General features: G+C 31.9%; 6 protein-coding genes across 6 annotated transcripts; 2 read left to right on the top strand and 4 right to left on the bottom strand.

Annotated features, from left to right (window-relative positions):
- Positions 1-11,964: 11,964 nt before the first annotated feature.
- Positions 11,965-14,562, top strand: LOC120155270 (inactive beta-amylase 9-like). Its single transcript, XM_039166860.1, has 3 exons — positions 11,965-12,421; positions 12,944-13,426; positions 13,521-14,562. Exons 1-3 carry the CDS (start codon positions 12,179-12,181, stop codon positions 14,403-14,405), a joined length of 1,611 nt encoding a protein of 536 aa, XP_039022791.1. The 5' UTR covers positions 11,965-12,178; the 3' UTR covers positions 14,406-14,562.
- A 525-nt stretch (positions 14,563-15,087) lies between these two features.
- Positions 15,088-16,225, bottom strand: LOC120155092 (tubby-like F-box protein 3). The gene is made up of 3 exons (XM_039166689.1): positions 16,050-16,225; positions 15,795-15,974; positions 15,088-15,578 (listed from the first exon to the last, which is right to left on the bottom strand). The coding sequence occupies exons 1-3, from the start codon at positions 16,184-16,186 to the stop codon at positions 15,107-15,109; spliced, it is 789 nt and encodes a 262-aa protein (XP_039022620.1). The 5' UTR covers positions 16,187-16,225; the 3' UTR covers positions 15,088-15,106.
- Positions 16,226-16,254: 29 nt separating this feature from the next.
- Positions 16,255-18,154, bottom strand: LOC120146493 (tubby-like F-box protein 3). Its single transcript, XM_039160053.1, has 2 exons — positions 17,735-18,154; positions 16,255-16,443 (listed from the first exon to the last, which is right to left on the bottom strand). Exons 1-2 carry the CDS (start codon positions 18,017-18,019, stop codon positions 16,255-16,257), a joined length of 474 nt encoding a protein of 157 aa, XP_039015984.1. The 5' UTR covers positions 18,020-18,154.
- Positions 18,155-20,105: 1,951 nt separating this feature from the next.
- On the bottom strand, positions 20,106-23,021 carry LOC120154993 (vesicle-associated protein 2-2-like). The gene is made up of 9 exons (XM_039166613.1): positions 22,950-23,021; positions 22,803-22,857; positions 22,641-22,711; positions 22,433-22,514; positions 21,777-21,892; positions 21,523-21,705; positions 21,006-21,248; positions 20,694-20,771; positions 20,106-20,326 (listed from the first exon to the last, which is right to left on the bottom strand). Exons 2-9 carry the CDS (start codon positions 22,849-22,851, stop codon positions 20,210-20,212), a joined length of 939 nt encoding a protein of 312 aa, XP_039022544.1. The 5' UTR covers positions 22,852-22,857; positions 22,950-23,021; the 3' UTR covers positions 20,106-20,209.
- A 6,460-nt stretch (positions 23,022-29,481) lies between these two features.
- Positions 29,482-31,408, top strand: LOC120155175 (acyl carrier protein 1, chloroplastic-like). Its single transcript, XM_039166787.1, has 4 exons — positions 29,482-29,773; positions 30,472-30,564; positions 30,948-31,070; positions 31,176-31,408. The coding sequence occupies exons 1-4, from the start codon at positions 29,714-29,716 to the stop codon at positions 31,305-31,307; spliced, it is 408 nt and encodes a 135-aa protein (XP_039022718.1). The 5' UTR covers positions 29,482-29,713; the 3' UTR covers positions 31,308-31,408.
- Positions 31,409-47,729: 16,321 nt separating this feature from the next.
- Positions 47,730-48,394, bottom strand: LOC120150096 (leucine-rich repeat extensin-like protein 5). Its single transcript, XM_039162849.1, has one exon. The coding sequence runs from the start codon at positions 48,300-48,302 to the stop codon at positions 47,865-47,867; it is 438 nt and encodes a 145-aa protein (XP_039018780.1). The 5' UTR covers positions 48,303-48,394; the 3' UTR covers positions 47,730-47,864.
- Positions 48,395-65,871: the final 17,477 nt, after the last annotated feature.

Raw genomic sequence — 65,871 nt, 5'->3', positions numbered from 1 at the left:
CTTGGTTTAAAAAATGTACGCCATTAGGAAGCATTAAGAGCAATGATATTGTATTTTTTTTTATGTAAAAAGGTTACTGTTCGGGAAAGATGATGAAATCGATGTAGTTTCAGTTTTTTCTTTCTGTTTAACTACTAATTAGAGTATAATTGTTCTGCGCATTGCTACCAGTTGTATCTGCTAACATTTGTCTATATTGTTGTTTAGGTGGAGCATTACACAAGATATTCAAACTATGTGGCTCTCTTTCAGATGAATATTGGAAAAAGTCAAAGTTGCCACATGCAACCATATTTAAGCCCCAACAGTCGTATAAACGATGTATAGCTGAAACTTTTAAGGACTTCCCACCGTCATCCTTGCTGCTGATTGATACTCTTCTAGCGATTGACCCCGTTGAGCGTCTGACAGCTACAGCCGCATTAAACAATGAAGCAAGCTTTTATTCTCTCCCATTATATCTTTCTCATCTCCTTAGTTCTTTAGTTTTTACCTAGCTTGTTTGATCATAATCTTGAAGCTCTAGAGAGCGGCATTCAGAATATTCAGTACCATTCATGATATCAGATAAGAATTTATTTTTCGATTCACATTTTTCACCCATGGCTGAAATTTACATGGAAGGATGTTGGCTGTCATCCTTTTTCTTCAAGAATGCTCGGGTTTTTGTCAGTCCTGTATCGTTTCATAGGATAACCAACGATTGGTTTAAAATTATTTATGCTTGAAAGTGTCATTGTGACTGTTCATGTGTTGTGCAGTTCTTCATGACCAAGCCTTATGCTTGCTATCCTTCCAGCCTTCCGAAATACCCTCCTTGCAAGGAGATGGATTCTAAGCTACGAGACGAAGAAGCTACTTTGAATATTGGTTTTGTTTCCCTCCTTTCTCTTTGTAACTGACATGACATGAGCTTCATGATTGTAGATTGCGAGCTGCTGGAAGAGCCAATGCAGATGGAGTGAAGAAAACTCGTCCACGTGATCCAGCCGTGCGTGCAATTCCTGCTCCGGAAGCAAATGCCGAGCTTCAACCCAACCTGGATGCATGTAGAAGATCCCCTCTTTTCCCTCTAGACCTTGCACTTGCCGTTGAATTATGATCAACAAAGATATTATCCTTTGTTCTCCATTCTAGTATTCACCTGCAGTTGTCCTTGATTTACGATTTTTCTCTACTTGAGCTGGTACTGAAACAAAGGACTGACTACTGATTTACCGGGAATTTTTTGGTGAAACAGAGACGGCGAATGATAACACAAACGAATGCCAAGAGCAAGAGTGAGAAATTTCCACCTCCACACCAGGATGGAACTCTTGGTTATCCTCTAGGTTCTGCACATCCGATAGATCCCGGTTTCGATCCACTGGACGTTCCCGTTTAGTACCACGAGTTTCTCGTTTTCAAATAAAGCACCAATCCAGACATGGTCTGGCCCTTTGATGGACTCTTCCGGAGTCGGTGCGCCAAGGAGAAAGAAGCACATGTCAGATGATGGTCATTCACATTCAAAGTCATCTAAGAGAGAAGAATTCGTCTCGAATATAGCCAGGCGATGTATAACATGGCTGCCTACAAAGCCATAAATTTCTGATACAAAGTGTTTCTTTGATCAGAGCATGAAAACTGCATCAGAGGTAAAAACTTGTTGTATTCAATTTTTACTGTCCATTGTTTTGTTTTTGGTATTGTGATAAAGTTTATCTACTGTTGTGTATCTGTTATGCTATCATTTTTTTTTGTTGACAAATAGATTTAGGTTTCTTTTATATAAAAAAGAATAAATTTATTTTTAAATTAGATTATTATTTGATATACAAATAGGCATGTAAAAGAACTCAACGTTTAGCAAACCGTTTGTTTATGTCTTTTATATAGAGTTTGTTTATGTTTGTTTATTCATTAAACTAACGAACATAAACAATATGTTATATTTGTTTCATTAAATGAAACATTTGTGAATATTTGGTAATATGTTTGTCCATTTATATTCGTTCGTTTATATTCAGTTTAATCTTCAAATATGTTTAAAATATTAAGACTTAATAAATTTTAACCTTAAACTTATTACTATTTTAAAACTCAATTAATTTTGGACCCAAATTAATTAAAGAAAATAGAAACTTTAAAATTTATGTTTATTCATTTATGTTCATTTATATTTGTTTGTATTTATTTACGTTCGTTCTTTTGTGTCTGTTTATTATTTTAATAAATGAGCACGAACAAACTACATTTCTTAGAACAAATACGAATAAAAAATTATGTTCGTTTAGTTATTCATATTCATTCTCTTATTCGATTAAAATTAAATAAACGAACATAAATATATCCTCGTTCATGCTTATTTTATTTGTTTAGAGGCTAATATACGAACAATGCAAAGTCAAACAAGCCCTCAAACCGGACCATTGTTTACGAAAGGTGGCCATTTCCGTGCCCATCCCGCGGTCGGTAAAGTCACAAACACAGGGGTTGGGAGCATAGTCGTTGGAATAAAAAGGGTCAATGTTTATTTTTTCATGATTTAATATTAATTAATATATTAACTGAACATTTATCTGTTCGAAATAAATAAGCGAATGATTCAATTTGATTAGTTCTTGCTCACCCTTAAAAGTTGACATTTAATAAATTTGGATTAGAACATTAAACACAAATTCTTTAAGGGTAAATTATACATGTCATCACTCAACTTTCTTCTCACTCCCATTTTGATCACTTAAATTTAAAATATTTAATTTAATAATTGAGCTTTATACATATTTTTTTTTGGTCATTCCTCCGTTAATTTATTAACAGAGAGTGACGATGTGGCACTTTGACTCGTACTTTTCACACTTTTGCTCTACTTGATCAGCCTTTTACCCTTATCTTTTCACCTTTAGCTTCACAACCTTTTCACCCTCACGCCGCTGTAACTTATTGTTCCTCCATTGGACTTGCAGTATTGTCGTCAGGCTTCACGTCAGCTTTGCTGGTTGTTGATCAGATAACACAGGTGCCGATGATGATCTGTCGGCAGCCCCACCTTAATCTCCTCCGTTTTCTTTTCAGGCCAGTCCACGTTATATTTGTTTCTTTTCACTCTTAATCCATTATCCATGTGATATGCTTTTGTAGGTTTAACCCATTGCAATTAACGAATCCTTATTTTGCACAAAAAAATCCAACTCGTTATAGAAATCTTTGAAAACAAGAAACTGATCGGTGTGAAGTTATGAGAAGAAGAAACAAACAACAGCTATGGAGCATTATCTGAACTAAGTTCAAGCTTTAGTTGAACAATTTGTTTTTCTATCGAAAGCAACATCGATACTGTACATTTTCCAAAATAAATGTTATTAGTCCATTTATTATAACTAACATAAGTCGAAAAAAAATTATTTCTCAGACAAACAATGCAGATGTCGCATTTTTTTTTTCTCATGCATCAAAAATCAAATGAAGTCAGTTCATTTGTCTAAGCTGCTGCTGCAACTTCGTTTTCACTGGCGAACCACTCAATGAATCTGTTGGTGCAACAGTTGCAGATCAACTGGAGAGCATCGAGTCAGTGAAATCACTGATAAGTTATCACTGTTGTATATCTCAATCATGAACCCATTTGGGCCATGGAAGAACAAATGAGAAATGCAAATCAACTCAAGGCTTGTTTTTCCTTTTTCATCTGAATATATTCTTTGAGAAAGATCTCTTGAATTATTAACAAAATAATAAAATTGGATGATTTTCCCTTGGAATGTTTTGTGTACAAATTAAAGATTCGTTGGTTGCAGGTTAAGCCTGCAAAAGCATATCACATGGATTAAGCCTAGAAAGAAGCCAATGTAATATGGATCGGCATAAAAGAAAGCGGAGAAGGTGAAGGTGCAGCCACAGGCAGATAATGCAGCGGCACCTATGTCGTCTAATCAACCACCAGTGACGGCTCAGGTGAAACTTGATGATAATGCTGCAAGTTACAGCAACGCTTTCGAGTGATTTGCCGACAAATGGTGAGGAGGAAAAGGGTGCTGAAGTCAAAGGTGAAAAAACATGCACAAGGGGTTGATCAAGTGAAGCATAAGGTTAAAAGGGCAAAAAGGTTTGTCACAATCCCATCTCATCACTCTGTTAATTATCGTAGGAGTGACTAAAAAACTTAATATATAAAATTCATTCATTAAATTGAAATTTTTAAACTTGAATGACTAAAATAGGAGTGATAAGAAAATTGAGTGATGATTTGTTTAGTTTACCCATTCTTTTATTAAAAACTACAGGCAATATGTTACAAAATAAATTTTCAAAAATTCTTAAAGAATTTAAGTAATCAATTAATTTTTCCCGATAGAAACTACTAGTTTTATTAAAAGTAGAACAAAAATATTTTCTTATAATCATTCAGACAAGAAACTAGATACTTAAATCATACGAAGAAAATGTTAAAGCCTTACCAAATAAACTCAAGCAAAAGTAGATACGAACATATTTGACTGAGTCGACAAACGAACCACAAAAGGGGATCAAGCTATTAAAAGACGTCCGATAAACTGCAAATTAGAATCGAGTAACATGAGAAAATTATCCACAAACACAAATCACGTATCAAAATTCAATCTAAAGGTCTAAAGTAGGGAAGATCAACATGGTAACAAATAAGTGTCATCTTGATCAGTTATGACAATGTCAAATCCAGTCATGAGAAAGGATAAACAAAAATAGTGGTCAAACGACTGAAAATGTGCCAAAAGACATATGAAACGTGTCATAAAGGTAGAGTTATTAAAATTAAAAAAAAAGAAAAACAAAGATACAAGATAATAAAATAAAGAAAAAATAATGAATACCGATGATTAACGACCATCACTAAAACTAGTGTAATCGCGGATCACAAATATAAGGAAGAAAAAAAAAGACTAACGACAACATAAGAAAAAGAAAGAGAAAACTAGGAAACGGTTAGACCTTAACACAAAATATGTTAGATAAGACAATTTTATAATGTATATTATACATTGATATGAATTATTAATTTATTCTTTATGTAATATTAGTTTTATAGAATAAAGTTCATAAATGATCATTAAATCATGTTAAAGTGATCTTTTAGATGCTAAATTTTCAAAAATTACATAATAAACATTAAATTTTAGACATTTATCATTAATTTAGTATGAAATATTACCCCTTAACTACAGTTAACACGGTGTCCATTTTAACAAAATCTCAGTAATTAAAAATTCAATTTTGATATAATTTAATGACCCTTTATAAATTTTATCTTGTTTTATATTAATAATACACGTCAGTGTCTGATCTTAGTAATATATATAAATGTGTGACATTCGCTATAGAATAATTTATGATAGGTATGGACCATATAAATTGAAAATTTGTAGAGATTCAAACACGGATATGTAATAAGATTTTCTAGACACGAGTATGGAACAAAAAAAAAAAGAGACGCCAATAGAGTGGATGAATGGTGAGGAGGTATTGTCCAAAGAAGACCAAGCAAACCTAGAACACCGATACGATGAGAGAAGTGGTCCATTTTGGAAGCTGGAAAGACAAAAGAAACATGTGGTTGATCGGATCCATGGAACCCCACACGAACAAATGAAGGCCTTCCACATTACATTTATTCAACAACTTGTGATGTTTTTCCTTTTTGTTGGCAAATTTGGTTTCTCGAGACAATGGACAACCAAACAGCCTAAGCTGTCTACTCTTCATTATGTGAACTTCCTTATCCATTAATTTCTCGTTTTCTTTTACTTTTTAATTAAGAAACTTGAGGTTATGATTGATTCTCAATGGTAATGTATTTTATTAAGGATTTTGGGGTTTTTTTTCACATGGCAGTAAATGTATTTGGTGAGTAATTGCTTAGTCACTTGAGAATGGTGGATATCTTTTTTAAATGTGCCATGAACCCGAAATTTCAAGCCATTGGTTTAGAAATGGGTTTTTCTATGAATTGAAATCATTTATACAAAAATTTATTAACTTAAAAGAAAATCTATGCACCTACTACTAAACTAAATTATGTATTATTATTACTGGCTTGTGACTTAATGGCATGGATGTACGCCTTAATTTCTTTTAATAATTATTTATGCATTTTAAGTTTATTTTGATCAAATTTGAACTAGACGCTCTTAAAAAACTATAAGATATCGATATAATTTTAATTTCTTTTTTAATTTAGTTACCTTAATTTTGTATAGTTTTCTGGGTTTTGCAATTCTTCCTTCGTCTTAAGCTTACTTTTGAATAAATTTGAAGTGCACACTCCTCTAGAACTCTAGAATACATAATATAACTTCAATTTCTATTTTTATCTGAAAATTTCTTATTTTTTTTTAATTTAATGTCTTGACTTTTTTTTTATTTAATTTAATCTTTCGAGTGTAGTATTTTTTTCAGATTATCACTTTTGTCAATTTCATGAATTATTTATACTCTCACCAATACTTTTTCTTTAAAAACTAATTTTAAAAAATAATACTATAAATATAATTTATAATTTTAGAAGATATTTGATTTATAAAATAATATTATAATCATGTTAAAATAAAAATAAACGTTAAGTATGATTTTAAAAAATTGATTTTTAGGTACTAAAATGTATCAAAACTTATAGTTTTGATACTAAATGTGTATTTTACCCTTTTTATTAATGTAAGGGTGATTACAAGGTAGTATTTGTTCGAAAGACTCAACCTATTTAACAATAAATGCTCAAACACACTTGAAACACGAAGCGCTCGAATCCAGAACATCTAAAAATAATAAATATTTATTTAACCACTAAAATAATTTAATTCGCTCATAAATAATTAAAATTGAATTTAAACAAAAACTTATATAGTTAAACTCAACTAAAAAATAATTCAAATAAATTTTAACTTAACTTACTCTCAAAGGACTTTTTATTCATATTGGATTAATATAAAAATAAGTGTCTAAATTATACTTAAAATTAATTTTTGGTGTCTAATGAATTTGCGCTAAAAATATGTCTAAAGTTTTATCCGTTACACTTTTAGGTGTCAACCGTTTAAAAAATCGTTAAATAACATGTGTCACGTCCAGATTTAAAAAAAAATAAAATAATATTTTATTATTATAAATAAATAAACGTGACATGTGTTACTTAACATTTTTTTTATTGGTAGACACCTAAAAATATAACAAAAAAAAATTTTAAACACCTATTTTTAACGAAAATATCTTTAGACGCTAAGACATTTTTAGAAACCTTTAAACACTTTTTTTTTTGTATTAAGGATTCCTAATTTGAATGATTAAAAATGGTGGGCACCAAGGGAAACAACCTTGCTTGGAAATGAGTCAGCACCTACAGTCACCGACCATATCTTATCTCCCACGTGGCATCCCAATCCAAATTCTCTGTCATTGAATTTTGTGAATAAAACAAAACCGAAGCGATTGTTTATAGATCAACCGAGTTGCCCCACCCACTTCACCTTGTTGCTGAGTTGGCTCACCCATTTTCCATTTTCACACCACCAATATATATATATATATATATATATATATATATATATATATATATATATTTGGATAAGTATGCAATTTGAAGAAAAAGTAAGCCTGATCATGCAATTTTATAAGATTAATAATTTTAAAAATAATTTAACTTATGATATTAAATCAATCAAATGTTTTGTAGAAAATTCATGTGAAGTATAAATAAAATAGGAAATCGAAATTATCTTTTAAGTGAGAGGTGGTATTTGACCGTGAGTCATAATTGATAAAATTGCATTCATAGGAGGAAACATAGGAGATCTACTTGCTGATTTGTTGCCCCCACTTGGTTACTTGTCATTTTTTTCTTATCCTAAATTTTACTATTATTATTATTGTTACGAAAAACTTAAGATAGGATGACTATAAATAATAATATATGTTTTAAAAGCTCTTAATATTTTTTTAATGAAATGATTATTTGATTTTTTTAATACCAATGGTCAAAATGAGACAAAAACAAGAATTTCGTTAAAAAAACCTCTCTAATCCTAATTGGATGATCAAATTTATTACATTAGGCTCAAACTAAACACGACTAAAACTCAAGATACTAGCCAAACCAAAATAGTAGGATACCAAACTTCATACCAACAAAATTCTTCTATGCACACATCACCAAAAAAACGAAGGTGAACTTAAAAAACAAGGCCTTTCTGATTAATTGAGAGGATAAAACTGTAGCAAATTCCACTGACCAACATCTTCTCCACACTGAACACCACCACCCATGCCTGTATAACTCCAAGTGCACTTCACTCATTTTTGACAATTCTAGCATTCACGCAGCCTAGGCTACTCACGATCGAATGCAATTCCTCCGTCTTCCATACGAATGGTTAAACTTTCCACATTCTCTCTTGAGCTAAAGAATGAACTTCCATATTATTTTCTCTAAACACAAACCGAACAGACAAAACATTTTGCATACAATACTCAGAGCATTTATACGCCAGATCAACAAAAACAGTCGGGGTGGAATTAGGGTTTGCAATCAGCTAATCTGCTATCAGATTCAATATAACAAGAATTATACCACCTGGACAAGCGTAATAACTCACATGCTTCAAGAATAGCCGCAAGTTCAACCCCCAATGGGTCAGACAACCCGATGGACCTTGAGAAACGAAGTAAAACAGTAACATTATGATCGGGAAGCACTCTTCCAATCCCAGCAGACCCTAAGCAATTTAGCACTACCACATCAACATTGAATTTCAGTTCACCTAAGGGAGGAGTAGTCCAAGATCCGGTTGCAGGTTATCGACTAATTTTAGGTTTGAAAGACATATTTGTAGGATAACGAAGGAACTCATTGGCGGACGCAATCGACTCCGGCCATCTACAATTGCACCAAATGTCAATTCTAGTTAACGCCAAGTCAAAAATATGCGAGACCTTCACTGCTTATGCTAGACTCCAAAACGATTTAAGGGACGGTTTAATCGATATTGGGTCCCACAAAATCAACATAGATTTCAAGGATCTAGGGCACACCAATTGAATGTTCCAAGAACACCACCGAGATTGCCATACTCTCCACAACTGTACACTGGTAGAAAAGATGGGAAATCATTTCCAGATTATTATGACAGAAAACACATCGACTCGAGGCCGAATTAGAAACTTCACGCTTCATGAATTCAGCACGAACAAGGATACAATTCTACACCGCTCTCCAAATGAAAAAGTACACCTTTGGGGTAGTCAGATTTGTCCAGACCATATTTCAAAAATAATGAGATGTAGTATACAGGAAGGTTGGCTTACACTAACCTTGGCAAAGTTAATCTCCCACCAAAAGAAAGTAATTTACCTTTCCAACCATCAAGCCTGGAATGGACTTTGTCAAGGATGGGCTACCACATTACCAACGAATTACGACTCTGCCCCAATAGAAGTTTGAGGTAAGATGTCGGGAGAGTCTCAACGCCACATTTAATCCGCTCTGCTCAAGTAGTAAGGAGACTGCTATTAGTATTTATACCTAGCAACTTCATTTTTTCCATATTAAGTTTTAAACCAGGAGCTATCTCAAAAATTTCAACATTCTTTTGTGTTCATTACAGCTAGTTCTGAAGTTTCCAAGAACATCACCAAATTATACGTGAACTAAAGGTGCGCGCCATTTCCAGTCCCTCGGGTCTAACTGTCACACCCATAAGAATACCAATTCTAGTAGCTTTGGAGATAAGGACACTAAGCGTTTCACCCACAATATTAAACAAGAAAGGGGATAGAGGACAGCCTTGGTGCAAACCCCTTTTAATACTAAACAATACTGATGAAGATCCATTAACCAAGACAGAGATGGAAGCTGTAGAAACACATAAACTAACCCAATTACGCCACTTAGTTTCAAATCCTATATTTTGAAGGCAAAAGGTTTAGAAACGACAAATCAACAATGTTGTACGCCTTTAACATAATTGCTTCGACATTATTCATTCTAAAAGAATCAATGGCCTTGTTTACAATAAGGGCACAGTCCGTTATCTGCTTGCTTGATTATATATATATATATGGACTGTTTGTTTGCCTCTTAATGGAATCATTCAGCGCTGAATGCTGAACCGTTCAGCACTGAATTCTGAACCGTTCAACATTCAACGCATTTGTTTCGCACCTCTGAATGATTCAGTGTTGACTGATTCAGCAAAAAAGTGCTGAATGATTCAGCACATAAGTACATTCTGAATGATTCAGAGCCATTATCAGTATGTCACATTCAGAGCTAATTCATACAGAGCCTCTGAATCATTCAACATTTGAATCATTTAACGCTTAATCATTCTGAAGTATACAAACAATCCATAATATTGATTGGGTTTAACTTGATTGACACTGACATATATATATATATATAATATTTAAAAAATCATGTATTTAAATACATTTAATTACTATTGTCTTTAGTTTAGAGGTTAAAAGTTATGAGTTATTAAAAAAAATATTCGCATAATTCCTCCTATTCTCAAACTCTATAAAAAATCAAATAATGTAATATCGACAAAAAGTTTTTTCCCAATAAAAATATAAATAAAAAACAAAAATTATAAACAATGATTAATGTAACTGGAGAAAAAGTTTGAGGGAACCACACATTTAATATTTAAATTATTATTATTGTTTTATTTTAATATTTTAATTTTATTTTTTAAATTATACTTAATATTTATTTTAGGTTTTAATTTAATATCTGTTAAAAAATTTAACAACATCAATGACGTGGAATTTACAAGACACATGGAGTTGAGTTGTTAAAGTTAATTGTGATTCATTTTTGTTTTAAATTAACAGGATTAATCATAGCTATATGACTATATCCGTGAAAGCTCATGCCATGTCGTGGAATGGGTGAATATGTGCGTTCTTTTCATTCGACCTCCATTAGAGAGTCGTAAAGGTCCAGAATGAATCGAGAGGCACACTGGTGGCGGATGCGTGTACATTAGTCGATGGGTATATGTCACTCTGAAATTTAAATTTCTTGATATTAATTGTTTTTTTATTAAAAGTATTCGTTTTAAAATTGTATTGTGTCCACCTTTGGAATTTAAATTTCTTTATATTAGTTGTTTATTTTACTGAATGTGTTCACACTAAAATTTTATTTTTGTTTGCCCCGTACGAAATTTTTATTATTATTAATACATATGTGTCCATCCTGAAAATATTTCTAAATTCACCACTAGAGGAACAATTAAAGTAATCGTATTTTGATTTTTTTTAAATTATCATAAATTTTAGATATTGTTTTACATTTTTATTGATAATATAATTTTATTTTTAAAATTTTATAAATCTTTTACCTTAAAATTTAAAAAAAATTTATTTCTTAACATAACATTTTATTCAATACGTTATATCATGTTGCGGATTGGGTGGCAAAGGACGGCGGTCGTCAAACTTGAAGAGGGAGCTGAATGCCTTTAAGCTTTAGATTTTATTGCAACTTTTCTTCCTTCAGTTGGTGGAAAATATCCCTTTGATATATATACAGTTGAGATATATGGGCACATGGATTTGCTAACTACCGCAATTGTGGAGATTGATTCCCTAAAGTATCATATTAATAAAAGAATTTGACATAAATAATATATTTATTAAATTTTAAAATACGAAGTAGTTTTTTGAAAGAAAGAAAATTTTGAACCGTCAAATCTACGACACACGGTTTTCGTAAATAATACCTTCTAAAACGGAAACAATACAAATATAAAATTATAAACGAATACATAAATAAATAAAAAGTTGATTATGTTATGCGGCTGAAAATTTGGCAGACGGTAAGGTGTACGCATGGCGGGACATGGGAGTTGCGCACCATATTTGTTGTTATCCGCGGGCCAGCGTTTTATATAAGCACCCAAGCAATGCGTAAAGCTCTCATAAAGCTATCTCATAAGTTAAGCCAAAAGGAAACAACCTTCTTCTTCAATTCAAACCTATATATTTGGGGTTTAGTTTTCAGAGATTTCTGGGCGTAAATCTTTTATCCGGTTCCATAAAAGCTTTGTTTTTTAGTTTTGGGGTATTATTTCTTTTAGTTTTCATCCCTAGATCTGAAAGAGAAACAAAATCGTTTTTCTGTTGAAGATTCGTGGGTGTTTTCTCGTTCGAGTTTTCAGGGGAAATGGAGGTTTCGCTAATGAGTTCTTCACAGGCAAAAATTTGTAAGACAGAATTAGGGTGCAGGGACTTAAGGTCTTGTTTCGGGAAAACTAATGATCAAAATATAATATTTTCCCGGAAACCAAACAGCGTTTCTTTTTACAGTCAAATTTCGAGGTTGAGAAAAAGCGGGCTCAGATTTTCAGTGAAGGCTGTTGACTCTGAACCCATTCTTGATGCCAGGTCTCCTACTAGCTCCAAATCTGTAAGTTTCAGTTCCTTTTCTACCCTTTTTTGTTCTTTTTATTGTTGAAAAGGGGAGAGGTAGTTTGATTTGCTTGTTTTAAATTGATCGATCTGGGAATATTTAAGCCGAGTTTGGAAGATTTGTAGCTCTGTTTGGGTATATTTTAGATGATAAAAACCTTTTTTTTAAGTAAATTGTTTGTTTTAGTGATGTTTGTTCTTGAAGTGTGAAGAAATTTTACAATTTCCATATCAATACTTGTAGAGGAACTAAATGGAGACAGCTATCTGTTTTGGCATAAAAATAGTTAGATCTTAGTTTAATAACCTTATTATAGTGATGGAACTAATGTATTTTGATTTATATTTATACGATTTGCATTTGACTCTTGAATGTATGGAAATGGAGGTTCTGCCTGAAAAAAATGTTTGAACAGTTGAATTGATAAACAACAGTATGTGTTTATGCTGATTGTAGCAAATTTTGGTTTTCATTTCTCAACTTGATTGGCCAAGACTAATTTTGGTTTTCATTTTCCAGCTTGATAGGTTAAGACTATTTGTCGGTCTGCCTCTAGATACGGTTTCCAATGGCAGTACGATAAACCATGCACGGGCGATAGCTGCAGGACTGAAAGCTTTGAAGCTTTTGGGTGTGGAAGGTGTTGAATTGCCTGTCTGGTGGGGAGTTGTTGAGAATGAGGAGATGGGAAAGTACCAGTGGTCTGGCTATCTTGCCGTCGCGGAGATGGTTCAGAAAGCGGGTCTGAAACTTCACGTATCACTCTGCTTCCACGCCTCCAGTGGACCTAAAATTCCACTTCCAAAGTGGGTGATGAAGATTGGGGAATCCCGATCAAGTATCTTCTTCACAGATCGGTCCGGACAGCATTATCGAGAATGTTTATCACTGGCTGTTGATGATCTTCCTGTTCTTGACGGAAAGACTCCAATTCAAGTTTACCAGGACTTTTGTAAGAGCTTTAAGTCCGCATTCTCACCTTTCATTGGTTCTACAATCACGGTAAGAGGTTTTGTCTGTTGATTAACTCGGTTAAGTTAGCCATAGACCACACTACTCCGGTGTGCTGAATTCCTTCTGTATTGTGGTTTTGAAGGGAATCTCAATGGGTCTGGGGCCAGATGGTGAGCTCCGGTATCCATCTCACCACAAGCTTGCCCAGAGTGGCACAGTTACTGGAGTTGGGGAGTTCCAATGTTATGGCACAAACATGCTGAATCTTCTTAAACAACATGCTGAAGCAAATGGAAATCCATTATGGGGATTAGGTGGTCCACATGATGCCCCTAGTTATGATCAGCCCCCAAACTCGAATAACTTCTTCAACGATCATGGTGGGTCTTGGGAAAGTCCTTATGGCGACTTCTTCCTTTCCTGGTATTCGAACGAGCTCGTGTCTCATGGAAATCGCCTCCTCTCCCTTGCCTCTTCAATTTTCGGTGATTCCGAAGTCGATGTTTATGGGAAACTACCACTGATGCACTCTTGGTACAAAACCCGGGCCCACCCTTCTGAACTGACAGCTGGATTCTATAACACTGCCTCAAAAGATGGTTATGAAGCAGTTGCAGAGATGTTTGCAAGGAATTCATGCAAACTCATCTTGCCTGGAATGGACTTGTCAGACGAGCACCAGCCTCACTATTCTCTCTCGAGCCCTGAATCATTACTGTCACAAATCCAAACAACATGCAGCAAGCTCGGGGTTGAGGTTGCCGGGCAGAACCTGGCTTCCGGATCCCCTGGGGGTTTAGAGCAGATCAAGAAAAATATGTTGGGTGACAATCCAATCGACCTATTCACTTATCAGCGAATGGGAGCTCATTTCTTCTCTCCAGAGCATTTCCCTTTGTTTACCGAGTTCATCAGAAGCCTTAACCAACCTGAATTGCACCCAGATGATATGCCATCTGAAGAGGTAGAAGCCACCGAATCTATACAAACAAGTTCAGATCCGAACATCCACGTGCAGACAGCTTAGCAAGAGGTAAGAAGAGAACATATATGTGTATATTGTATTCTTGTAAGTTCAAAATTATTGAACGGGGAGAAGAGTTGTACTATTTGACTGAGTTCTGTATACGTCAAAGCAAATATTTTATTTATTTAAAGAAGACCTTGGGACCATTTTGGTGTTCGTCTGTTAGAATTTTAATGTGGGATTTTAATCAAGTCTCCGTTTAGGGATTTAGTCATGTTTTTCTGAACTCATAGTTACATGGACAAAAGAAGCAAAGGAAGAATCATAAAAATAGTTATTTTATATATAACTGATCCTATAAATCCCAAGTTTCTTTTTAATGATCCAATAAGATCCAAAATCCAAGCTAATGTGTAAAAATCTTGAGATGATTAACTACCCAGCACTTGTTAATAATTTTCATGGATTTCAATAACTGTGCTTGGATACACAAGCAATAATGTGCATATGATGGATGATTTACATGCATTATTAATGGTAGGTTAGCTCGACACGTCAGAGCTCAACATCATCAGTTAGATGAGCAATCAATTAGTCAAGGTTACTAATTGGTGCCATTGAAGATATTTAAGATGTCACTTTCTTTTTTTCAGCAATTAAATTGTAATAAAAGCAGTGGGTAGAGAAGATGAAAAGTTTGTGCTGGCAAATGGACAGGGCTTTACTTATTTTTTCAAAAATAAAATAAATACAAACCTGTTTTATTCACAAGCGATCTTAGTGTCAAAGCTGCTGAGGCAGATAGCAAAGGCTTGGAAAGCTGAGATCGGATACTGGTAATCCATGGTAAACAAATCCTTCCCCACTTTCCCAAACTGGAGGATGATCTTATTATGTTCCGGCCCTGCCGGTCCATCTTCTGGAGACGCCACCAATTGGAAGTTTTTCACTGAAGCGACTGTAACTCGTCCATGGAAGTTCAAGCACCAACACTGGAGTTGCTCGTGCCACCTCGGAGCCTTATTTGTCATGACCAGTCCACCATTCTTTTGATACGATAAAGGGCCCGATAGAAAATTCTCCAAGCTGGCTGACTTTGAATGAAAGATCGGGTTCGATGGAGATGGATTCACATTGTTGAGAGAAAACTCAGCCTGGGTGGGGGCTAATCCTCCTGGTCCTATTGAAGTTGCAGGGATGGTGTTCATACTACACTGCATTCTTCTTGGACCCCTATAGGTCATTAAAAATGTGTGTCCATCAGATATCTATGCTGCTTCGAATATGGGATATATCTGACACTAACACTCAAGTTCGAGTAACATAGATTTATTTGAGGAAGTGAACAGGTGATTTAATGCATGAGCTTATCAATAATGATGGATCAATTATTGCCTTGAATAAGAAAAAATTATCAAATCATTATCCAAAACAATGGCAAACTCTTACCTTGAACCTAAGGTATTCAATTCATATGAAATGTGAGCCATGGGGTAATTGCCAGAAGGGACTCTAGGTGAAACTTGCTTCAAATTTGCTAGCCTAGAGGATTTACTTTTACCCATCTTTGCACCAGCGTGAGGAGGTTGTCCATCAAAGACGGAGAATTTGGTCCCTAAAAAGTTTGATCTACCCAAAAGGAGAAAAAAAAAAAGACATAAGATTTGAATCTCGCTGGTTATATATATATATTTCACTTCTTACCTCAATCTCCCAACATAAGCATTACTCCCCTTCGAGATATCCTCAGCCTGTAAAGATATGATATAATCTGTGCAAGTTGGACGCCTACACTTGCGAGCAGCTAGAAGGAACTTTCCGACATCCAATAATGCTGCCATGGAGAAACGAAACAAATATTTCCAAAGTGTTGCAACAAAAGAAAGAAATACATTAAGTAGCATTATCGTTAATCTAATTTAGTACTCGAATGGAATGACTCATCCAATTCTAATTTAGTGGTTGAATGGAATGACATCCAATTCATGTAGAAGAAGAAGAAAAGCTTACAATTAGTTAAACCAAGGTAAAGGTAGTATGTTTGGGTTGATCGATTTCGCTTTATGAAGCACTGAAGGATAGAATCCTTTGGACCGGGCTGCAAATTGGATTCAAAATTCAGAATTTACAAGATTTTTAACAAGAAAACATTGGATTAAAATGCTTCCAATCGATAATAGTTCTAGCGACCGATACATCAAGACACACTCTAATGTCATGTTGCTCCAACTAGTGCGGGAAAATGATCTTGCAAAGATCCTTTTAAATGACATGAAACAACTTCCGAAATACGGAGCATATCCATGTCCGGTACATACTTGTATCTAACATTCACACGAGCCCGAATACCATAACTTCATTGCTTTAACTCAAAGCAAAAAGTAAAATGGTAGTTGAGAGAAAGGGACTTTAATGTGTACATGGGGATTGTGGTTGTAGCTAACTAATGATTATTGTTAAGCAAAACTGATTGCAAGCTAAAAGTGGTCCCAAATCTTGAACCAGTCTTCAATGGAAATTTATCTATTAAGCTATTGCATAAGGCAAATAATGACTAGGGAGGAAGTCATGACGGCCCAAAACATTCACTGTAATGTAAACTTGACTTGTCTAATTGTCCAATACATGGCAGACAAAAATGGTTCAAAACACATGCCAGGTCCAGGCATTATTATATAAAAAACCTCATATTTTTTTTTGAATATTACCTCCCTTAATATATTTGTTAGAAAAACAACCCTGCCTTTACGTACCTAGCAACCTCGTATTTTATAAGACGTGAGATCCATCAATTTTTTCAGATAAAATCATTTAATATTAGATTAAAGACAATAATAATATATGACTCGACCTCGCATTTTATAAGACGAGATATTCATCAACTTTTTCAGATAGATTAAAGACAATAATAATATATGACTCGTTTTACATAACGAGTTTAACCATCGCTTTTTCAGAATACGAGGTCATCCTACATGGCAGTTTCTGTGGAAAATAATTATTTGGGTGTTTGTTTGGGGGGGGGGGGGTAAGATAATAACGCCCAGGTCCACAACTATCTTTGAAGAAGCAAATTTCACTCAAAATTTAACAATTTGCATCTCTAAAATGAAATGCATAAGATTCTTGGAAAAGTTTTCCTAATTCGTGGACCTTTAATCTGAAAATCAAACAAAAAATCAGATCAGCATGCATAGAATTTACTAAACAAATCATAATACAAGATTCCCAGGAACATAAAATCTTCAGAAAACATTGGGAAAAACATTAGCCACCAAATCAAAATTATCAAATGACCCTGTTTCCCAGGATAAGATTGTAATTCAACTTCAAAATCTTTTTGTTCACTAGTAAGCAAGAGAATGAAACTGAGGCAAGAAAAAAGAAACCTGTTTAACTGAGATGGGAAAAGTTAATTTCCCAGAAAGTTGAGGAACTTTAACAATCTGTTTAATAATAATCCTCCAACTCCGGCAAACACCAGCACAGGCGACCACATTTTTCCTCTGAGGCCAACTACTTTCCGAGTCTTCGATCCTTAAAAGAACTTCCCACAATAATTCCCGAGGCAGGTTGGCCCAGCAGCAACCACCGCCAACCGCCGCTTCATTGGAGGAACGCAGGAGGTGGTCCTGAATCACACGGCGGGACCTCAGCCTGGCAATGCACTTCATTGTCACCGATAACGTTAAAAAGTGTAAGAAAAACTGAAGATTTTTTTGTGTGGAAAGTGCTTCGTTGCTATTTTTTGCATGAAAAAAGTAGAGAAAATGAATGAAAGCAGATGAGAAGATTGTTGGGTTGTGGTTGTTTTTCTGTATAGAAATCAGTTTGGGGTTTGGAATGAAAATTGGAATTTCCAACTTTTCAAAGTATTTTGAGAAAAACAGAGATTTCTTTGGTGTAAACTTTAGACGGTTTTAAGGGGAAAAGGTTTTCCTTTTTTTTAAAAGAAAATGAAACTAAAACATAAATCTAAGCTGGGTTTCCGGCAGCCGAAGGAGCTGGGGCGATATCTCGAGCAAGGAGAGTCCCGATCACAGGAGGAGAAGATGAGCAAAGGCTGATAATTGCTGGGACGAGCGTAATCCTTTTTCCTTTTTCTAAAGGCCTTTTGGCTAATAAAATCTAGGGTACATTACACCTAATTTCATTTAATTATAGATTTGATAATACATATGTTCATTTTGTCAATTATAAGTAGATTATTTAATTAAAATATTATTATAAATTCAATAAGTATATCTTATTAATTTAATTTTAATATATAATAAATTCAACTTTTCATATTTTAATTTTTTCTTTTCTTTTCTTAAAAATGTTATATTACTTTCATGTTACTTTTCTAGTATAATAACAATTTAATTATAATTTAAATTTATCCTTGTTTTAAGATAGAATGTTGTTTATCCAACTTCTATTTTGATATGACGAGTTCATTTAATTTGATAATAATAAATTAATAAAATTTTAAATACGAAGGATTATGGAAATGCTTTGATTTAGGATAAAATTGCTAGAATGTATAAGTTACGAGGACTAAAATGTTATTATATTAGGCTGCATTAGATGTTGATTTCAATTTTATTGGCGGTGTGAATTATTTATAATAATATTTTAATTGAGTGACTTCTTTGTAATATTTTTAAAAGAAGTGATCTATTTGTAATTAAACCCATAATTAAGTGACCTTAAGGTGTAGTTTACCCCGAAATTTAAAGTTTATTCAATCTTTGAACTTTACAATATCATTAGTTAATACAAATAATTAACATCGGTTACTAATTCAATTAAAATAGCATAGTGAATCGTGTGTCAAAAATGATGTTTTTAATCAAGAGATCATGTCAGCCTTTTAACTAGAAAAATTGGTTGATCAGCCCTTTAGACTAAATTATAAAAGTAGAGGAATTGAATCATATCAAATTAAAGCATACATGTTAATCTTATATTGGAGTATAGTAGAGGGACAAAGACAACAATTTGAACAACTTCATCGGTTTTTCATATTCATTACCACATTTTACTATAATTTGTTTTAAAATTGCTTTTCGTGTTAAAAATAATATTTTGTTTGTAAGGAGGTTCATTTAGTTAAATAATTATAATCTACTTTGTTGTGTTTGTATAGTACACATCGAAAGTGGAGAAAATAAGTTAATGGAATTGGACCCTACTCTCTATAATATCTCCACTTTTCTTGAATAAGAACTCCACCCTTTAGTCTATGGGCGGATGCTGCAAAGATTTCCTAACATTTTCTCATCTTATAATCATTTTTAATACAAAAAACATTCCATCCTTGACTTTATATATGGATTAGCTATTCAACCTGGAATATTATTTAACAGATTGTATTTTTATATATTTTAAGTAATACTATGTTTACATGGATAGGTTTGCTTCACCTTAACCAAGGTATCCTAGAGAGAGGTGTCAACAGGTTTAACTTGGTACAATTCATTACTTCTTTTTTTTTCTTTTTCTTTTTACTGTTAATCTTAGTCATTCTTTTCCCGGATTCAATGGTAAAAAATATATAAAATCTAAAAGTTTTACAATGTATCAACGGATTCATCAGTATAATCTTATTGAAGTACTGTGTATGGATACCACCTAATTCATAGGCTTGATACAAATAATTGTTTATCATTATATTCCACCTACATAAAGTCTGTTCATAACTACAAAAACAATAATGGGTTTCTACATTACACGCAGAAAAAAGGACCAAAAAAAAGAACCAAACTTTTTTTAATGTTGGAATTTAGAACATCATGATAAACAGATAATAAGATCCACCACAACCATAACCATAAAAAATCACAAATTATTCACTTGTTTTCATGTGAAGAAGTTCTCTCCTAATGATGGCTCAAATATCCGATCGCCAGGCTCATGATGGCCACCACACATACGTAGAAGAAGGGAAAACCGACCTGAATTGTTCGTCCGGTAATGGAATTCGTCTTCAATACCACCTACAAAAAGGAAAGCGATAATACTTCTGTGGACTGATGAAAGGTTGTTGTTGGAATGGCATCAGTTCCCCTTTTACTGGAAACAAGAATAATTGATCCTACACTCGTGTTCAGTATATATTTGAACATGAATATGCGAATATGGCACTTGAATTATCTTAAAGAAAATGAAATTCATAGAAAGTATAACAAAGTTTAAAGCCTCCCATGTTGCATACTTAACCAAATCCGATGAATATACTAGAGTCCGAGTTAGTCAATTACGAATGTTATTTTAACGAGCTTGATTCTATGGCTATTTAGCTGTTTTTATTTTTTATAGCAAGTTTCTAGTCTGTTCAGTGTGTCAAATGAAAATGTGACTCACTAATTCACCCAGAAGCTTGTCCTTCTCTTCAGCAGCCATACTCCTCTCTTGTGTCAGCTTCATGATGGTAACTTCAGCCTGGAGACAAAAAATATGTATATTATTATATATAGAATGATTCATGAAATAAGAGCATGCTTACACTCTTTCGAATGTATATATGAGTACAATGTTATAATCTTTCAAAAACCCTCTAAATACATGGAAAAACTTAAAACACATTAAATATGGACATGTCAGAAACATGTACCTATATCTGACATTGTGCATACTAGACTCAATAAGCTTAAATCAAAAGGAAATAGCACTAACCTCTTTAAGTTTTGAATCCATAAAACTTATCTTTGACTTCAAGTCCTCAAAATTTTCATCCAACTTCATTTCCTTAGAGCATTTCAATCCCTGCACATCCTTGGGGAGACTTGACTGCACACTGCTAGCTGCAGTTTGCTCTTTAGAGTCATCTACCGAAGTTTTAAGTAGTTCAACATCCATAGTTGCTCTTAACTCTATTGCATCCCTAGCAGTCTCAAATCCCATCAAACCCTCAGCAACCTAGCACAAGAGCAGATAAATTATTACACTACGATTCTTAATCAAACCTTATGTGACTCGGATTTACGTGTGAATGTTGGACAAGTGTATGCATCTAACATGGGTATGTTAAATCTTTTCCAAGATTTTCATGTATTTGGAGGAACCTTGGAGAATGGTATCCCTGTAAGTCTATTACTATGTCTAGATATACATCGGACCCAAGTATTTTAAGAAAGATGAAGAGTTGAAGCAACAACTGCAGCCATTTATAACATGAGAAATGCAAACTTACCTTCTGAGGTGGAGGTATGTTTTCAACTCCACGCCAAGCTTTATCCCTTCGTGGTGAAGTTTCATGACCCATATCTTGTTTGAGGTCTCCATTGATTGCTGTCAAAACTGCTGACTGTGGTGGGCTTGTAAGGAATACTTTTAGCTTCTTCTCTTGAATGTGCCTGCCACTTTCTTTAGAAAACTGCAAATAGGAAACAATGAATAACTTGTAGGAACAACAAAAGAACAGCCGTTGCATTGGCAATTCCTTACGATGTTGGCTATAATGTCTTCCTCAGATGTCCCAAGAGGAATTACTGTACTTTGAATCAGAAACTTGTCTTTGCACATCAAGTCAGGTGGAGCAACACTCTGAGCTTGCATAGTAACTGCACCAAGACACAAAAAGAAAGGCCAAAAAGCACTGAATTTGATATTGACTTGAATAGATTTAAATTATGTTGTTTCAATTTTCGTTGTTGATCCATACTCGGATCTGGCATTCACACTCGAGCCTGAGTAACTTGGGTTGTAAGCTTTGTTACCATGATCTAGAGGTGAGTGTCGGCTACATAAATTTATTTTTCTAAATGTTTAGAGAATTATACTTCATATCCATGTACAAATTTGTGTTGGACGCTGATACTCCAAGAAAAAAAAAATTCGAATAAGGAGTGCACATTTGGTAATCATCCAGTTACATACATCCATAACATTCTCTTAAATTCCACACACTTAACCTTAAACACATCTTAGGCATTACTTTAAGAAGAAAGAAACCTCAATAAACTCAATTCCAAACTCATTTAGTCTCCAAAACTGACATTCAATCTAAAACCAAGCAACCATTTGATTAAAATTAGCATCTCAACCGTATAAAATAAAGCACAATATAAAAGCATTAAACGGGTGAGTCAAATTATAATTACCTGTAAAATCATATGTTGATTTAGGTTTAACAATGCCAGTGTTGGGTCTCACACAGTACTTCTTAGGAGAAGTAGTCTTCACCTGAAAAATCATTTTATTAAGACAAAATTCATTACAGTTGAATCTGAATCTTAGAATTCACCTAAAATACGATCAAAAGGCCAGAAAATAAGAGATACCCAGAGATTAAGTTGAGAAGAAAGATACCTTGAAGGCTACATATTGATCAGTGTTGTTGGTTAATTGGATCAAGCATGAACTCTGTTTCTTCAACTCAACTTCATAAAGAGACAAGCAAATAATAAATTAAACATCGTTGTAAATAAAAATTAGTCAACCCTTTTAGATGTAATTAAAGAAGCAACATACAAGTAAAATTGAGTTGTTGAGGGTGAATTTCCAAGAGCTCTGAAGTCATTGATCACTGCAAAGAATCACAAGAGAAGACAAAGAAAATGTTATAAAAAAATGCCTTGTGTTTCAGAAGCAAGGAAAATGTAGAAATCTATAGTTTACATTGTAATTGAGAAATGAAAAACAGGAAACATTTGAAGTTTAATGGCGGTTGATGGATTCAAGAACTGCTCTGCTTTCAATTACGAGTTTGATTTGTGAATGTTTTAGTTTGTTTTGCTTTTGGAGTAATTGCGCGTTGGTTGCGGCTGGTGAGTGTGGTGGGCCAACGTTTCTATTCAGCACCTCTTGGAGGTGTAGGCCCATGAAGGATAAGTACAATTATGTGTTCCCGATTATGCTTACCATTAGTGATGAATAAAACTCGAATTGATTTTAAAAATTAAATTTTTATTTGATTAGATTATTAATTTTATAAATTCGATTTAATTTCAAAAAAAAATTTGAATTCGGATTGAGTTATAAAATAGAACTCGAACAATTTAAATTTTTTTATAATTAGTGAATTGGTAGTTAGGTTCAAGTTGAGTTCCTTAACTCTGAATAATATATGTATATTGCATATAAAAAGATAAATATATATATGAATATTGTTTATGATTATATAAAATTGTTTAAATTAAAATCAAATAGTATTATAAAATTATAAATATTAATAAATAAACTTAAATTGAAACTTGAACAACTCGACTCGATTCGAGTTTCATAAAACTGGCTTGAAAAATTTTAAGTAAAATTTGAGTATGACTTGTCAAATCAACTAATTTGAAATATTTTGGTTCGACTCAATTGAATACTCACCCCTATTTACTATACTCGTAAGATCTCCTTCAATAGAAATCAATTGCCAACTAAGAATGAATTGGGAACGGACTAGTGAGATGGTTATTCTCCTGAAAATTTTAAATTCTCATTTAGTTTAAATATTTTTTAATATTTTTATTGAATTTGTATTTTCATCCTTAATATAAAATTATAAATTCATCCGACTATAATAATCCCTTTAGAGAAGGCCCATGCTTCCATTATTTGAGAGTCATGACAGGCATTGGACCTTGGTGCTTGCCCTGCAACAACTATTCCCGTCATAACAAAACAAGCATCAACAACATCAGTGACAGATAAAACCTCCTTTGCATGAATGGGGACAGTTCCTTTGTGCATGACTCGTCTCCAACTATCGATAGAAACGAACGTAAAATTTTATATTAAAGAGGCGAATTTAAATATAAAGGGGACGAACTAAAATTCTAGAGGGCGAAACAAATTTTCAATAAAAAATATATATAAAAATTTAAAATATATGATAATTTCAGGGTCAGTCTATCAATGGCACAATTTGCATTGTTCGCATTAACTAAATTATTCAAGGTATAATTCAATTAACAAAATAATATTTTAGAAATTTGATAAGAAGGAGCTGGGTAATGGTATATTCAATTGTTAATTGACTGCCATTTTTAGCTAATAAAATTGATAGTAATATTGAGAAAGTAATTAAGGTGTTACAACTGTACGAATCAAGCTAATTCAGTGATTAGATGAAGGATTATTATTTCTAGAGATCCCATGTTCAAACACTATAAATTACAGGATATTTGGACGTTTATTGCCAAATGGTTTAAAAAAAATTTAGGACAAATAATATCACTTATAAACACTATAAATTAATACAAAAATTACGTTGTTATAACTTAATTGTTGGCATGGCCAAAGAGATTGGTATTGGGAAAGTAAACTAAACATATGAATCTAGAGAATGATGGAAGATGAACATTTTAGTTTGGGTTTCGCGGTGAATGGCGATCCACGATGATGAAACAACGAAACTAAAGAAGATGATCGGTGGGGAAGACAGTGGAGGGGATAGTAACTACAAAAATGGTAAGAAGAGAGGCATGACATTGAAGTATCAGAGTTATATTTTAAAAACTAAGATAAAATTAAAATAAAGTATAAAGATTAGAGATTAAATTTATCATTAAATCAATTTTGTTATTTGTCATATAATTTACTGTTAAATTTTTAATATCGAACAAATATATTATTTTTTAAATCGAATAATCATTTTATAAGTTTTTGAAAGATTCAACAAAAAATATTTTTACAAATTTTACCAATAAATGAATAGTCAACAAAAACATAAAAGATTGCAATTGAAGGACAAATTATATAATTGCCCTTCATGTTATTTGTTGGTACTTCATTTCTAATTTTCTGGCTTAAAGCCGAATAAAATAAATGCTATGAAAAAGTTTACTAACCAGAAAAGAAACTTAGGAAAATTTGATTAATGCATCGCAGAGGTTACAAAAAAATGATGATGGCCCAAATACACCTAATAAAGTCTTGCGCTTGAAAAGCACGATATTTTACTTTATAAACTATGTTAATTTTAAGTAAAGATATAAATTCAATATATTTTAATAAAAACGGAGATAAAAAGATTAAATATTATTAATTTAAAATAAAACTTTAGGATCAAACTCGAAAGTGTCCCTAATTTAGGTCAAGTCCAATTACTTCTATATTATTTAAATCTTCTACCCAAAACCATTTCAATAAGGTTATGATCAACTTGAATTACATGTTTATTACTTAAAACATAATAAAATATTAAAAATTTTAGAACTAGATTAAAAAAAAACTATTTGGTTTATTATTAAGCTTTTCATCTCGGACAGACTCATTTCGACTGGAATTTGTATATTAATTTTTTAATATAAATTGTTAGTATTATTATTATTATTATTTTGAAAGATGACGGTCCTCGTTAAAAGTCCCTTCTAATGCCTAATAGGGGGAAAAGAATTCCCAGAAATTTTTTTCTTAATTCCGAAACTCAAGCAGTACAATGCAGTCATAGTTTGATACACAAAACCAAAGAACAACCACGTACAGAACCAAATAGATCCATATTGACAGCAAAACAACGAAGCATGAGCCTATTACGACAGTATTCCCCAGCAATGGGAGCATGGCAACACGACACTTGAAAACAGAGTTAAGAGTCTAATTTTGAATGCACATAGCAGAAGGATTTCTAATAAATTCTTGAATTGACGTAATCGATGAAGGCCAAATGCTCTTTGGCCAAAAACCAATTCTCATGAGAGCAAGGTTGAAAACCTGTTCTGTCGAGAACTTTTTCCTGTTGAAGATTGTTTCATTTCTGCATAACTGGAGTGTCCAAAGAAAGCCAAAATAGCTATGAATCATACCGGTCTCGAAGCAAGGGATTTTCTCCCAAGAAAAAAAATAAAAGAGTGAGTGTCCCAAGGTACCACAAAATGTAGTCTCCCCCATTTACATCAAACATTCCAAGAGGAAGTACAATGTAGAAAAATGTGATTTAAAGATTCGTTTACCTCAGTGCAGAACACGCAAGGGGAAATAGCAGGGCCACCAATTCCACGTTTTATTAGTTCATCCGAAGCGGGAAGGCGGCCATGAACAAGTTTCCACTCAAAAATCTGCATGTTTGGAGGGGCAAGGTTGGCCCAAACGAATTTCCAGATTGGATCTTCGTCAAACCCTTGTCGAGACCAACTTACAATACTGTTTTGGATAGTACAAACCATCAGGCGCGGCTAACCAAACAATTTTGTCCGTTGTGTAATGTGTTGCCGATGCTCTGTTTAGTATGTCTAAGAAACTTTTCCAAAGGGCAATTTCCCATTGAAATAGTGATATACGCAGAGTGATGTTCCATTCCCAACTCTTGTTTCGGAACTCAAACACACTTTCCGATTTTTTTAGGGCCATCGAATAGATGCGAGGAAAAGACTCTTTGAGTGATTTCACTTTGGTCCAAAGGTCATTCCAAAAATTTATGGATTGTCCGTCGCCAAGAGCGAGATAAATATTATTAACAAACAAATCGTACAACTATCATCATAAACTAAATACATAAGTTGGGTTTTTTTTTGTAATACTGAAAATAGTCACTTTAAATCATACAAAATTAAAAAACCCAACCAAAAGACTCAAACAAAAAATATATGCGAACAAATCTGATTACAACGACAAACAAACTACAAAAATGAGTAAAGCTATTGAAAGATCATCGATAACCTTAAATTAGAACCGAGTCTCATAAAAAATTATCCATGAACGCAAAATCGAGCATCCAAATTCAATCCGAATGTCCATAACAGGGAAGATCAACATTATTTCAAATAAGCACCATCTTGATCAGTCGTGACGTCTTTAAATCTAATCCTGAGAAAATATAAATAAAAGAACGTTCAAACGATCGAGAAAAAAACGTGCCACAAAAACATAAATAAACGTGTCACAAAGACAGAGATAAATGTATCAGAAAGATAAAATTATTCTTATTAAAAAAATAACAAAACAAAAAAAAAAAAGAATTGACGGTTGATAACTAAAAAAAATTATACCATCGCTAAACATAATCAAGAAAGAGAAACTTTATCTGATTTATTAAAAAAAGATAAAAACTCAAAGCAAAAAGCAAAAAAAGGGAAAGAGAGGGGCTAGGAGAAGGACGAGCGGCTAGGGTTTTAACGGAACATTCAATTTAAATTTGTATATTAATTAATTGTAGCTGAGTTATTATTATATTATGTAATTATTAGATATGGCCTATTTTTCTAGGTAGGCTAAATTAGGCTATCTAACAAAAAAAACAGGGAAGACAAATTTGATAGGCAATCACAATCTTGTTATGCACGGAAACACGCAAGGTAGAATTCATGTTTTAGGTTTACCAATATTGGTTGTTGTTGGACCCTAAAAGAGATTGTGACCCAAACCATTTGAGTATGTTTATTTATCCCCCCCCCTTCCCCTTAAAATAGTTATAATTTAAAATTCACAATTCAATTTCTAAAATTAAATAATTCGGAGCAATGAAAGATCCCAACCATCAAGGTAAAATGGTTCGCATCTTTAACCGTCAATTCTAAATAATGGTAGCAAAAGCAACATGTAACAAGCTGCTGGTAAAAAGTCATTTTCGGGGCTAACTAACAAAATACAGGTAAAATATCATTCAACTTTGTTCGTTTACTTGATTTTCTTACTAATTTAAACATGCCTTTTAAACCTAACTTGTTCATATTGAACCAGCTTCAATTAATGAGAGTACCCCATATTCATTTTCTATCTATTTTCTCACTGGAGGATTTAGCATATGCTACATTTTCACAATCAATCATTTTCTGTCCACTAATACAGTTAAACCTGCAACTTGAATCCAAGATAAAAAGTTGATGAAATAATTACTGTGTTTGTGGTAGTAAATGAATGATTATTAGTTCTTCTCACACCCATTGAAACAATTATTTAGTCTATGCAAAATAAAAGTTAAAACAATTGATAGTGTGCTCGTAACAGGTGAGAAGCTGGATAGTTTGATTCAAAATAGTTGGGGTGATTATAAGATAATATTTGTTCAGAATCTTTCTTAACGATTGATAACACGAAAGATACAGATACAATTGCTCGAACCCGAGATATCTAAGGTGAACACTCGTTTTTGCTGCTGAAACTATTCGATGGGTTCAAAGAATTAGACTTCAATATGAAATTATAACGTGTCAAATTAAGACAACTAAAATAAGAAGAAAACAAAAACTTGAGTCACATCTAACTGAGTTGACACATAAAATATTCAGACGCTCCCAAAAATTGTAAGAAGAACATGATTTCTAAATCCTAATTATATTCGTACCTTGTCCAGAATGAAGACAAGAAGTAGAAAACCATGAGTCATGTTTGATTTTGAACACACGGAGAAAAAATTGGAGAAATTTCTTAATCCTAAAGTATATAGTATATCTAATGGCATTTCAATCATTATATCATGTTAGATTAGTTCGGAGCGAATATAACTTAAACTTGACTCCGACTTCTCTTTTCATAATATCCGACTTATCTAATCTTAAAATGGTATTTTAAAAGAAAAAAGATTTGATCTTATAAGATTGGATCGAATCGAAATCTATCAACTTTGAATTGTTTTACCGTTCCTGTTTCTATTCACTCATGCTACTTTCTTCAATATGAAAGTTATAAATAATCCTCATGCATTGTATCGGATGACATTACGAAAGTGTCACCAAACGTGCTTTTTGAATTTAGTATTACACTTGAATGCATTGAAAGAGTGTTGTTTTGAAAAATAATTAAAAATAAATGTTATTTCAAAAAAAATATTCGAATAAAAAGATCTTGAGAAGAGGTCTTATTAAATAATTTTAAAATATATATATAAGTTACACTACATGTTTAACCCTTAAGTTATTATTTTTGTTTTGTTTTGATACGTAAATTTTATTGTATTCCAAAATCATACTGAACGTTTATTTTTTATTTCAATTTGATATCCCGCTGTTAAAAAATTAATAGAATTGCTCATGTGACATTTTTTCATTTTTTCTATGATGATGTGACACTACCTTATAGTGACATCACTTTTAAGTTTTTAATGGTGGGATACCAAAATGAAACCTAAAATAAACTTTAGATATAATTTTGCAAACAAATAAAGTTTGAGTACTAAAATGAAATAAAAGTAATAATTTAGGTGATAAACGTGTAGTTCACCCAAAAATATATAACGTCTAAAAACCTAAAAAAACAGACATGTCATCGTCTTAGATACAGTGAAAAAAAAGGTGGGAGTCGTATTGGGGTGGTGGGCAGACGTTGAAAAGCTTTTCCGATGAAAACTATGAAAACTGAGAAAAAAATGGGGAATTTAGCGATTAATCTCAACAACTTTGTAACGTTGACAGGTAGACGCAAACAGCAAGGCGATTTATAAAACCCAACTCCTCCTCTCTCACTCTTTGTGCTCTCCGCCTCTTCTTTCCTCGACTCTATCGAAACCGCTTCCAATGGCTTCTTTTACTGTATTCACCTCCACTCCTCTTTCAACTTCTTTCAAGAACGCCCAGGTTTCCTTTTTCTGCTCTTTTTGTTTTTGTTTTTAAGATGGGTTCTTTTAGAAATGTCGGTCATGTCGTTTTATTTTCGCTTTTTTTTTTTTGGTTTCTGGGTAGTGGCGGAATTTGTGGTGGATTTGGGTTTACTTTTTGAATTCAAGTGTTTTTCGATGGGTTTTGTGATTTGATTTTGAAAAATTAAATTTGAGAAGAATGGAATCTTGTAAATAGCTGAAACATGCCATCTTTGATAGTATTTTTGTTGCATGAATATATTTTAATGGCTTCTTGAGTGTTTCAAGAGTAATGTTTCATCTTTTCTTCTTTGTGTAAGATACCCGAGTATAGACATATTATATATTGAAGATCTTGACTTTTGGTTTTGTTGAGATTGAATTTGAGGTCTATTGAACCATGTTACTCTAATTTGGTAGTAAGTGTTGGATGTAAATATGTAATTAATAATGGTATAACTATTTTTGAATCGTAGAAGGAAATATTGTTCTCCTTAGAAGACCCGGGTTTAGTAGCTACATAGGTTGTGAGCGTGTTGTCAATAGGATTAGAAAAATTTTGAACAGGTATTATCTATATGAGCACCTGAATCAGTTCTTTTTGTTCTGTTCCCATTATATCTATATGATTCGACTTTCTTGAGTTGCTTTCAATATTGCTTTTGAGTTTGGTTTATGCATGTTCTGTTTGAACAGGTACCACTTCGTGGGATCTCTAATGTCAAGTCTGTTAGCTTCCCATCACCTATGATGCGCGGCCGATCATCGCGATTCTGCATTTCCTGTGCGGTACGTTTTTCTTTCTTTATCTGTTTTGTTTTTTGGTTGAATTTGTAGATCTGCATCCGTTGAGTTTATTCATTCAGCTATATAGTTTAGTTCAATGCCAACTGCCAAATAATATGATCATAAGCATGCAATAAAAATAGACTAAACGATCATTCATGGATTTGTAGTCCAACTGTCCCAGCCAGTGTTGATCATACGAACATTTATGAGAACTCTGTAACTGTCTCGTTTGACAGTACTTTGAGTCAAGATTATGATGATGTAGGGATGATTTTTATTTTTTTCTGTCATTTGTGAATTTTGGTGATGTGAACCATTTACATGCACTTCTCCATTCATAATCAACGCGTTTTAACCGGAACTGGAGATGTTAACTTGTTTAGGCCAAACCGGAGACGGTGGACAAAGTTTGTGAAATAGTGAGGAAGCAACTGGCACTTTCTGATGATTCTTCCGTCACAGGAGACTCGAAGTTCTCGGCACTCGGAGCTGATTCTCTGGACACGGTAACAAAATATCTAAACCTGGGAATGGGGAGTGGATCTATTATGTTGGTAGTCAAATAACAGCATTAACATCTAAAACCGCCGTCGGTTTTTCTCCTGGTTCAGGTCGAGATAGTGATGGGACTGGAGGAGGAGTTTGGTATCAGCGTGGAAGAAGAAAGCGCTCAAAATATCAGCACGGTTCAGGACGCCGCCGATCTTATCGAGAAGCTCAAGGAGAAGGAAGCTGCTGCTTAGAATGTTGCAATATTGTTAAAGTTTATTTTGTGGTTATAATGGGAGAAGAATTAAAACTTGAGAAATCTAATATCATGTGATGAAAATCCTTGTCTTATTAAGTTTCATATGGTCTTATGATCTTGTCTTTAGGCATTTGTGTGTTATTGTGTATGTCTTCATAAACCTGAAGAGTGGCTTCTTTTCTGATACAACGAACACAGGCGGTGCCCTTATAAAAACAGACATGATATTAATTATTTGAATTCAAACAGTGGTGTAAGGTGATATACATTATTATTACAATTTTAATATTTATTAGGATTAAAATCCTATATCATATCTATTCTTTATGTCTATAAATATAGGGTTGAGAGAAAGTATTGTATATAACTCATTGAGATAATAATATAGATTTTCTTTTCCTTCTTATTTTCATATCTTTTCTTGTTCTTCCTATCGTTTTCTTCTTTTTTTATTTTATAACGATTAAATTGATATAATATTCAAATATCAAGGATTAATATTTTAGAATTTTGATTAAAATAGAATATAAATATTAAAGATCAATTTTAATAATTACTACATCTCTCTTTATTTCTTAACGAAAAAAAAATTATACATGCTATAATCAAAGGATTTATGTTAAACTAAATGTTTTTTAGATAAAAACAAATAAATGATAGAATTGAAATTTTCATTAGGCTTACTGAACCATTTCCCCTTAGATTATACATGTTTTATTAAATTTGGTAAATTTGATATGAATCTAATTATTCGAACTAATTTATCTGATCTAAGATTTGTTTTGAATCATTCGAACCGATTATTGAACCATTGCCCCTTAAATTATACATGTTTTATTAAATTTGATAAATTTGATCTGAATCTGATTATTTGAACTGATTTATCCGATCTAAGATTTGATAGAATCGAATATGATAATTTAAATTTGATCTTAAACCCGAAACAAACTAAACTGAATCAAAATCGATCCGAATTTTAGTAGGACCAATATGAATTTATACTTAATTTAATCTGAATCGAAAGAAATCCAAAATTAAAATTATATTTTCTTTAATCCTGTTAATAATTGTATATTTTAAATAGATTTGCTTTCTTCCTAAATTAGAGTATTAAAAAAATAAGAGGAAAGCAAGAGAAAATGAAGGATATTTAGCTTAACTTCCCTGCCCTATGAAAAAATTCAAACCAAATTAACAATAGACAGAGAGCCATTTCTTTCGGTTTACTTAGCATTCCTTTCTCTTTCCTCCAATCCAAACACGTGGTCAGTGTCCTATCACATTAAAATAGGGGATGAGCATGGGTCTCGAACCTTACGGTTTCGATCCGACCCGAATCTATTAGGTTAGTTTTTTAAAAAAATAGGGTTTTGATCGGTCATATTTTTTAAATGTGATATTCGGGTCGGGTCGGTTTCGGGTTTATGATGAAAATACTTGACCGACCCGAAAAAAATATAATTTTACTATATATATTTAGGAATAATTACAATAATACCCCTCTATATATTATTTTTTTCAATTAAGTCACTATTTTTATTGATTAAAAATAATATTTTTTATTATTTCGGGTCTGGTCGAGTAGAATTTTTAAGTTATATATCGGGTCGAGATCAGTTCGGGTGAAATCTTGTTTTGATCGGGTCGAATCGGATCTCGGATGGAGGATTCCTTGTTCTCGGGTCAGGTGGACCAAAAATCCGACTCAACCAGACCCATGCCCATCCCTAATTAAAATGCATTCAAATGTATACACAGTTAAGGTAATTTTTTTATTAACTACGTGATTGATCACTTATGTTCGTATTTTGTTCATTTTTTCACTTATTTTAAAAAACATAATATATAATCATTTTTATTTTATAAAGATGTGATCACTACGAGTTAACTGTCGTTAACTAGGTAACGAGATGTTTTGGTATAATCACACATTTCGTCTATGTCATTTATATATTCTCTCAATTAAGTCATACTTTTAATAAATTAAAATAAATTTAATCGTCCTATCGAATGATGTCACATGTCACTTGTAAAATATATATTTTGTTGTTAAAATATTTTGAAATTAAGATAAGAATAAATATATTTAATAATTTAAAGTAGTAATATAATATATTTAGTAAATTAAGATAAAATATATACTTTGAAAAGTTAAAATAATAATAAAATATATTTTTAAAAGTTTAGATAATAATTTATTATATATGTCACACCCTAAAGTAGGCCTAGTTTTTTTTTATAATTTCTGATCGACTTCAATTCTAAAGTTCGACTAGATTAGAGACTAAAATGAAATTTATGGTAATTTTTAATCCAATTTTGTAGATCTTGAAAAATCAGTGGCCAAAGTTGTGATTTGACCTTTTTTATAATTGGGATTTAAATCCCCATAAAGCTGGAACCAATACCCGGCTAGAGAAAAACAAATAAAACCCCCTTTATCTCTCTTCCAACTTTCTTTCTTTCTCTCTCTTCAAGAAATATTCCACCTCCATTTCACCACCGTTCTTTTGTCCGCTGACGACAACGCCCTCTCCATCGCCTTCCTCTCACTGTCCCACGTTCATCGGTACCGGTTGCACCTCATCGTCGTCGGCATGTAGAGGGATGAGGAGAAAAAAGTTTCGGTGAAGCTTTAACGAGTCCTCCATCTTTATCCGTCACCAACCTAAGTTTGAAACTTGTATGATTTTAATTCTGTTTTTAATATATGAATGCTTTTCTGAACTTGAATTTTATTTATAAATTGTTTTATGATTTTGCATGTTTTAACAAAAAAATTAATTTCTCTTGTATTTTTACCGTAGGTCACTCTGGTGGCCCTAATGTGACACCTCGGATCGGGTCACCCGTATCTTTCTGAGGGTGTTAAAATATATTTTTAAATTAAAATAAAAATAATATATTTTAAAATTAAGTTAATAAGAAAATATATTTAATAAGCTAATATAAAAATATTTCTTATTTAAAAGTATGACTAATTTAAGAGTATATATAAATAAAAGGGATCAAATTTGTGATTATACCAAAATATTTAACGACAATTATCTCGTAGTGACTACATCTTAATTAAATGAAAATGAAAATAACCATATATTATGTTTTTTAAAATGAATGAGGAAAAGTGGATAAACACATACATAAGTGATTACTTGTGTAATTAACCCTTTTTTAAGTAAAAATTAATCAGTTACAAATTTTACATGTATGTGATTTATCATTATTAATATTTACGGATACAATTTTTTCAATAAATATTTAGGATGAACTACACTACATAGCACTGAATTTTTAGGCAATGGATCATTTATACCGCTTAATTTTTAATTCTCTAATTATAGCACTAAATTTTAGTTCGGACTTAAGTTATGCAACTAGGTTATTAAATTTTAGGATAAATTACACGGGTGACCACCAAACTATGATCATAAACTATTTTGACCACCAACGTTTGAAACCGATCAAATATACCGTTAATTTAACGGAGGTGATGATGTGTCAGTTAATAAAATTGGCATAATTATATATTTGATCATTAATATTTACATATTTTATCAATTTAGTCACTATTTTAATTCAGACATGCCGCGTGTCACTATATGATTGGAAGGTTAATTTAATTACTTTTCATATTTTTATTAAATAAATTTTCCCACGTGTCACCACCAGTGTAAAGGTAAAACAAATTAAAATGAAGGGAGCTTAAGGGATTCGAACGTCCCTAGGCAAGCCTTTGCCACTAAGACAAGCCACCTTTTTTGTTTTAAAGTGCACAATATTTTGTATATTATGTTTGAGATTATTTCACGCAAGCATATATACACATATTAAATTATTAAAACAAATCTAATAAATAAGTTATATATGTATATATATATTAAATTATAGTTAATGTAAGACTTAAAAATAAAAATGACTTTAATAATTTTTATTTAAATTATTTTTTACAAATATTTTTAAATAACAATATATAAATTATATTAAAAATAAAATTACGTTAAAATTATTTAGAGAATCCAAATCACAAAATAAAAATAAGTTTTAAGTTTTTATTTAAATTATTTTTTACAATTATTTTTAAATAACAATTTATAAATTATACTAAACAATTAAAATTATTTAGAGAATCCAAATCACAAAATAAAAACAATTTAATTTAAAATAAAAATATCAAACTCATTTTTATTTTTAAGTCTTACATTGACTATAATTTATTTATTAGATTTATTTTAATAATTTAATATATATTATATATAAAAGGTTATATGTGTGTATATATGTTTGTGTGAAATAATCTACACAATATATAAAAGATTGTGCACTTTAGTACCAAAAAAGATGGCTTAGCTTAGTGGTAGAGGCTTTCCCAGATTTCTTAAGGTTCCTAGATCAAGTCTCCCTAACTCTCTTTATTTCAATTTGTTTTCCCTTGATTGGTGGGAAATTTTATTTAATAAAAATATTAAAACATAATTAAATTAACCTTTCAATCATATAGCACGTCCGGATTAGATGGTTAAATTTATTTAATTGTTAAAATCAATTAAAACAATGATTAAATTGATAAAATGTTTAAATATTAAAGACTAAATATATAATTATACTAATTTTATTAATTACCACATCATCACCTCCGTTAAAACTTAACAACCAATAGATTACTTTCAAACGTTGGTGGTCCCTAAATTTTAACAACAAATGACATAGAAGGATTTTTTCGTCATTGTGACGACGTGGACTAAATTACATCATTTTGACATGACTATTGATGCCAAAAACAATGTTGTTTTAGGTATTGAACTTTATGAGTGTATTGATTTTGCCACTAAACTTTAAAAAAGTTCAATTTTATAAACTAATTTTTTTCTACCGCTATTGGCGGCTAATCGTCGTCCATCATTGGTAATCTTTCGCAACAAGATTAATATCAAAATGTTCACATATAAATCATCTTTTTTCTCTTATGATTGATTTTCCACGAAATCCACTCAAAATTAACGAAAAATCTATTTAAAGGTTTGACGTGTTAATATTCTGATCTCTTTTGATGGTCATTCGATTAAGTAATTTTGAGGTACGTAATCCTTCTTCTCAAATTTAAAACGGACACCCCAAAACCCTCATATATGAGAAAACCCCATAAACCCTAAGATAATTAATAAAATGTGTAAATATTAAGGACCAAATATATAATTATACTAATTTTATTAACTATCACATCATTACCTCTGTTACAAATTAACAGCCAATGGATTGCTTTCAAATGTTGGTGGTCCCTAAATTTTAACAACAAATGACATGGAAGGATTTTTCGTCATTGTGATGACGTGGACAAAATTACATCATTTTGACATGACTATTGATGCCAAAAACAATGTTGTTTTAGGTATTGAACTTTATGAGTGTATTGATTTTGCCACTAAACTTTAAAAAAGTTCAATTTTAGAAACTAAATTTTTTCTACTATTGGCGGCTAATCGTCATCCATCATTGGTAATCTTTCGCAACAAGATTAATATCAAAATGTTAACATATAAATCATCTTTTTTCTCTTATGATTGATTTTCCACGAAATCCACTCAAAATCAACGAAAATCTATTTAAAGGTTTGACGTGCTAATACTCTGGTCTCTTTTGATGGTTATTCGATTAGGTAATTTTGAGGTACGTAGTCCTTCTTCTCAAAATAATGATTATCACCATTTAGATTTTAGAACGAACATCCCAAAACGCTCATATATGAGAAAACCCCACAAACCCTAAGATGATAAAATTTTAGTTTAATTCCGTCAATTTTGAGTGAGATTGTGAAAAACAAATCGTATGAAAAGAAAGAGAAATATGAATACTAAAGAGAAATACGAATACTTTGAAACCAATTTTGTATCGAAAGATGACAAGTGATGGGTGATGATTGGTTGTCGACGGCGACTAAACAAGTGCAATACTCAAAAGTAAAATGTTTAAAAGTTTAATGGAAAAATCGATTTAGGTTAAAGTTTAGTGCCTGAAACAACGTTGGTATCAATAACCGCACCAAAGCGATATCATTTTATCAATGTCATTACATTGTTTGAATTCTAACAGTCCACCAGCATAGTTGAAGTCAAAATCAAAGTTTAGTACCATAATTGGAGAAATTAAAAATACAGTGGTATAAACGATGCACTGCCTAAAATTTAGTGATATTTAATGTAGTTTACCCTAATATTTATTATGAGAAAAACTTCTTCTGAAACATGCAACTTGATGAATTAACCCATTAATTAGCATATGTCAAAGCTTAAAATTTTTGAAGGGATTCAAAGTTTTTTTTTTGTTTGTGGTTAAAAGGGGAAAAACATAAACAAAGAAGCCACTTCATGGAGAATCCTCTAGGAAATAGAGTACCTCGAGCATCCGCTTCAAGCTGAAGGAGAACGCAGCCCATTTTCGAAAGAACATCAGCACAAAATTTGCCTTCACGAAAAGTATGTTGAAAGGACAAGTTCCAATTCCGGGCTTTAAAGGCCCAAAGGGTGTAGGGATTAACCCATTAATTAGCATATGTCAAAGCTTAAAATTTTTGAAGGGGTTCAAAGTTTTGAAGGAGTAGAGGTATCAGATGTAGGACATAATAGCTTTTAATATTTCATAGATACCATAAAAGGAAACTAAAGCTTCCATATTTTATTGCATACATGCTTGTCTTATAAGTACTTATTCCATACGTGATATACTTATTATGCTTATAATATGATATGATATAATGAAGCCTGCAAAGAGTTGACTGGTGCAAGGTCTTCTAGAATTATAAAAAGCTTTTAAACCACCAATGTCGTCTTGGTTCAGCTTCCTTTCGATAGTTCCAGGAGAATACTTGGGAAACATCACTGCATCTTTTACCCGGCTATGGTTAAGGCCCATAACATGTCCTAATTCAAGAACACTTATCGATTCCAGATCTATCTGGTTAGGTGCAGGTTGATTATAGGTCCAATTCCAGACCGCGTTAAAGTGAAGCTTCCCTTTTTCTGGGTAAAACGCATGAGCCAATGTAACATTACGAAAAAGGTGTCCATCCCCATGATCCACTGGGAAAAACCCTATTTTGATATCGGCATTGGCACCTTGAGCTTGCTTGGTGAAGCTGAACCGAGATACATCTGCCCATGTCTTCAATGCTTGAGAAATGGCCAAGTTTAACTTGGATTCAGGTAAATATATACCAATTATAACTCGAATTAATTTTGGGTCTTCGCCGCCTCGAATAACAAACAGTTCAAACTAAAATCGATTTTAATCAATTTTTAGGTCGAATTAAATTTTTACTTCTCTAATAGTATATTTCAATGTGTGACGTTTACTCTAAACTCATCATCAGGGATGGATCTAGGCGGGGGCGATCAACCCCTTAAAAATCTAAAATTACCATATATTTTAGATTTTTTATGTGTTTTCTATTAAAAATATGTTTTCGTCTCTTAAAATTTTATTCACCCCTCAAAATTTTATAAGTTCAAGTTCGTCCTCTCTAACATAAAATTCTGTGTATATACCTGCTTATCATTATTCTGCTTATCCTCCTATACATGTATCATAACCCTATTGTTTTTGGGTGGATGGATTATGTTTTATGGCGGTTGCAGACTAATGTGAATGCGCAAAAGAACAAAATCACAAAATAGGGAATATAATGTCATATTTCTGTCAATTAAATATTTACGCATATGTTTGGATTTCTAACAACCATCACTGTAAAAACGTTAACTTGACTCCATAAATCTAAGTATGTCTCGTATTCGAGTATCAATAATTACTGAACATTTGAATATTCATTGTTAAATAATTGAAAATGTTTCAATACTATTACTTGTATTCATTTTAGATTAATAAAAATATATATTATATAGTGCTGCGCTTTTTGTTTGAGCTTTAAAAATAAGGGGGGAATCACAAAGAATGATGCTTAATTTAGTAATGTGAGATGAAGATCGGTATGGGTCTTTGAAACTAGCTTATTAAACTAGATTATAAGAATTTACCTTCCTTTTCCAACTATAATTTAAGAACACCCTGGCCTGTTATTTAAATGATTTCCATTCCTTGTGTACTGATTATATTAAATGACATTATTACACTTTAAATTAAAATTTTAATTTTGAAAAAGTTTGGAGAAAAGGCTGTAACTTATAAAACGACAAAAAAATACATTTTAAATTTGAATTTAGATCCCAAAGCTGGTTTAACCCAAAAGGAATAACAGCTTGAGTGAAGAAATTGCTTAATGATATGTTGATATGTACATATTCCACGGTTTAAGAGCGGTAAGTTTTATAGATAAAGTTGAATAAATAATCGTAAAATAATTAAATATTAATAATATAAATTTTCGTAAAAGATTTTTGAAATTAAAAACTACGAGTAAAAGTAATAGTCGACAGTAAATTATAATGTATGTATGTATGTATGTATGTATGATGTATGCATGTATGCATATGCATGTATGTATGTATGTATGTATGTATGTATGTATGTATGTATGTATGTATGTATGTATGTATGTATGTATGTATGTATGTATGTATGTATGTATGTATGTATGTATGTATGTATGTATGTATGTATGTATGTATGTATGTATGTATGTATGTATGTATGTATGTATGTATGTATGTATGTATGTATGTATGTATGTATGTATGTATGTATGTATGTATGTATGTATGTATGTATGTATGTATGTATGTATGTATGTATGTATGTATGTATGTATGTATGTATGTATGTATGTATGTATGTATGTATGTATGCATGCATGTATGCATGCATGTATGTATGTATGTATGTATGTATGTATGTATGTATGTATGTATGTATGTATGTATGTATGTATGTATGTATGTATGTATGTATGTATGTATGTATGTATGTATGTATGCATGTATGCATGCATGTATGTATGTATGTATGTATGTATGGACACATTAACTCTCACTCAAAGTAAATAAAATTGTATCATACTGTAGGGATGCAATCTAAACAGGATCAATATGGAAAGAATTGCATTATCAAGATTTGTTTTACTGTTGACGTTTTACTCGTGTATTAAATATTTCATGTAATGTGTAATTATAATTTTATATGGTATTTAAACTATGGGATACTAAAATAAAGAAGGTGGACTCCCAAGTGGAGTATGGGACTCTAAAGGTAGAAAAAGGCGAAAAAGAAAGATCAAATTTAGGAATCAGATTAAAGTGGCAGTCTCAAAACAGACAAAACCGGTTCACCTAAACACCAGTATTATATATTAAGCATGATCAACCCCCCATGTGATGGATTCTTCATATAAAACAAGACACCAAAGATTTAATTTGATCATTGGGGGGGGGGGTCTCACATGCTACACATAGTTGAAGCCACAACACCCATGTGGTCACTGCTGTAATTTCAAACCAAGAAGGGATCATGTTTGAACTACAAGGGGTTAACTAGTTTAGCTTTATGATAAAATAGGATCCAAAAAAATAATTGAATCATAAAAATCAAGAAATTAAGGGTTTAATTTCATTAATTTTAAAATTCAAAGGTCTTAAAGCGTAATTAAACAAGACATATTTGGTGTCAAAGTTTAATTCTATTAATTTTAAAACTTACAGTATTCTAAAAAACAATCATATAAAAAAAATATGAGGGACAAAAGCTTAATTATAACGATTTTAAAACCACGATGACTTAAAAGGTAAATAAGCCATCAAAGTTTGGGGATCATTATCCCTGTCAAGTGTCACCTATATTGTGGGCCCATCTTTACTGGTCATATAATTTCATTTCTATGTATTGTATCTATGGATGATTCTTTCATGTCATACGAGTAGCAATGAACATCAATAACAATAAGTATCGATAAATAAATTTATAAAATATTAAAATTATAAATTATTTAACATAAAATTATAAATTAGTTAAAAATTTAAAGGTAAATTATTTAAGTTTAAATTATACAATTGACCACTCAATGATTTAGTCATTTTTACTTTTACCATCGATCTTTTAATTTTGTCAAACATACCATTTAGCTATTTAATTATATTCAATGAAGACACTTGCCGTTAATATTTAACAAAAGTACTGATGTGACATTTAATAAAATTGATATAATTATATATTTAGTCTTTAATACCTATATATTATGTCAATTTGGTCCTAATTTTAATTTAATTCAATAAATTTAATCTTCTAATCAAATTGTAACATCATTCAACATCTTATTGAAGGTTATTTTAGAATTTAAATTTATTTAATTTAATTATTTTTTACCACTCATATGGTGACGCGTGTTGGCATCTGGTTGGATAGAAAAGCCCAAACAATGTTGAAATGTGCTCAGTGAATCGAACCCGGGTTCACAAGAATATAAGCACCGACTTTTGCTACTAAACCAACTTAAACAATTGTGTTATACACGATAACATACAGATTGATAAGCATTGGCATATTAGAACATTGAAACAAATCTTATATTTGGATATCAATTGCATATATTTTATAAATTAGTTAGTAAAAAAATTAAAAAAATAAAATTTAAGATTTATATATTTATAAGTTAAATTTAATGTTTCTTTTTTCACATTTATAATTTAATGATTATATATATAATCTTAAATTGAATATATTTAATTTAATTAATAATTATAAAAATAAAATTATTAATAAATTAAAAATATTTAGTACAAAATTATTTATATAATCATTGAATTATAAATGTGAAAAGAATATTAAATTTAGATTAAAAATATAAAAATCTTAAATTCATTTTTTATATTGTATCAACTAATATTTAATAAATATATAAAATCTATCCAACAATTAACAAAATTTAGGATCTACTTTAATAGTTTAATACTCTTAAGCAGAGCCGTCTCATACATTTTTCTGGTCCTGAGCGAAATAAAAATATAGACCCTTATAGAATGAAAATATATTCTATTACTTTGAACAATTAATTTTATATTACATTAATAAATCATACAAAAATGACTAAATTAGGGGTTTAAACTATAAAAGTAAAAGGTATTATTGAAAAAATTAAAGACCTCAATTATAAAGGTAAAAAGTGAGAATAAAAAAAATTAGGGGCATCAATTTTAAAGGTAAAAAGTGAGATTGAAAAAATTAGGGCCTCAATTATAAAGGTAAAAAGTGAGATTATAAAAATTAGGGGTCTTAATTATAGAGGTAGAAAGTGAGATTCAAAAATTAAGAGTTCAATTATAAACGTACAAAGTGGGATTGAAAAGTTTAAAGTCATCAATTATAAATGTAAAAAGTGAGATTGAAAAAAATTAAGGATATCAATCATGAAGATAAAAAGTAGAATTACAAAAATTGGGAACATCAATTATAAAAATAAAAATAATAAAAAAATTAAAGGATTCAATTATAAAAATAAAAATATAATGAAAAGATTAGGGATCCTATAAAAGATGGGAGCCCTAAGCGGTTGCTGAGGGTGCACCCCCTAATAGCAGGCCTTGCTCTTAAGATTTTTAGCTCATGTTCGAATCACTTCATTATCATTTTCCTTTCTTTTTACTAGCATTAAGTATAGTATTAATATTATTGTGTATTTTAAAACCCAAATGATATGGTTGGTTTAGTGGGAAAGGCTTGCATGTTATATCCGTTACATCTAGGTTTGACTTTCATGAACTCCTTCTATACACTACTTTATTATGATAATTGTTTTCCCTCCATTCAGACGGTGATACTAGTGGGTCAAAAAATAATTAAATTAAATAAATTTAAATTATAAAATAAATCCTTCAATAAAATAGTGATTAAATTTATTAAATTAAATTAAAATTATGATCAAATTGATAGAATATATAACTATTAAGGATTAAATATGGAATTATATTAATTTTGTTAATTGTCACATCAGGACTTTCGTCAGTTGTTAACGGCACGTGACTTGATTGACAACAATTAAATAGTTAAGTGATCTAATTAACAAAATTAAAAGATCGATGGTAAAAATAAAATGGTTAAATAGTTGAGTGGTCACTGTTATAGTTTATCCTAAATAATTTATCTTTACATTTTTAACTAATTTATATTTATACGTTGATCATTTAGAATTTTAAATTTTTATAAATTAAATTAACGATACTCATAATTAGGGATGGCAAACGGATACAGTTTCGTGGATTCCGCACCAGCTCCAATTGGAGCGGGGATGGGTATAATTTTAGCGGGTAGTTGGCGGGTGTGGATATAGAAAGTGGTACCCATCGCGGGTGGTGGGCGGGTAATGGGTTTGAGACATTACCCGCCCCGCATCCGCCCGCCCAACTAAATATCCATTAAATTTTGGACCATTATGAATTTAGGTGTAATTTTAGAGACTAATTTATAAATTCTAATATTGTATAAGATATAACATGTAATTTAACCAAATATTAGGGATATTTAGTCTTTCCTAATATTTGATTAAATCTACAAAAACCCAACTTTGATTCTTATATTTTGATTGTTTCTCAAGCAGAAAAAATAAAGGAAAAAAGGCGTTTCCTTTCTGTAGTTTTACCTCCAAACTTCACACTGTAAAGCTTAGCCACTTTCTGTCTCGGCTGTCAAAGCTTGTTAGATTCTTTTTCTACAATTAAAACTCAGGTATTTTCTCTTTTTCTCTCAAGCCCTATGATTTAAAAGTTCCAATTTTTTGCTTGTTTCTCGAGACACAACATATACTTCCATTTCATTTTTTTCTTCTAATTTCATTTATCGAGTGCTGATTTGAGATGGGTATTTTTTTTAACTTCAGTGGTGTTTTCAAAATTTTGAAGTTTTAGTTAGAGGGTAAAGAGTTCTAGAAGCTTTGTCAGAATTTTGTTTAAAAGCGAGTGATGTAGGATGAACAAGTAGAAGAGAAACTGTAGAAAATGGATGGGGAAATCTGAAATTGAATGAAAATAGTGAGTGAGTGGTTGGATGAAATTTGGGGACAACCTAACCACAAAGTCAACAAAAGGCTAAATTAAATATAGGGATGAAAATGAATAACACTGATTTGAAATTTAAATCATCCTAATTATTAATTATAATGGGCTTAATATATATATATATATTATTCTTTTAAAACAATTTGATTTAATGTTTATATTATCTAGATTTTTTTTCACTTACATTAAGCGTATAAGAATATTTGAATGTGATACTATTATCAGTCGAACATACATTATTATAATCAGATTTGTCTGCTCTCTGTTCTCCATCTTATTGATAATTTTTTTCGTCTTTTATTAATTTCTATCAGATTTGTTCATCTAGTTATATAATGAATTTGTATAGTTTTGTGTGTACTTCCTCCGCCATATTATGATTTCTTCCTTCTGAAGAACAAATGTTGGTGTTTTAATCTGATGTGTATCCTGTTGACATGATTTCTTATTGTTATTCCAAAACCCTACTGTGGAAGAACAAATGGTGGTGTTTTAATCTTATATATTTTTAATGTGATTAATATGTGTTTTATGTATCTTTAGTCGAACCCCGAATTATTATGAGTGATTAATATGCATTAATGTGATTAATATGTGTTTTATGTATCTTATATAACATGTTTTATTGTAATTGTAATTACAGAATGCATAATGACAGACAAAAGTGAACAACATAATACTACAACCACCTCATCACCATCAATCTCAAAGCCAACCACTACATCAAGTTCTACCCCAACTTCTGACTATGGTGACAAAAGTCCAAAGCAAACCGATGATGCAGATCCTATAGTCCTCCCTTTAACTTCAAGGCATACATCAACAACTTGGACTCACTTTACAAGAAAACGAGTTGGGAAGGAAATAAAAGTTGAATATAACTACTGCAATAAGCAACTTACTGGAGGACCAAGAGCGGGGACAAGTCACTTAACCGAGCATGTAAATAAATGTGTCAAAAGAAAATGTTTAGATATTTGAAAAACAAGGCTATTTGGAACACAAGCTAAAGATGGTGGTTCGAATGACACTCTTTCTTTGTCACCATATGAATTCCACCAAGATAAAGGGAGAAAAGACTTGGCAGAAATGATCATTTTGCATGTATACCCTCTTACCATTGTTGAGCATTATGGCTTTAGGAAGTACTCCAATACACTTCAACCAGGCTTTAAAGTTCCGTGTCGTAATACAACCAAGAAAGATATCATGCAAAGACATGAGACTGAAAAAGAGGGCATAAGTGCATTGTTGAGAAAAACGAATAGTAGGATCGCCTTGACCACTGACATGTGGACCTCAAGCAATCAAAGAAAGTGATACATGGCTGTCACCGCACACTTTATTGACAATGGATGGAAACTCCAAAGTCGAACACTTAGGTAATATTATTTTAGAAGTTTGTTCCTTTATGAAGTTTCACTTTCCTTTATTTCATGTGTTAATGCATGTCACATTAATATGATAGGTTTTTGTATGTCCCGGCACCTCACACGGCTGAGGTTCTTGCTGAACATTTGAAAGAATGCATCCACTCCTGGAATATTGATATCAGGTTGTCTTCTATAACTGTGGATAATTTCACAACTAATGATGCTATGATTGATATTTTGTGTCAAGAGTTTCCTTATGGCTCGTTAATGTTGCATGGATGTTTTCTTCATATGTGTTGTTGTGCTCATATACTTAATTTGATTGTTCAAGATGGGTTGAGTGATGTGATAAAAAATGGTCTTGGTAGAATTAGGGTTAGTATTGCCTTTTGGACTGCTTCAGATAAAAGAAATCAAAAATTTGAACAAGTAGCTAAGCAAGTGGTTTTTGAATGTACAAAAAAGTTACAACTTGATTGCAAGACTAGGTGGAATTCAACTTATGACATGATTATGGCTGCTTTAAATTATAAGGAGGTATTTGTTGTCTTGAGTGGCCGTGAAAGTTTGTTTAAGAATCTGCCACTTAATGAAGATTGGGAAAAGTTAAAGAAAATTTGTGAATTATTGGAAGTGTTTAACGATATTACACTTGTATTTTCGGCCTTTAAATATCCCACGACAAATAATTATTTTCCATGTATTTATGGGCTTAGAATAGCAATGTCAAATTGGCTTTCATCACCTTGTGATTATATAAGAAAGATGGTGTTAGTAATGATGGAGAAGTACAACAAGTATTGGGCTGATGTTAATGGTCTTATGGGCGTGGTCACTATATTTTATCCGAGGTTCAAGCTGAAATTGATTTGTTTCTATTTTGAAAAAAAATTATGACTCGTTTACTGTTCAAGCTGAGATTGATAGAATTGAAGGTCTTCTACATGAATTGATGGATGAGTATGGATATAGAAATGGTAAGAACCAAGCAAGTAAGAGCAAAACCAAAGCTGTTGGTTTTTTCAATACCAAGGGCAAATGAACAATGTTGAACGAGTTTGCTGAATTTGTAGAGTAAAATAATACTATAATTTCTGAAAAATCTGATTTGGACAGGTAATTAGAAACTGCTAATATACCATTTGTTGATGATTTTGATATTCTTAACTGGTGGGAAACAAATGGAAATAGTTATTCAACTCTCCAACAAATAGCAAAGGATATTTTGAGCATTCCTGTCTCCACAGTCCCATCAGAATCTGCATTCAATAAAGGTGGAAGAGTAATTGGTCCTTATCATAGTCGACTACTTCCGGAGACGATTGAAGCATTAATGTGTGCTCAGAATTGGCTTTGGGTCGATATTAAAGGTAATATTATTATTTAGTTTATATTAGTTGTCAAATTGTGTTTAATTATCTTATTAAAGTTTAGTTACTAACTTATATTAGTTTTACTTTCTATTATATATGTAGGTAGAAGTGAATTTAAATTAGAGCGCTCTTAATTGGAGGAAATAGAGAATGATGATTGTAATACTAGAGTATCAGATGTCACAAGTATTGCCTGAAATTTTAGAATGTTGTGCCAAAGAACAAAAACATTATGTGTTTGTCATTTATGTTTCTAGATTTTAATTATGTCTTTTATTATGGTGTTTTATGTACTTTAAGATCTATATTAACACTTAACTAAGATAATCCTTGGATTATTTTATTATGTTTCTTAATGGACATGTTTTTTTATGTTTGTTGCTTATTTATAACTTAAGTTTGCGGTTAGGCGGGTCTAGACGGGTACGTCGCTAGTGGGTAGTGGGTGTGAGGATGAATTTGAGAATGTACCCGCGTGGGCGGGTGTGGATTCGAAAATTTGTACCCATCATGGGTGGTGGACGGATGGTGGATTGAAAAATATTAGGTGAGTATGGAGATAGGGAGGGGGTATCCGCACCCGACCCGTCCGTTTGCCATCCCTACTCATAATACTCGTCGAGCATAGTAAAATTACCCAATATCTAATCGCGAATTCAAAAGTATTTTTGATACACAAAATCAATAAATCTCTAACGCTCGGATTTTATTACAATAGGTAGCTAGATACATTATAATCATGTAGTGGAGCCAGAAGAAGAAAAAAATGAAGAAAATGAGCAAAATCAAAGAGTAAAGTTTGATAACCAACGAATTAAATTTACAGTACCATAACAAGCAGCATTAAGCAATAGGGTACAACTACCAGAACCGGAAAAGTTGCTGCTAAGTGTAAAGACCGGGAAGAAAGTCTCGGAGACGAGGAGGAAGCCGGCAAGGCTCCGAAGGGCGGGAAAGCGGAGTCGGGGCCAGGAACAATGAAGTCATCGGGGTTCGGTGGACTAGGAGTGGAAGGGATGGTGGGCATGGATGTGCCAGTTGTTGGCACCAGTCCACCAGGAGATGGCAATAAGGGAGCAATATCAGGTGATAATGGTTGGAAAGGGGACAACGGGGGATCCGACATGGAAACCGATGAGGCCGAGATGGTCGTGGTATTGGAACTCAGACGAGAATCGGAAGAATATGAAGCAGAAGATGGCAATGGTGATGAGGCAATGAAATACATGATGCTGATGGGGAACCAAAAGGAGGCCATTTTGCTAATGATGAAGAAATCAATGTGACACTTACTGGAGAGTGGTCGAATGTTTTATGTATATAATATATAATTTTTTTTTTCTAGTGAGAAAAAAAAAGACAAAGGTAGTGAGCCTTAGGGAGTGATGATGGAGTCCTTTAAAAAGGCCAGATTAAGGGTATCTCAAGTGGGACCCCGAATGCTACGTGGCGAAATGTTATGGGTCAGTGATGAGAAATTACAGGTTGGCAATGGCAGTGTAGAAAAAGGAAATAGAAAGATGAATGAGTTTTTTGTTGGGACATGTTTGTTAGCTGATGGGATGGACTCTTCCTTTACAGCCCGTGAATCTGGCAAAATCCTTACGTTTTGGTTAATCAATTTCAACTCAATCTACTGTGCTTAATTATGTTTAGGCCAAATAAAAAGTAATATTGTTCGTAATTTTTTATTAGTCTATTGATAATTATATACATCTTGTTTGTAGTTTAAATTTAGATTTTAAACTTAAATTTTTTATGGAGAATTATATTTTTTTATTATTAAAATCACTTAATATATTCTCATAATCAATTTTTTTAATACTCTAGCTTACGATGATTATAAGATAATATTTACTTAAAAATTTTATTACCCATTGACAATGCATATATACCTGTAGACATGACTAATCAAACTTATGATATCAAAAAAAGAACAATCTTCAGCTTTATTATTGAGATGAAGGACGAGTTCTCATAATTGGATATTTGAATTAATTAAAATGGATTGTTTCAACTTAATCAAGATTAAGAAAGAATGAACTCGGGGAGCATAGATGTAAACAGAGAGAAACAGGAGATTTGCGGCAAAAGTGAAATTGGCGTAAATTACGGGGCTTTGCCCGAAGAGAAGACAATAGGGATAGGCAGATGGAGAAGAAGACAACATTGGCGGTGTTACGAACGTGAAATAAAAAATAATAAACAAAAAAAAGTATAAAGTTAGAAGACTTTTAATGCAGGTAAGTAATTCTTTTAACTTAAAGAAGAAAAAATTCATTTGTATCGTTCTATCTCTTTTATTTTTTATTTTTGTTATCAACCACATCACCCATTTTAATATAGATTATAAATTATTGATATTCTTTATTTTCTTTTTTTATATCATATTTTTATTTTTTTATTTTTAATAAGTCTATATGTGTTGTACGTTTTAATTTGTCTTTATGTCACGTTTTCTTATATGTTTTGCATTTTTTTCAATTCTTTGACAGTTATTATGTATCTTTTTTTAAGAGTTGATTTGATATCACCACGGTTGATCAAGATTGTGCTTATCTAATATATTGTGATCTTCTCTGCTTTGGACCTAGGATTGAATTTGGATACCGAATTTGCGTTCGTGTATAGTTTTTCACATCGCTCGAGTCTGATTTACGGTTTGTCAGTGATCTTTCAATAGCTTTATCTCCTTTTGTAGTTCGTTTGCCGATGCGATCAAATCTATTTGTATCTATCTTTGTTCGAGTTTCTTGGTTAGATTTAATCTTTCCTTGAATGGTCATTATATGATCTTATGTTACTAGTTTTATTTCAACGATTATAGGAAATTTTCCTAATTATGTGCTTAATTTACGATTGTGATTATAAATTTTTATTATAATTTAGAATATTTCCTATTTTAAATAAAATTAGTTGATTCTATAAAAAAAATTTATTTTATGCTCTTAGCAACTATCTACCATATATTCACCAAACTAATTTAAGACGATCTTTTATTTCTTCTAACTATCCCTCGCAACCAAAACCAAGAGGGAAAAAAAAGAATTAATAAGTCGATCCATCTAATCTTAAAACAATTTAAATGTTGTAATAAATCTATTTAATTTAATAAATAATTTAAAATACATTTATTTACTCTAATGATATACACTGGTGACATTTTAAATGCCCTAATTAAATGCCAACAGCTCATGAAATTAAGTGGTCCAAGTATTGTATTGGCATGTTAAAGTAAACACTAAAAACAAAAAATTAATTTTCAAAGGAAGTTTATATTTTGGTCTCACTACAAGAAACAAAATGTTTAATAACCATTTAATTCTGACATCAAATAATTTCATCATAGAAAATAAGTTATTTGTGACGAAAATAATTTGTCACTTTTGAAATGAGTAATTGTGGGTTATTTTTATTTGACCACTTTTTAGGTAATAGTTGTGACAATTTTAAAGTAAATCATAAGTTATTGGTCACTAATAGTATTTTATTTAGACCAAAAGCAAGTTGTCATTATCAATTAGTCATTAATAATATACTAGAATTGGCTTCAACTTACTTTTCGTAGGGAAAATTGTAATACCATATATTAAGGTGTCACTATTATTATTCATAATTGTGTCGAAAATATTTTGTTATTAGTTTTAGTTAATGATTTGTATCGACAATTATTTTTGTCACTATTGAAATGAATAATTGTATCATGTTTCTATTTCGTCACTATAAAATTTGACAGTATCATTTAATCTTCAAATATGAGAATAGGGTCAACTAAAAATTTAATCTTCAAATATGATTATTTTTTTAAAAAAAATTATTAATTTTGATATGTGACTTATGATCTTTATTAAGATATATGTGAAATTATGAATTTTTCAAACATCAGTTAATTATTAGTTTTATGTTTTTTTTTAATTTAAGACTTCCACCACAAGGGGTTAATATGTCAAATATTATTATTTTATTAAATATAGTTTAAGGACGCTTTATATTATTTTAGGTTTAAATCTTATATTTTTCTTCCAAAAACATATTTTATATGAGAAATTATATAAAACTTAATTAAATTATAATTATAATTATTATTATAATTAATATATTTTCATAAAATAAATAAAAATATTTTCAACAATAGTTTAACTTAAATATTATTTTTTTGTCAAAAACAAATATTTCTTTCTTAGCATAGTGGTTAGGTGTTGCACTCTTAACCTGAAGGTCCAATGTTCGATCATCTTATAAGCCATATATTATATTAATTTATCAAATAATAATATGTAAAATCAATAATCATTTGGTCTAGCGGGATGAGGCACTAGATCCTTTAATCAAATTGAATTGAGTGGGTCACCCTCACCTATGTGGTACTTGGTCTAAATTAGTCGATTAATAAATCAGACACTAATGGTTACAAAAAATAAATAAACATGTAGATTCGTCACATTATCTATCGTTAACGAATAACTAGACGATAACAATTATTGTAATACAAGTTTCTAAAGAAGATTTGATACAATTAAAAATGTAATATCTATTATAATAGATTTAACAATAAATATTTTAATCAATAAATTTAGTTGTGTAGTTGTGATAAATTAATATGTCACTAATAAGGATAATATTAGTGTCTAAATATTTGTCATTTTTATTAACCTTTTTGTGTTAAAATATAGTCACAAAAAACATAAGTAATTGTGACGAAATTCAATAAAATTGTCTCCAATTTAATAGTGAGAGTTATTAGTGACGACAAGTGACAACTCAAATTTTTTTATCAAACACAAATGTCATAGAAGTATTCAAGGAAAATAAAAAGATGGATAAATTCCACTTGTAGAAATATAGCCATATTAAGCTAAGGGCAATGCCATATATGTTATTTGAAGGTTAAATTATACTATTAGTTACTGCATTTTAATTCATATATTTTTTAAATTTCAGTCTTAATTCAAATAATATAAGAAAATACGATCAAATTTTAAATGCTTGAAATGATAAAGGGTTAGTTTGGAGGGGTTTATGAAAAGTGACTTTTAAAAGTTCGGTAGAAAAGAACAATTAAAAGTGCAGTTTAAAATTTAATTATTTGATATTGTTGTTAAAAATGAGTTTAAAAAGATAAAATGTCTATTATATAAATTATGTTATAAATTAAAAATATAAAATTTAAATTATATTTACGCTTATTAATGTTGTGATATATGAAATATACCAATTTAAACTATAATAAAAATATAAAAATACAAATAAAAATATAATTATAATAAAAATATGTTTTATAATATCTCACTATTAATATTTTAATATATTTTTATTAAAAATAGAATTAAATAAAATTCATGGTTTATATATTAAAACATTGATGACCAAAATTTTGAAATTAAAAAAATACAAAAATTAAAAATATAGAAAATATAAAATTTAAATTCGCAATTTACATATATAAAGATTAATTATAAAACTTTGACCCATTTAAAATCAACTAAAATATTTTATGTGAATATATATTCTAAGTAAGTATATTATTTTTTTATTAAATAATATCAAAGATTGAATTTGACTCGAAATAGGCCCAAATAAAGCCAGGTCAACAATCAGGTGAAGTAAGGTCCATCTCTCTTGCATCAACAAAGCAAGATTTGAAAATTTTGCAACGGATGCATAAATCTGGAGCGGTTTCTTTCAAGTAAATTCCCAACGGAGAAAAAGGAAACTAAGTATGACTCAGCAACAAAATTGAGAAAATTAAAAATTTGAATTGAATTAAACTATATGATTTGATTTGGTTTAAATTTTTATTTTACAGTTTCAGTTTGATTTAAAAATATAATTATACAGTTCAGTTTAATTTCAGTTTGTTCCTAGAGGTTATGTGTTTGAGTGCCAGCGACTGCAGCAGGGTGACTGAGCATTCATTGTTAAAAGGTTGAAAGTTTTTAGAACATATACAACTTTGTAATCACTTTAGCTTAATAAAAAAAACTAATTTCGGTTTGTCCATATGAAAATGTTTGTTTAAAAAAGAAAAAAAATAATTATCCAAAACAAATTTATTTTGAATTTATTATATTATAAACTTAAGAAAATGAAATCTTAAAACTGATAAAATTTTTATTTTTTTTATAAATATGGGATAATACAAGCTAAATACCTATTCAAAAACTTTCAATCATTTGACAATAAATATTAGGGACGGACCCAAGATTCCAACTTAAGGGGACAAAATATAATTAATCATAGAAAATGAGGAGGGAAAGTATAGTTAACCATAAAAAATGAGGGGTCAAAATCAAAATGAACTAAACTTTAGAGCCCTAATTTCATATTTTCCCATACATTTTTAATAATAAAAAATGGGGGCAGTGGGCCCCCTAGACATAAGGCAGCTCCATTCCTGGTAAATGTTCATACCCTGACATATACGGTGCTTAAACCCGATATCTCAAGGGATAATAACAAATCGTTTAACCATTAAGATTGCTTAGTTTGTGTTATTTTTCATGAATTAAAATTTGTATATTTGCACTCAATTTAAGTTTTAAGTTCGCTTTATTTAAAGGTTGAGTTTAAAAAATAGTGAACAATAAAAAATGCAAAAGTTAACTTAATCTAATTAAACCGAATTGAAAATCTTAGTTTTTATACCATTGATTTCAATATTTGAAACTCCAAAATATAGATCAACTCATATTCTATTGAAAAATCGAACTGAATACAGCACTATATTTAAGCGTTTGATTGTTTCACATTAAATTACTCACGAAAATGATTTTCACACTACTCAAAGGGTTGTTTCATAGAAAATAATTTTCAAAGAAAAATGAAGTGCAGATGAACAGAGAAAACAAAATTTTTTATCTTACAGGATTCAAAATCATGACAAATTCCGAAAGAAATTGCCCTTGATAAATAAATATTATTTTTAGATAAAATTATCTTAAATTGACTTAGATACATTACATTCATATTAATTTTAATTTTAAAAATTAAAATATTTATACAATATTATTTTTATATTATAATTTTCAATATGGTTAAACATTGTCACGATTCAGAATTCGATGTCAACATCCGTATGTTGACCCAAGCCAAGGATGACTTAAATGATAGGCTCGATTAAGCTTTATGATGGCTAAGTTTGTTTGATCGAGTAAAAGGTGGGTCCAAATCAAACTAAAAAGGGGTTATTGATTTGCATGTCAAAGTACAGGGACCCATAGAGCAAATACCTCGTTTGTGAAAATATGCATCGAACTATCTTTGTCTTCATGTGGAAAAATTATTTGATGGATTCAACTCATCTTTTAATTTGTGGTTCCAGTCAATAAAATTCATTCATCTCAAAAAAACTTTCAAATAACTGTTCACTCTCTATTTACATGTAGAAAAAGGTGAAAATTCACCTTGAAGAAAAATAAATTGGATAGACCTTATTAATTGAGACTACGAACAACGTGATGAGGCAGGTCGATCTAATGATTTTCCCTTCGTATGAGTTATAAGGGGACATGACTAAACATATATTGTCATCGTCTTTTTTTTTCTTTTCAATTTCAACCTTTTTCTCTCCCACACATTCTTCTTCATTCTAGACACATTATTCTTCATTCTAGAGTTAAAAACCTTACAAATGAGCTAGCTTTGTCAGCATTCATTTTCTTTTAAGAACTTTGGATTCAAGAATCCTCTACTTGATTTTATGAGCTTCATAAATAACCTCATTTTTTTCAAGTGTTATGGAATAAATCTTGAAAGGCGTTTTAGGATGGTTTATGGGTGTAAGGGCTTCCTTATATTTTCATTTTTTTTTTATATCTTTACAAATTTTGGTAGTCAAGGAGAAATGAGACTCTTTCAAAGTCAAGAATAAGGGCATTATCGTTGAAAAGTGAAAAAAAAGGACTTCTGTTGTTGAGAACACTGATAGAAAGTATTTACGTTTGAAATATTTCGTGACTTTCATAAGTATAATATTCTACTTGTTGATGTACATGCATGTTTTGAGCTTTGAGTAATTAGAATGAAAATAGTGACTTGTATGATGATGTGGTGTTGTACGATCGCCAATATGTGGAGTAATGTGCTTCATTTTTTTGCCAACCGATTGGCAATTGCTGTGATGAGCTTACACTATAAGCTCCAATCTTTTAAAAAGGGTAACGAGAGTATATTTTACTCGAGTAAAGGAAGTATACGATGCCCCGACCTCTTTTGGGAGTTCCATTCCTTCCACCGAACATTTTGTGAGCATACTTAAGGGTCTCTTGAGGGAGTATTAACCCTTCATTGCAGTAATTTCGGCCATGCGAGACTCACTTTCTGTTGATAGCATCTGCACTATGCTTGTTGATGTCGAGACTTCCCAGTCTTTCTTCTCCAGTATTCATTTAGATTTTCTTTCTTCACTATTCTTCTTCGTTACTTATTCAAGCTTACTTTCTACTTTCTCAACCTTCTTAATCTTCAGAACTTGGATGGTCCACAAGCAAAACAAACAAAACAAAAATACAAACATTTTATTTTCATATTCTTCAGCTTTAATATAATTTCCTTTCTTCATTTTCATTGTCCTTCTACTAACTTATTGTGACTTTCTTTTTTATGGAAGCAAGACAGTTAAGCTTCAAGCTCCTGGGTACAATCCGAAGCATCTCTTAGGCAAGAAGGCACCCTATTTTGTCTAGTTAATTAAAGAGAGTAAGGTTGTTAAACTCGACTCTCCCCATATATTTTCTGTCATGGACATTTAGCTATTAACCTATCAAGTTCCATTATAACTTGTGATAAAAGCAGCAAACGATGAACAACTGGAATCAACAAGTCTTGGCAGATCTTCAAATGATAGATTCATTGCAACATGAGACCCGCTTCCACTAATAACAAGACAATATCCAAATATTTGCTTTAAGAATAACTGATGAACAAACCAAAACAAAAACCACCTCATTCGAATCTATAAACAATAATAAGTGAACTTTAGACTCTTGCTGAAGTCAATCATCATCAACCATGACATTCAACCACCAAATGTAGCACAAGTAGAACAAAACACAACTGACGAAATCAAGAAACAGATAACATAGGCTCCAAATTCACTGAATTATAGCATAAACACTAGAGAACTAAACTCTAATATATCAACAAAAAACAATGAACTTCAACAAAATCAATAGCAGAAGAGGTATATCATATCAAAGTGAAGCAGCAGTGCAGTTTCAACAATCGGAAACTTACATATCAAAATGTATAATGTGAATCAACAGTAACTAAGGAAGCAAAAATATTAACCTGCTTAGAGCACTTTGATGACTAACGAAAAACAACACAGAGAATTATTCTTCAAGATATAGATCGAGATGAGGTAAATTGGAAAATAAAACAACGAATGAACTAGATCTCACTACAATAATAAAATGCAGTGAACGCCGACAGTCGAAGCCACGAATGAGACTCCAATCAAATATGGAACATAACTTCAATATGATACGAATCTACAACAATGAAAGAACATCAATTGTCATCGTCTGGACCTCCAGTAACGAGGACAACGAACAGAAACCCACATATGGTGCTTCTGATGATTAAGAAATAAAAGAGTGGCAAAACGATATCAAAACCGATGAACTAGATTCAGACGAGGCAGATCGACATGATCTACATACTCTACAGTAGCCACAATGATTGTGGAATAGAAACAGCGTGAGAGAAATGAACCAAATCTTATGGTCGAGGTAGAGGTCGACCTTGTGTCTAGTGCCAACTTTGTGGTAAGAATGGGCATTCGGTGAGTCAGTGTTGGCATCGGTTTGGCCAGAACTTCCCTGACGTGCCTCTCGATGAACATACCTCGAATAGTAATAGCTCAAAAACTGCCTATTACTCTACTTATAGAGGTGATGATGTTGGGTGCAGGTGCTACAACCGTAATTCTAAGCCTCATGATCAGCCTCAGGCTCATGTTGCCACTACTGAGCAAGAACAGTGGGTGATTGACTCCGGTACAACCCATCACATCACACCACATGCTACCACGGTTACTCATCAAATAGGTTGTGGTAATCCTGGTAAGTTGCTTGTAGGTAATGGGGTACCTTTGCCTATCAATTTGGTTGGAAGGACTACGCTGTTATCTTCATCTCGTACTTTGTTATTAAGTAATCTTTTTCATTTTATCTCGATAACATAAAATTTACTTTCTGTATCGAAGCTTGCTAGAGATAACTACATGTTTCTTGAATTTTATGCGAAGACGTCTTGTGTTCGAGAAGAAGTTACCAAGGTAATTTTGCTTCAAGGAGATGAGAATGGTGGTCTGTACATCTTTAAGGCTAATAGGACGCAGGGTACGTGTGATTCTACTAAAGCTCACACTACTGTGGCTAATTCAGAGGCATGTAAAGTCTGGCGTAGGTGGTGAGGCCACCATGCTTATGAGACCTTTGCGAAAATTTGTGAAACAATTAATGTAAAACCTTTTCATAATATGAATAAAGATTGTATTACTTGTCACATAAAAAATCCATAAGTTGCCTTTTGGTAGATCTAATACTTTATATAATGAGCCTTTTCAGTTGGTTTATTCTGACTTGTGGGGACCTCCCCATGTCTCTTCGAAAGAGTTTAGGTTCTATGTCTCATTTGTAGATGTTGTCACTCGCTTTATATTGTGGTCCAAGGCTGTGGCGTTTAGTTGTTTCAAATGCTGGTGATTACTCAGTTTGGAGTTCCCGTCAAAGTAATTCAGACCGAATGGGGGAAGAATTTCGTTCCTTGTCTATCGTGCATCGCGTTACATGTCCTCACACATCTGAGCAAAACGGGGTCGTTGAGCATAAGCACAGACACGTGGTAGGGCTGGCTCTTATCTTGCTTGCTCAGGCATCAATGCTAGTTAGGTTCTGGCCCTATGCTGTTTAGACTTACGTGCACATCATTAATAGGTTACCAATGAAAGTTCTATAAGATCTGTCACTGTTTGAGAGGCTATTTGGTCAAGTTCATGACTATAGTATGCTAAGGGTGTTCGAATACAGGTGTTTTTCTCACCTAAGGCCGTTTCAGAGTCACAAACTGTAATTTCGATCACAATCGCGTACCTTCATGTGTTACAACACACAATACAAAGGGTTTCAATATTTGGCAAGTGATGGGCGTGTTCAAGACATGTTGTGTTTAATGAAGTTTTATTTCCCTTTACAAATAATGGTGGTAAGAAGGTTGTTGTGGATGTTTATAGACAACAATCGAGGCCGTTGGAGCTTGTCACTGATATCAACAGGTTTTGGGTTCTTTCTCCTGTGAGTTCTACTTCCTTATATTGTTTTAATCCTCAATAAACGACTCGCAACAGCTCATCAAGCTATACTCTTCCATCTAATCCCACTCTTGTTACTGTTGATAAAAGCGTCAAGGTTGCTTTTGGTAATATTGGGACACCGACACCTTCGGGTGGTAGTGGTAGTCAGCAGTAGCATGTTGCTAATTTTGCTTAACAAGGGAATAATATGGATGATTCTCAGGCCACTAATGCTCCTAAGTAGGAAGCAATGGTTGGCGTTAGTATCCATCCCATGATGACTCGCAACAAGTATGGAGTGTTTAGACCGAAGACTTACACTAGTATTCTTGCTGATGATGTTCCGAGAAATACTCAGGAGGCAATAAAGTCTTCTCAGTATGAAACAACAGTTCATGAAGAGTTCAATGCTTTTTAGAGAAATTGCACATGGGAACTTACTCGGTTTCCTGAAAGAAGAGATGTTGCAAGTGGCTTTTTAAGCTCAAAAAGTACCCTGATGGTATTGTTCATTGACACAAGACACGCTTGGTCGCGAAAGGGAACTCGCAGATCCTAGGGTACGACTTCAGAGACACGTTCAGCCCTGTAGTTAAGTTCTCTATGCTAAACATTATTTTCTCGCTGGCAGTGACAAACAATTGGGTGCTACGATAGGTGAATGTCAACAACGCCTTATTGCATGGTGATCTTCGTAAAGTTGTCTTCATGCAACAGTTTTTGGATTCGACGAAGTTGCTCATGATGGAACCAAGCTTGTACACAAGCTTAAAAAGGCCTTCTATGGGCTGTGTCAAGCTTCTAGGAGTTGACATACGAAGCTTTCGAGACTGTTTGCTACAGCTTGGCTTCAAGGAGTCAAAGGCAAATGTGTCCTTATTTATAAGGAAGATCGGTAACTACTACACATATTTTCTGGTGTATGTTGATGATATAATCATTACTAGACACTCCAGTTCAACGATGGAAGAAGTGGTACAGTTGCTAAGTACACAGTTCTCTCTCTGAAGGATTTGGGAAACCTTGTGTATTTTTTAGGCATAGAGGTTAAGCGAAGCAGTGATGGTCTTGCTCTATGTCAAAAGAAGTTTATTTTTGAGTTGGTACAACGTACTAATATGTTGAAGGCTACGCCAACACTCACGCCCATGGTTGTAGCCTCTAAACTGAGACGAGATGATGGTGAGCTTGTGACAAACGTGCATGAGTATCATAGCATAGTTGGCAAGCTGTTGTATGCCTGTCACACACGGTCGAACATTGCCTTCAGTGTCAAAGTCGCACTGTACCGCATGCACCTAGATATTCTTATCTTGTTGCACTTAAAAGAATTTTGAGGTATCTAGTAGGGACATTGAACTATGGTTTGGTGTTTTTGTCGGTTGAAACTAAAGTGAAGGTTGTTGCCTTTGCTGATACAAACTGGGGAGGTAGTCTTGAGGATTGATGGTTTGTATCTGGACGTAATGTGTTTGTTGGGAATAATTTGGTTGTTTGGAGCTCAAAAAAAATAAAATTCAGTGTCTCACTCTATGATGGAGGCCGAGTATAAAAGTGTGGTAGAAATTGCAACAGAAGTTACTTGGATAGAAGCATTGCTTGCTGTTAGGCGTGATACAACATGAAGAACCAATCATATGGTGCGACAACACGAGTTTCGTTGCGTTGAGTGCAAACCCTGTGTATCATGCACACAACAAACACGTTGATCTTAACATCCACTTTATTTGGGAAAAATGGCATTGAAACAATTACGTGTAAGTTATGTTCATGTAGCTCATCAAGTCGCATATGGGTTGACAAATCCTTTGGCAAAGGGTACATTTAAAATGTTTAGAGACAAGTTGTGTGTAAATTTATATTGAAAACCTAAAGAGGGGAGAAAACAGTGGGAATGTTAGAGTAAGTTGAGTGAGCTAGTTTGTTGCTCTACACGTGAAGTCAAAAGTCAGTTTAGCAGTTAGGCTGTTAGGGTTTGTTAGCTGAGTAGTTTCTCATGCAGTAGTGTTTCTCTAACTGCATGCAGTAGTGTTGTATAAATGTTGCTTGTATATTAGGAGTAACGAATCAATGAAATATTATCATTGTTCCGTTACTATTTCATGTATCCTTTCTTTTAAGAGTTAGTTATTCATGTAGAATTTATATTTGTTTATGGTATATTAATACTCATTCATGAGATATCGATACTCATTCCTGAGGTATCGATACTCATTATAGATTATCTATATTTAACCTATGTTATCGATACTTGATGTCATGGGCGGAACATCGCGGGCCAAGGGAAGTCTTGGCCTCCGTCAATTATATTTTTAATTAATAATTAATATATAAAATATATAATTTAAAAAAATAAAGAAAATATATCATCCCTCAATCAAAAAAAATTATTTATGGAAAATAAAAAATATTTTAACTCCCACTATAATAAATTTCTAGTTTCAAATGTTGTGTTTGAAAATTCAATGTGTCAATTTGATATGCTCACTATGAATATTTATGCTCATTCTATTGTATCAATATAATGAGTATCAATATTCTTTATTGCTGAAAAAACTTAAAGAATATCTATTAGACATCCAATATTTCTGTGATGACTCTACAAGCCTAGTATGGAATTTTAGGATTGAAAAAGACTATAATACCCATAAATTTAATAAACATAAACACAAATCGTAACCACCATTTAAATCTAGAGGGTGTTCAAAAACACCCGACCTGGTTGACTTGATATGTTGACCCTGTATACATCACAAAATAAAAGTTAAAAATGTCACATCAACTTTACAAATATTCACTGATCATAAATGCTAAAATTTTTGTTCCATTATAAAATATTCCATTGTTAACTTTACAATTATTCCATTAATCGTGTAAAATCATAAAATAATAATTATCATATAAATAAAGTTTAATTTTAGGCTTAAGTTTAGTAGTTCAATAGTAAACAATACTGCTTAAAAACTGCCTAATTTTAAAATATTTCTTTGTTCTCGCAAAATATAATTTTTATCTAAAATATAAAACTTCTATTCATATTTATAACCCGAATAATATATCTTAGACATTTCTTATTCGTATACATGTCATCTAGAAAATTTAAAATAATAAGATGCCATTATTGATACATGTAGTTGTTCTTTGTTGATTGATGTCAACTCGACTCCTTATTCACTTGCCTTTATTTACCTACACGTGAAATTCATCACACACTAAGTATTCACTTAATGAGACATTATAAACAAACTAAGGTGACATAGAATATTAAACAACTTAACAACGTCATAACATTATATTTCTTTATATAAAACTTAACTTAAAATATCATAACAATTCAAAACATTAAACTTAAATTCAAATAAAATCATTAAATATCCAAACCGATTTATTCAAGCCATCTTTCCTCACAAGAGACATGAAAATCATCATATCATGATTTTGCCAAAACCATGATAATCAATAATAAACATAACAATCATGTCATATTCTATTTCATTCAAATACTTTTCAGAACTTTCTTATTTTATTCTTATTTTCCACTTTCATGTTCGTTCACATATTCATTTTCATATTCCATGTTCATAATAAATACTTTCATATTTCAGAATTTATTTTATGAATCAGAACATATTTCTAGATTCACAACTTATTTTCAGACTCATAGCTTATTGTCAGATTCATAGCTTATTTTCAAATTCATAACTGTTGGGATTTTTGGAAGCTCGATTCGATAATCGAAACAGTTTTAAAAGAGGGGTCGGAATGGTTTTGTGTTTAGGGAGTAAGGAGATTGAAAGATAGAGAATTGCACAGCGATTTATAGTGGTTCGACTTTCTCAACCATAGTCTACGTCCACTACCTTAGCTCCTCACCAAGGATTTTCTAACAAATTCACTAATTTGTTCTTTCTTTTGAGGATAAAGAGTAACCTTACAAACTCTATAGTTTTTCCGGGCTAAACTAGAACCTTTCCCTAGCTTTTACACGAGATTAGCTATAACATTTCCCCTTTACAAAAGGATAAGAAATGTAAACAAGAAAACCTCTCTAATGTAGGTGTTTACAAGATTGAGCTCACAAGAACAAAATATTTACAAGAGAAAGATGAAATAAGATTGAAAAACTCTTCTCTTGTGTTTGATTGCTTGGATAGTTGTTCTCTTGCTTCTTCAAGTGTCCTTAGCTTGTATTTATAGCTTGGAATGTGTTTGAAGTCGTATATAGTCGTTGGGGATGTTTTGGAGCCGTTTGGGGATGAGAAACAATTAATAAAACAGCTTGGAGCGTGGGGGAATCGGTACCCCCTCATAGGGAATCAGTTCCCTAAGTGCAATCTGTTTTTGACCGTTAGACAGGGGGAATCTGTACCCCCTAGGGGGGGAATCTGTACCCCCTGGGGGGGAATCTGTACCCCTTGGACAATCTGATTTTTCTTGAAACCCTTTAAAAAGTGTTGAGTTAATCGATCGACGGAATCGGCCAAGAGGGGGGTGAATTGGCAATTAAAATTTCGGTGGAAGTTTTTGCAGAAAATTGAAAAGATTTGCACAGTGATTTAGAGTGGTTCGACTTTCTCAATCAAAGTCTACGTCCAATACCTTAGCTATCCACACTAAGGATTTTCCACAAATTTACTAATTTGTCTTTCTTTTGAGGACAAAGAGTAACCTTACAAACCCTCAAGAATTATACCCCAAAATCTTGAGAAAACTCTCTCCCAAAGAGAACAATACAAATTTGCAAACTTACAAGGAAATCCTCACAAGGTAGATTGTTTGCACAATTCTAGAACAAAGAAAAGAACACTCAAAGATGAATACAATTGAGCACAATATGTGTTCTTGAAAGAAAAAATGAATATTGAATGAAAATAGGCTTGAAATGCTCAAACTTGAGGTTTGATGCTTTCTCTTTGATTCTCTCTTGATTCTAGTTGCTTGATGTTTCTTGTTTTTGATCAATGGCTTCTAAGCTTGCTTAAATACACCTTGAATCACTTCTGAATGTTAGGGATGATTAATGAAGATAATATAGCCGTTTAAGTGTGAAAACATTTATTAAAAATGCTTGGAGCGTGGGGGGAATCGGTACCCTCTCATAGGGAATCGGTTCCCTAAGTGTAAAATTCAAATATTTCGACCGTTGAACAAGGGGGAATCGGTACCCCCTATGGGGGAATCGGTTCCCTCCGAGCATTCTGGAAATCTCGAAGCCAAACCATTCAGGGGGGAATCGGTTCCCTCTGAGCAATCTGGAATTTTTGGCTTTGAAATGGTTCGAAATACTTTGAAAGATTATTTTGAAATTGTTTTAAGATTAAAACTTAATTTTACACTTAAGTAAGGATTAAAAATGATTTTTGAAATATTTGGAGTAATGTTTTGATATTCGAATAATTATATCGAATATACTTAGAAAATCATTTGGAAAATCTTAAAATTCATTTAACTTAATTTGTTATATCAAAATATCAAAATGTTTTTCAACAATCTCCCCCTTTTTGATATAACAAAACATTTTAGTAATTTTAAGATTTTGAAATCAAGTTTTGAAATTACTCCCCCTTACTTTAACACTTCTCCCATTTATCATTTTAAAACACACTTATTTTAAAACACACTTAAAACACACACTTAAAACACACAATTATCCCCCTTTTTGTTAAATCAAAAAGATTCAAAGAAACATGAAAAACATTTAGCCAATTGATTAGGTAAATGTATGCATAAGCTGCTAAGATCACAATCAAGAGAAACGTTAGCCATTAACTTCATAATCAATATTCATATTTAATGTGATATGGCAAAATTGGTCATATATCTAACATGAAGTAAATGATGCAATAATGAATAAATCACACAAAACATATAAGTTCTTATTATCCATAAATCCAAACAAATTCACAATCAATCAATTCACAAATTCAAACATTCCAAAATATTCAAAATGTTAAAACAATAAGTTTGGAGTTCAAAGTAAAACATTTAATCACATATCCGGATCAGGAGGAGGAAAATGAGCTCGCATAGCGGCCATTTCGTTAGTGAGGTCATTAATACGTTCATTCATCGAAGCGTTGTTTGTGCGCATCTCTCGGAGAATCTCTAATTGTTGAGCTCCCATTGTGGATAAATGAGACTCTATAGAAGTAAAGCGTGAATCCATGGTCGCATATCGGAAATCAAATGTCTCCATAAAGGATTGAAAATATGGAGGCATTTGAGTCGATTGTTGTGCGTGCTCCTCGGGTTGCTCAGGCTCATCTTCGGCTTCATCTATATCCCTCATTAATTGTTCAAACTCTGGATCTTCGTCAGCTTCGAGTGGAGCTTGTGAAGAACTAGCTCCCGGAGTAGTTGCAGAAGATCGAACCATTCACCGGTTTCTTTATTTTTGACCCATCCCGCTCTTGTTAAAAAAAGAAGATTGATTTGTTTCTTAAGAGGAAAGGAGGCATCTAGACCAACTCGAAGCTCGGCTTTAGAAAAGAGATTACTAAGGATACAACCGTAAACTAGTGAAGAACATAGTTTCTTATTTGGCACTAGGTTAACGGTTTCAATAATCTCAGCAAAGATAATCTCGGAAAGGTTTATTTTTATATTGTGTTCAAAACAATACAACCACCAAAGATCTAAAGCTCTGAGAGTATAATAACGACCCTCGGATGGTCGAAACCACCAAGTGACCATGAGATGAAGAAAACGCTCATGAAGATCTAGAACACTTGCACTATCATTTCGTTTATATCGAGAGCCTAAAACTTGTTTTTCATTTGATAAACCTTCATTATCCAAGCCTAAGGCATTGGCTATGTAAGCCGGATCAAGATGGAAATATTGACCTAGGAGGTAGGAACGTACTCCTATGGTTTTGGTTTTGTCACGATTTTTGATACAAATGGCATTACAATAGAAGATACGAACAAGTTGATGATAGACAACGGGTTCAAGTTCAAAAAGTTTATCAAATTTCCATTCGTGCAAGATAGGGAGATATTTAAAGTTAATAGCAACCATAGCTTGAAGAGATGGGATACGTTCTTCCCTAATCTTATACGAGTCAAAATATTGGTAAAACCAAAAACGATAATCTTTAGGACCCGGTTGATTGAAACAAGAATTTTGGATAGTCAAGTTAGGATCAAGATTTGGAATAGGATTTTGAGGAATATGATGAGGATTTGGAGGTGAATTTGGTTGACGACTAGAACGACTAGATGAAGACCTAGCACGTTTAGGATTGGACATGGTAAAGGAAATCGGAATAGATTGGATAACCTGCAATTTTAAAAACAAATGTATGCAATTCAATTAATCCCAAAATTCAATTGAGTCCTCAATATTTCAAGGTTCGCTAAATCAATCCTATTGGGCAAAGTTTTTGAAAAACTTTTGACAAATATGGTTTTAAGAAACAATATATATATATATAGTTTTCATAACAACATAATTTAATCAAAACACAATAATTTGAAAATTAACATTTTTTTTAATTTCGAAAATTTTAAAATTTTGTAAAATTCTTGTG

Source organism: Hibiscus syriacus, unplaced genomic scaffold (assembly GCF_006381635.1).
Source record: "Hibiscus syriacus cultivar Baekdansim isolate YM2019G1 unplaced genomic scaffold, ASM638163v2 tig00000218_pilon, whole genome shotgun sequence".
Lineage (NCBI taxonomy): Eukaryota > Viridiplantae > Streptophyta > Magnoliopsida > Malvales > Malvaceae > Hibiscus > Hibiscus syriacus.
The sequence above is the reverse complement of the archived record's forward strand: the minus strand, read 5'-3'. Positions and strand labels throughout refer to the sequence as shown.

Bases quoted from the DNA above. Each gene is read 5' to 3' on its own strand.
- LOC120154993 (XM_039166613.1), bottom strand. From the start codon at position 22,851: ATGACTTCAGAGCTCTTGGAAATTCACCCTCAACAACTCAATTTTACT. The intron at 21,893-22,432 runs GTAATTATAATT...GTCTTGGTGCAG, and splicing joins ATCAACATATGATTTTACAG to TTACTATGCAAGCTCAGAGT. The intron at 21,706-21,776 runs GTAAGGAATTGC...TCCTATTTGCAG, and splicing joins AAGACATTATAGCCAACATC to TTTTCTAAAGAAAGTGGCAG.
- LOC120155092 (XM_039166689.1), bottom strand. From the start codon at position 16,186: ATGGCAGCATTATTGGATGTCGGAAAGTTCCTTCTAGCTGCTCGCAAG. The intron at 15,975-16,049 runs GTAAGAAGTGAA...CCTTTTGGGTAG, and splicing joins GCTTATGTTGGGAGATTGAG to ATCAAACTTTTTAGGGACCA. The intron at 15,579-15,794 runs GTAAGAGTTTGC...AATGACCTATAG, and splicing joins TTGAATACCTTAGGTTCAAG to GGGTCCAAGAAGAATGCAGT.
- LOC120155270 (XM_039166860.1), top strand. From the start codon at position 12,179: ATGGAGGTTTCGCTAATGAGTTCTTCACAGGCAAAAATTTGTAAGACA. The intron at 12,422-12,943 runs GTAAGTTTCAGT...TTCATTTTCCAG, and splicing joins CTCCTACTAGCTCCAAATCT to CTTGATAGGTTAAGACTATT. The intron at 13,427-13,520 runs GTAAGAGGTTTT...GTGGTTTTGAAG, and splicing joins TCATTGGTTCTACAATCACG to GGAATCTCAATGGGTCTGGG.
- LOC120155175 (XM_039166787.1), top strand. From the start codon at position 29,714: ATGGCTTCTTTTACTGTATTCACCTCCACTCCTCTTTCAACTTCTTTC. The intron at 29,774-30,471 runs GTTTCCTTTTTC...CTGTTTGAACAG, and splicing joins CTTCTTTCAAGAACGCCCAG to GTACCACTTCGTGGGATCTC. The intron at 31,071-31,175 runs GTAACAAAATAT...CTCCTGGTTCAG, and splicing joins GAGCTGATTCTCTGGACACG to GTCGAGATAGTGATGGGACT.
- LOC120150096 (XM_039162849.1), bottom strand. From the start codon at position 48,302: ATGGCCTCCTTTTGGTTCCCCATCAGCATCATGTATTTCATTGCCTCA.
- LOC120146493 (XM_039160053.1), bottom strand. From the start codon at position 18,019: ATGAAGTGCATTGCCAGGCTGAGGTCCCGCCGTGTGATTCAGGACCAC. The intron at 16,444-17,734 runs GTTTCTTTTTTC...TCCAATTTGCAG, and splicing joins TTCCCATCTCAGTTAAACAG to CCCGGTCCAAAGGATTCTAT.